This window comes from Triticum aestivum, chromosome 1D (genome assembly GCF_018294505.1).
Source record: "Triticum aestivum cultivar Chinese Spring chromosome 1D, IWGSC CS RefSeq v2.1, whole genome shotgun sequence".
Lineage (NCBI taxonomy): Eukaryota > Viridiplantae > Streptophyta > Magnoliopsida > Poales > Poaceae > Triticum > Triticum aestivum.
In genome coordinates, this window is record NC_057796.1 from 36,002,397 (window position 1) to 36,065,343 (window position 62,947).

The 62,947-nt window shown below is 44.6% G+C and overlaps 6 protein-coding genes across 6 annotated transcripts; 3 read left to right on the plus strand and 3 right to left on the minus strand.

Annotated features, from left to right (window-relative positions):
* Positions 1 to 7,034: 7,034 nt before the first annotated feature.
* Positions 7,035 to 7,548, plus strand: LOC123157460 (uncharacterized). The gene is made up of 2 exons (XM_044575746.1): positions 7,035 to 7,213; positions 7,309 to 7,548. The coding sequence occupies exons 1-2, from the start codon at positions 7,070 to 7,072 to the stop codon at positions 7,546 to 7,548; spliced, it is 384 nt and encodes a 127-aa protein (XP_044431681.1). The 5' UTR covers positions 7,035 to 7,069.
* A 20,160-nt stretch (positions 7,549 to 27,708) lies between these two features.
* LOC123164279 (uncharacterized) lies at positions 27,709 to 28,899 on the minus strand. The gene is made up of 2 exons (XM_044581700.1): positions 28,665 to 28,899; positions 27,709 to 28,558 (listed from the first exon to the last, which is right to left on the minus strand). The coding sequence occupies exons 1-2, from the start codon at positions 28,692 to 28,694 to the stop codon at positions 28,016 to 28,018; spliced, it is 573 nt and encodes a 190-aa protein (XP_044437635.1). The 5' UTR covers positions 28,695 to 28,899; the 3' UTR covers positions 27,709 to 28,015.
* Positions 28,900 to 29,570: 671 nt separating this feature from the next.
* On the minus strand, positions 29,571 to 30,650 carry LOC123157467 (protein FAR1-RELATED SEQUENCE 5-like). Its single transcript, XM_044575758.1, has 2 exons — positions 30,613 to 30,650; positions 29,571 to 30,342 (listed from the first exon to the last, which is right to left on the minus strand). Exons 1-2 carry the CDS (start codon positions 30,648 to 30,650, stop codon positions 29,571 to 29,573), a joined length of 810 nt encoding a protein of 269 aa, XP_044431693.1.
* A 19-nt stretch (positions 30,651 to 30,669) lies between these two features.
* LOC123164291 (uncharacterized) lies at positions 30,670 to 31,890 on the minus strand. Its single transcript, XM_044581711.1, has 3 exons — positions 31,774 to 31,890; positions 31,458 to 31,670; positions 30,670 to 31,043 (listed from the first exon to the last, which is right to left on the minus strand). Exons 1-3 carry the CDS (start codon positions 31,800 to 31,802, stop codon positions 30,737 to 30,739), a joined length of 549 nt encoding a protein of 182 aa, XP_044437646.1. The 5' UTR covers positions 31,803 to 31,890; the 3' UTR covers positions 30,670 to 30,736.
* Positions 31,891 to 50,775: 18,885 nt separating this feature from the next.
* Positions 50,776 to 52,686, plus strand: LOC123164297 (tryptophan decarboxylase 1-like). The gene has a single exon (XM_044581723.1). It carries the CDS (start codon positions 50,875 to 50,877, stop codon positions 52,405 to 52,407), a length of 1,533 nt encoding a protein of 510 aa, XP_044437658.1. The 5' UTR covers positions 50,776 to 50,874; the 3' UTR covers positions 52,408 to 52,686.
* A 6,549-nt stretch (positions 52,687 to 59,235) lies between these two features.
* On the plus strand, positions 59,236 to 60,313 carry LOC123180117 (pentatricopeptide repeat-containing protein At4g38150). Its single transcript, XM_044592081.1, has one exon. The coding sequence runs from the start codon at positions 59,305 to 59,307 to the stop codon at positions 60,118 to 60,120; it is 816 nt and encodes a 271-aa protein (XP_044448016.1). The 5' UTR covers positions 59,236 to 59,304; the 3' UTR covers positions 60,121 to 60,313.
* Positions 60,314 to 62,947: the final 2,634 nt, after the last annotated feature.

The following is a 62,947-nucleotide window of genomic DNA, read 5'->3' on the forward strand; positions in this document are numbered from 1 at the left end:
TTCTATGCGCATGGGGGCGTTGGACCCGAAGAAAGGCCAGGTTTTGAAGAAGGCAAGTCTTAAAGGAGCCGACGACAAGTTACTTGTTGCAATAGAAGAGGCTCGAACGGAGGTGTTCACGCCCAACAGAGAGAACGACGAGCTTACGTGCGCCCTAGGAAATCCTGAACACCCAGGAAGAACACGAGGCAAAGGTGTTGTTCCGTGGTATGAGGGGTTTGCGGACTGGAACACCGACTACAGAAGCCGTGCGAGAAGGAAGATGGAGGAGGAGAAGAAGAGGAAGCTGGAGGAGGAGCAGAGGAAGCAGGAAGCAGAACGCCTTAAAGGCCTAGAATCAGCGCACGCGGAGTTGGCACTCCAATTGGAGAGGCAGCAGCAGCAGATCGACTCACTTAGCCAAGAAAGGGGGTCTCAGCAGCGGCAGCAGCTAGCGGATGATCCAGCATTGGATAGCACCGTCCCATCCATGCAGGGAAGCAGCGTGGGTTCCGCCCCGGGTGAGGCACTGCTGGATAGATACCCCATGGATGACATCATGGAGAACACTAATTGTGAGCTACACTTCAAAATGAAGAATATATCCATGAAGGTGGCGGACGCCGTTGCTTATACAAATCCCCCTGAAGCAACCTTCCATTGCAACCCGATTCCAGCTGGCTATGCTCGTGTCGTGGTTGATGAAGTGGTGGACCAATATTCGGGGCTAGAGCTTGACATTCCTGGAGGTGACGAGGAGCACACACTAGGAGAGGCCATACATCGTATCATCCTATGGAGAAAGGATTGCATCATCTTTCCAAGGCCACCGACACCGCGTCAGCCGACTCCTCCTCGAAGTCCGCCATCGTGTCAGCAAACTTCTGCTCCTCCAAGTCATCAGCCACCGCCTCAGCAGAGTCCTGCTCCTTCAAGTCCGCCAACACGTCAGGCCACTCCTCCTCCTCCAAGTCCGGCACCGCGTCAGGCCACTCCTCCTGCTCCAAGTCCGGCACCGCGTCAGGCCACTCCTCCTCCTCCTCCTCCAAGTCAGCCACGTCAGCCATCTCCGCCGCCTCAGCAACAGCGGAAGAGAGCTGCCGCAGCTATGGTGCATAGAGGTACAAGTCAAGGTACAAGAGGTACAGGAGGCAAGCGATTTCAATATGGTCCAAGCCTCGCACCTCTTCCTATGAGGCCTTACGACATGAACGAGGAGGAAAACGAAGCCGAAGTGAGGGCCCAATTGGACACCCATTTTGGACCGAAACCGCCACCTCCGCCAAAGGAGAAAGTGCCTAAGGATATCGTTGACCACTTTATTCGTATGGCTAAAGCACCAGCTCCCAAGCCTGTTGACTCAGACTATGAGCGCCAAATCAGGAAGGCACATCAAGCACAACAAAAGAAGGAGTCGAGCTCGAGCCAAGAAGCTGCCAAAAAAGCGGGAAAACCGTTCCCCGGCTGGGAGAACAGGTGGTGCAATCGATCCCCCCCGCTCATTGTACCAACACATGCGAGTACTAGCGTCGATCAGCTGGTAATAACCGACGAGCATAGAAGGCAGGTTGAAGAGCTCGGTATCACTGTTTATCAACTCCTAGAGATCGAGCCCATGGATACGCTTAGAGAGGAGGACATAAAATGGAAATATGTCTGCGGCCAACCTTTGGTCAAGCCTGAGGAGGTCAAGAAGCTCTCAACGAGAATGTATGAATTGCATCAATGGTACATGAAAATTGCCAAGACTACCAATCGAGAGTCCCTCATGGTGAAAGTCAAGGAAGAGCATTACTTCCATGAGACAACTCTGTCTGTTGAGTATACATAACTGTTTCAGTTATTCAATCAAGACACACTCGACAAATCTATCCTCGGTTGCTATTGTATGTAAGTGATTTCTTTCTATAATTTAAGTCTCAAGCTAGCTGTAGTGCTAGTTGATCATTACCTGTAATTATCCTCACTATATTCTTTTCTGTGGTATTATGCAGGATGAAGATGTATGAAATGAAAAAAGCTGGACGCTATGGCATTGGGTTCATTGACCCAAATACCATTAATGAAGAGACATGAACATATGCATGGTATCGAGAAGACGTAGAGAAAAACATGCTAGAGTTCTTGAAGCGCCTCAATAGCAATCGAGATATACTACTTCCTTATGACTTCCGATGAGTCACACTGTCTTGTACTACAAATTTTGTTAGTGCTTACTAGCTAGATGTTAATAAGTATGTAGGGTTTACGGTAGTTGATGAGTGTTATGCACATCCCCGCTTAATTTATACATGCAAACATATGCGCATGCAGTTACCACTGGATCTTGTTAGTCATTCAAGTTGAAGAAGGAACAGTTGAAGTACTACACTCACTACTTAAAGAACCTAGTGACTACTCAATCGTGAAGGGGATAGTCAACAGGTAATTTCAATCATTATTGAACTATATGTCGGCCTCTTTAGTTCGTCATTTCCTTATATCAATTAATTAATAACTCATTTATTCATTTTCTTTGCCAACGGCCAGGGCTTGGCAAAAGTTCATCAAAACGGTTCCAGACGAATGGAAACAAAAGTTGTATTGGTTTCGACCCAATGTAAGTAATTAAGTAGTACTAGCTAGTTAACATCTCTTTAATTCTAGTTTCAATACCATTAATTATCATGCTTGATTAATTATTATCTGATTGAATTCTATTATCGTAAAGGCCATGAAGCAGGTGCCGGGGACTGATTTATGTGCATACTACGTTTGCGAGAACATTCACATGATGGTGTCCGAAAGGATCAAATCTGCTAGACAGCTATGGGTACGTTTGTTAGAACACTATTCACAATTTTTACATCATTATCGATATATAATCACACAACTAAGACATGCATATTGATCTCCTTCTTAAAAGTCCATTGAGGTGCAGGATAAGCTCCTACCAACGGATCGCGTACGGGCAATTCAAGAGGAAATAGTGGGATTTTTGCTCGACCAGGTCATAGATCTCAAAGGAGAATACCATTACCCGCTACCGCAGTAATACCTTCATGTAGGAGAAATATATACATATATATATATATATATATATATATATATATATATATATATATATATATATAGGATAAATGTTTCCTACAAGCAGTGGTAGTTACCACCACTTGCGTTTTCTATGTTGTATGTATTATATGTCGAAACCGAGAGTATATACGTGTAGTATTTAGTGTGTATATATATATATATATATATATATATATATATATATATATATATATATATATATGATTAGGTTGTATATACACTAATTTTTAGGTAGTATGTACTATGTTTTGAGTATGCTCTTTTTTACGTACAAATATGTATGTATTTCACAAATATAACAAAAACTATGGATTTATATGCAATTTTTTCATTCAACTTGCTTTGAAATATCTTAGATATAGTTTATGAACATATTTAAAATAATAAAATAGTATATATACTACCACTTGGTACTATATGAGATATATGTGGGGTAACTACCACTGGTGGTAGGATGGATTTTTCCTAATTTTATATATATATATATATATATATATATATATATATATATATATATATATATATATATATATATATATATATATATATGCATAACGTGTACAATATGTAGTATCATAAAATACCAGCAAATGAAAAAGAATTAAATGAAAAACACAAAATTAAAGGAAAAAGTAATCATGAACCCAAAACCCCCAAACCTTTTAGTACCAATTGGTGTTACCTACAGGTACTAAAGGTCTCCCCGCCCCCGGCGCTGGCTCGTGCCACGTGGTGGCCCTTTAGTGGTGGTTCATGCTGAGCCGGTACTAAGGGGGGGACCTTTAGTCCCCACCCTTTAGTGCCGGTTACAGAACCGGCATTAAAGGGCCTTACGAACCGGTGCTATATCCCAGTTCTGCACTATATATCAAGCATATCATTAGACACATCATGGGGTATATTTACATGTTGTATACGTTCGGTATTGTAAATATAAATAAATATTATCTATATACTTTGTCACGGTTCGGTTAGTTTGACTTTTGAACAAAAAATCTATATGCCCTACATTGTGGAACGGATGCAGAGCGGCGGAGAGCGTTGGTGAAGGCGGGGATGATCTGGGGCAGAGAGATCAAGTCATTTCCACCTTCAACCGCGGGCGGGGGGGGGGGGGGGGGGGGGGGGGCGCGACATGCAGGTACCACCACTCCAGCGTGATCAACATGCGGGTACTGTCAAGACTAGAGAAGATGTTCCTCCTCAGTTGCCGCATCTCCACCGGTAATTTTGTTCAAATTATTAATATCGTCCAGTTGATCCCTGTCCTCAGAATATCATCATATATTCTTGGGTGGTCCTCTCATATTGATTGATGAATAATTAATCAATCAATCTATGGATCCATCTGCATTAGTGAACGCATGAGAACAAGCCGACGTGCAAGTGGATATGGTATGAGCTACTCCCTCCATTTAAAAAATAAGTTTTTTATATTTTAATAAAGACTACATATGGACTGAAATGAGTATACAAACACAGTAAAATGCGTCTACATAGATCCAAATTAGAAAAAGTTAAAACATCTTATAATAGTGAACGGAAAGAGTAGTTTTCTTGATAGTATAATGGTATATGTTACTCCCTCTGTCCCATAATATAAGACATTTTTGCAAGTTAACACTTATTTTTAGATGAAAGGGGGTTAAACTCCCCGGCCCCATTTTTTATAAATGAAACCAGAAAAGATCCAGTGCACAGATCTCAGGACCCGTGAGCATGCTAAGCATGTTCAGAGGTCAGATTACAAAAGGAAATAAAAACTTCTTACAGCATACATCATATAGTGAGGCCTATCAGACTCTTGAAAATAATACTAAGATGCAAGCATGATGCTCGACATGTCCCCCCCATGGCCACCAGTCTTGTCGATCCCCAGCTCTGCCGCCACTCCTCCGAGCTTCTTCCATGGCTGGGTTGGAGAGCCCAGCAGGTCCAGAGGGGTGACTGGGCTAAGCAGGCAGTGCTTGATGCCACCAGGAGGACTCCTTGGAGGTGATGAGTATGGGTTCTTTTCGCCAGGCATCTTGTAATCGTCCAGCTTCAGCTTGAGAAGGGATTGATCAACTTCTCCAGCAGACGATGTTCCCAGTGGAATCACCCCACCAGAATTTGGAACGGTGATTCCAAGATCAAGGAAATCTGGTGTGATATCTTGTCCCAAAGAGGCTCCATTTCCTCTTTGAGCAAGATCGACCATCTCCTCAATGATCCCAACACTTTCCTCCAGATCTGTTTCAAGTCCATCCACAGCGTTATTAAACACATGAGCATTTCTATTTTTCCACAAAGACCAAAGAATGCATGCACCTACTGAATATAACACTGTGTGTTTTTTGTTGGCAGGCCAAAACCTGGCCACAGAGAGGTAGTCTGAACCCAGGTCTAGAGAAAAATGTCTGAGACCTGTTTCCAAATACCCTTGGCTACTACACATCCGAAAAAAAATGGTCAATTTGGATGGCGGCATGGCAATTTACAAGACTGAAACTGAAGACAAGACAATTATAATATTATAATGTTGACTTCGGTCGCTATCACCCACACCGCATGCTGATAGCCAAAAAGTACTACCTCTGTACGCTGGTATAAGACATTTAACAGTTTCATTTAAACTGAAAAACGTCTTACATTAGTGTACAGAGGGAGCAGTTCACAAAAATTCTTATTATTAGCTGTGACATAAAGTCGTTGTCATGTACATTAGTTTCGATAGTGGCTGCTATACCCCGTAACCTTGTGAGGACTTTTCTTGAATGAAAGAAATATTTGAGTACAAAAAGTTCCAGTGTGGTCACTATTGGAAGAGATGTTCTGGAACAGGAATTTCATGAGAACAATGTAAAACATCAACAAGGCTGTACATGGAATTACTTCTTAAGATATTTTCTTCCATATTGCATTTATGTTAACTTTTTTACGGACTTGCTGGTGGTCATTAATATAACAAGTTTTTTATGTCATGTAATTTTGTTTTGAATTTTAGGAGTAGGAGCTGCATGGAACACTGCAAACGTCTCCAAGGAATCCACTGTCTTAATATTTGGACCTGGTGCCGTTGGTCTCGCGGTAAGTCGTTTGATGAGATATAGTTATTTTTCTCCGAAGTAAAACACAATAATAAAAGTAACCATAAGCTAGTGATGAACTTTATTTTATAAAAAAAATTCTCAATTGTTTCGATAATGTTTGTGTACTTTAGGTTGCTGAAGGCGCAAGAATAATTTGGCAAAAAAGATGTTTGGACAGAGGAATTTCTTTTTTACAGGGACACAGGAATTTCAATATAAAAAGAAAATACTAATAGAACTATTGTGAGTTCAGCCACTGAGAAGGCGCAGGCGCAAGAATAAGGGCGGCTTGAATCATCGAGGTGGACATCAACACTGAAATGTTTGCTAAAGGTGTGAGTTCAGCCACGTGTTCTTGCTCAATGTCATTTTCCATCTTGCAACTGTGAACGTCTCTTTCTAATAAACACCTTGTCTGCAATGCAATTTGGAGGTTACCTTTCATTTTTCGGTCCATTTTGAGAAAACAACAAAGGTTGTACTTTATGCGTGTCCAGTGAGTCACGGACAAAGGCAAAATAGCAAAGTGAATCTGGAAATGAAAATACTTCTGCTAAGGTTGAGCCATGAACGCGAAAATTCGCATGTGAGCCCGAGCACGTGTGATCTCGGAATCTGTGCCATTTGTTTCTATGCCTATCGACGAAGCGCTGAGTATAGCGAAGGGTGCAATGCTCACGGGGCTGTTGCGATGGCCCAATGTTCAGAAACCGCCGTCAGTTAGCGAGGTGGCGGAACAGACGGGATTGGACTTGTTGTGTCATTTAACTCCCCCACCCGGACCAAATGAGCCGTTTAGCTCATTAATAGCAGTACCGTTGGGAGCTACCAATCTTCTCCAGCACACTTCCTCCCCACTCTTCTACATCGCACAGCGCACTTCCTCCCAATCCATCATCTTCCGACCTAACCAATCTAGGCAGCTATCACCAATCCAGGCGTAGAGAATGTCTGGATTTTCATCCTCAACCGGGTTCGAGCAACTCCCACCGCTAATCAGCTGCCCTGAGTGCGGCGGCCGCGTCTTCACCTGGATTGCTCGGGCGGGTCAGAATGCGGGCGTTCGTTTCTACAAGTGCGTCAACAAGGACGTGAGTACTACCCCATCCATACATCTGAATCCCCATTAACATCCACACCATCTAATGCAATCTTTTTGCATTTGGAATCAATTTGTTTGTTGCAGGCTGGCATCTGCAACTACATGAGAACCAAGGCGGAGTACCTAGCCGAGCTTAGCTACCATATGGCGACCACACAGCAGCCATTGCAGGGGAGCAGCCAGTCGGGAGCTTGTCTGAACCGCAGAGCTCGAGTTGTCGAGCAGCAGCGCAGTGGTCCAGTCGGTCCCCAAGCTTCCAGAGCCCAACCACTGCTTAATCAAGCAGGCTCATCCGCGCCGCTCTTCGTGTTCTTGTGTTTTTAGAAGCAGGCATTCTGTTAGTGCTTCTGCTTATCCTGTTGGCGTTGGTCAAAGTTGTATCACTCCTTAGCAGGTAGTCAGTGGTCTTGTTGACACAGTACAAGGAATTTCTAGAACGTGCGTTTGTTTCTTTTCTAATCGCAGTGGTCGTTTGTGAGGTGTGGCAGTGTTTTGATTTGTAAGCCTGTTTGCTAAGAAATATGTCACTATTAATGAAGTTATGGTCAGTTCTACATGTTGACACGCTCATATGGTACACTTTTCCAGCAGCACTTCCCCAATGCTTTTTCCCCATGCTGCCATTTGGCATTTTCTGATTAGTTCAGGCGTTTAATTACGTTCATTAACACATATAGCCGATGTCACCGACACGACTGGCGGAACGCAATAAATTAATACCTACCAGTCTCCATACATAATTGCCGTCCTTATCTCAGGCCACAGCCTCGCACCCACCCAACACTCCTCATACCAACCATTTGTTTCGCCCGACTCTCCTTCAGCTCCCACCGTCGATCTGGCCGACGGCGAGCCAAGTCCGGTGCCGGAGCTAAACAGGTACGCGCGCAGTTTGTTCCAACCGCCTCCCATCCCCTCAATCTCGCATTCCGACCGCAACAATCCACCCATTAGCCAGTCAATATACTAGGAACACGACAGATCCCAAGATCTGGATCCCACAAATTGTTCTATTCCCGGATTGCTCTATCCCGATCCGCTACCATGTATGCAAGCCTGGCGACTCTTGTGCATTTTTAATACATAGGATCACAGTCCGTTTTACTCAACCTAGTGAAGCCGTAAGCCATAAACTAGTGAAGTCATTTACGGTCGATTTCGTCTAGGATTTTCGAAATAAGTTCATTTTCCTGTAGGCACTATATCCGCAAACAATTTATACATACGATTTTTTCAATTTTCGCTTACGATGATATATGTAGGCACCATGTCTGACGCCGGTAGTTGTGATGGGGCCGCAGCCGCGTGGGATGCACCACAAGACGACATCCTTGAGTAGCCAGTGCATGCTATGGAAGAGCAGGCACCTCCTGTTCCAACATCTCGAATTTCAGTCAGAAAAGCAATAGAAGTAATCCAGACATTTGACGATTACAAAAGGTGGCTCCTCACTGAAATTGGGTTTGGTGGAATCTTAAAGCTACCCATGTTGCAGAAGCTTAATCTTAAGTTCAGCGCATGGACTATGAGCAAGGTCTATGTTGAGCGTCGAGCAATTGTTCTATCAGAAACAAAAGTACTCAAGTTTTTTGCGGAGGACATCCACAAGGTGTTCGGCATACCATGTGGCCACCGGAATGTTAAAGGCCGCGATGGGTTCATCAAGCCAGAGGCTGTGACCTTCATAAAGAGGACGCTAGGGATGGACAGGACGGGTGTGCATAGTCTACGCGCGGCTGAGGAATTCGTTATGCGCGACATTTCTGAGCCAGCAAGATAGAGAAGGATTGCTTCCAAATTGCATTTGTCATTTTTGTTATGGGACACGTTCCGGCACCTAGGACAAAACACGATTATGGCACCATAGACTATTGGGGTGCACTTGCAAACACGGAGAATATCACGCAATATAATTGGTGTGAGTTTGTACCGGAGTTTTTGCTCGAGGCAGTCCGGCGGCTTAAGAATGATATGACGGCCAACAACCATAGTACAAACCTGGTTGGTTGCCACTTGTTTCTCCAGGTTTGTAAACATGTGTTTTTCAGTACACACCCTCCTGTGCACCGAAATCTGTCATTTGCTTTTATGGTACATGCTCATTCCCATGCCTGCTCTGTAAACCTGTGTCTCTTTTTCAGATATTCTTCCTTGACAATGTTGACCTTGGAATTTTCAACAAGAAGCACAATGTTCTTCCACGCATTAGTGATTTCGACCAGAATAGCCTGAAGAACATGATAACGATGGCCACTGACATTGGGAAGGGCCCCACTTCATATGTAAAATGCATGGTAAACATTGCAGCACAGATGACAACATAGCTCATTCATTATGAATTTTTCTGTTTTTGTATTAAGGGAGTTCCATGTGTATCCTTGGCAGATTCGCCAGGGCAGCGACCTATGCTATGCCCGCTGCAACATACCTGATTGCAACCTGACAACATCCAACCAGCCAGTAGGATCTGGCAATATGGATCAACATGCTGGCAATCGCACGGATGACAGGCACGATTCAGTCCAGGTCTCATCTTCATCAGCTGTCAATCTAATCGATGTACAGACACCAATACGTATGCTTGGACCAATTGATTTTGTACAGCACATGCGGAACCGATACCCCATGCTGGTATGGGTCAGTGGGTTAATTTCGCGATTTTGGTGATTTTTTTCTGAAACTTGTTCCTGAATCGTTCATGCGTTTATTTTGCTGCTGCAGGGCAGGGATGAGCTGACCATTATACTGAAGGAGCAGAATGCCAGATGCCAGCGCGAAATTAACACTGCTCGGTCCAATCTGCAAGCAGATATGATCAAGTTTGTGGACAAACTGATGGCGTCAATCAGCAAGAGGTGCATATGTTGTGCTGCACGAGGTTTCTCGGACTGTCCAGCAAGAGCAATCGATACATGTCAAGTTGACACGCTCACAACTCCGTGTGGTCCCAAAATCCCAGGTGTCAGGCTCGATATGTCTGCATGCAAAGGTTCTTGGTCACTCTTCCTTGCAATTTCATTACTATCTTCCGTCCTCACAGTTTACAATGAATTTTTCACTTTGCCACTCATTCATTTGCTACGACATTCGCAACTCCATTTTGCAGGTGCCAATTCTACTTCCAAGCCTACTTCTGATGAACGGTCGGACCGGCAACAGAACAAGAGGGTGCACATCGACGAAGAAGCAGTCGCGTCAATGACGTCTCAGATAATACATTTTGCAAGGCAGACTCTGCAGGCAATAAGTGAACTGTTTATTGACCTTCCCAACGACGGCAGTACCACTGTGTTTGGACAGAAGTCTGACGGTCTGCCAGGGAGGAAATATGTATTCAAGGCTGGCTTCCAGACAGACCCATGGATCAGGGGTGTTGTCCCGTGCCCACCGCAGGCTTATGTGTCTGAACAATTGGAAGTTTTTTTTGCTACCGCACTGGCAACAGAGCTATCAAGGTGATATCTTGAAACCATGCTCTTGCCGTTTGTCATCTTTTCCTGTACATCTGTCTCACTTAGGCCGCTCACATCGCCATGCGTGTATTTACAGGAATTTCCTTGTGCATGAGAATCCTAGATTCTTATGGATAACTGGATTAGAGCTCAAACAACAGCTTGTCGAAGATGAACTAATCGACCATGAGATGATGTCAGTCATCATTAGAAGGTATTCTCAGTCTGACCAGGAAGCAGACAAACATTCACCATACTTAACGTGGAGGCACCCGCTTGAACCAGAATTCTCGGTCAGTCATACATTGTGTTTTACACTTGTTGAAAATCTTGCAACACAAATCTCCATTTTCATATACTGACGATTTTTGCTGTATATACAGACTCTGGTATTATCCGATCATGATTACATCCATACGCTGTCTATCCAGAAAGCATTATCTGCGGCGGGACTCGAGTATGACATCACATCGGCTCAACTGGTATGACTGACTTAGCCATCCATAGTTCGTTCATACATGTCTACCCATCTGTCCACAAACGTGTCATGTCTCCTATGCAGTTCTTCACGCCAGTCTCACGACCTGAAGGGTGGATCATCATTTTCTGGGACATGGTAACACGCACCATTTTTGTTGTTGATCCCATGTACAGCAAGAAGAGCCAACCCCTGACCACACAACACAGAGACGAGATTTTAGCTTGGAAACTACATGGAGCACTGTTCAGTTGCGTAAATGAGTACTATGCTGGGTGGCTCGTGAGCAAAGATCGGTGGACTATCCAGTTCCCCGCCCTTGCTGATAGCATTTTTTCCCGGTATAGTTTTCAACATCCGTATTTTCTGGATGCCCCTATGCGTAATTTCATAGACTTTCTTCTTATTTAGCTATGTTTGCTATGTTCAGAAAAGAAACTGGTGCATGTGTTGTCTTTATCACCCGTCATTTTGATGGCAAGAAGCTGAAGATTCCCCTCACAAAGGTTGGTTATCATGTCACCTTTGCCAATTTTATGCGTGGCCAAAGTCAGCGCTTGTAACTTCACAAGTTTGTATGCTAACTGACTACCGAACCATTGTCATTGCACAGCACACAATGTCAAAAGCAAAGCGGGAAATGCTTCATGAGTGCATGAAGTTGCAGGGAAATTTCTCACCACATGCACGTGATGCTCTCTGGCGCCTTCTTGCACCATCAGACTCCATCTTTGAAGCAGAATAGAGCAGCAAAGGACCACCATCGGCATGGAGCTATGCTTTTGTACTATCTTGCCTATGCACACTAGCCACCTGAAAGTATGTGACCTTCATCTTAATCACCAGTAGCAAATATGTGAACCGAGGGCATCATTTTCATCCAATCGTTCTATGTTACCATGTTGCGGACTAGTACTTAAAGCATCATGTACTAATTAAGTGGATTTGTGGGTTCTGTGGACTATATTTTGTTCCCATAGTCACCACATGCATCGATCCCCATGGTTATTTTTTAGCTGCATCTGAGGTGCAAATGACATGCCCAACTTCACACACAATCGGCACCTTAGGCCATATGCTTTTTTACCAAATGAAATGGCTCAAACCATGAATCGCCAAACCTAACGACCCAATGCCCCATGAATCCACCTGTAGAGACTACACCTGATGACATTTCTAGTGCAACCTGACATGTCACGGTCAGGTCTTTTATATCACAGCTAGGCCGATCCAATTAAACATGAACACTTCCGTATCAAACGATTTTTTTTGCAATTGGAATGCATCACACAAACAAAACTAGACAATATGTGCAAACAATTTTGGAGAGTCGCGAATCATGGCGTGCATGTTTTTGTATCACAGTCAGAACAAGGATTAAAAGATTGCCATTCCAAAATTTGTTTGTAGTTGGGCCAGCGTATGGAAGAGATATACTGACCTCACCTCATGCCAAAATCAATCTACCTATATGGACAACATCAATAAACGGCAATCACACATGTCGAAGGTTCACACATACTTAGGTTTTACGTTTAGGTCTCACAGTCTGAACGGCCATAGATGACCGACATTTAAAAAAATGACCACATCCATCGATGATGCATGAATAGGTGGTTCCGAACCCAGGCACTGATCACAATCACTTACACACCATCCGGAAGTGGGGTGCAAGCTAAATTGCATCTCTAGTTGCAACCAACATGCCAGTTATATCTGAACTGATGACCCTACTTATATGGATCAAAATAATAGCTCACAAACTTAGACATGGCAGCCAATAAGTCCTCACAATCACCTACACACCGCCCGCGGTGGGGTGCAAGCTAAATTGCATCCTTTCCCGGCTCCAAAATGTCTTTAGTTTTCTGCTGCTGGCAAAACTAGGGAACCATTACCACACCTCATAGATGTGGGATGGCAACTAACGTTCCCAATTATCACCCTATGCAACCAGGTGTATGTTCCGAAGCCGCAAGGTTTGGTCCAAAATTAGCTGTGTCATCGCCTAACACTCTAGAATGGAAGCACTTCCTCCACCATGAAATCTGGCAGCTCCCCCATGTTCCCCCTCATTGATATAACTTCATATGCAATTGACTGCCTCATGTAGTTTAGGCGTGCCTGCAAAATATTTGAGTTTGATTATTAGCAGGCTCATCAATGTGATTGAAACGGCTAATAGAACTGTCCAACATGTTTGTACAGTTCAGTGCTCACCGGGGTTAGCACATTCTGAAGATATAGCCCAGTGTAATTCCTGCTGTAGTTGACAATGTGCAGCCAGCTGTCCTCCCTGCTAGTTTTCCATTATCACATCAATCAAGTCAGATTATTAATCCACAGCATACAATTTTTTAGAACTTGAAAGGGGCACTCTTTGAACATACATTGTGGAGCTGTCATGCATGCCGACGTTGTACTCGATTCTCCATCCCTGAGCCGGGACATACCAACCAGCGATGTTCTCATGTATGCACCGCCGTAGTCCTGCGAGGATGAAGTTTGCATTGTCTTCATGCTTGTCCTGCATCTGTCCGATTGGCCCAGATGTTAAACATGGGTCCATGACCAATAATTTCCTCTCCTCAGCATCAACTACATATAGTGACCAGCTTTCCATCATTGGAACCGGCAGCATCAGCTGAAAAATCACAACATTGGATGAGTTCATATTAATGCACCCCAATTGATAATATATATGCACATAACACTCTGATTTTATATCATATCATGCGCTGAAATTTTTGTACCTTCTTTGTCCACTGCAGGCGATACCCGAGTGCCTCATAACTCATCATTGTATTCATGAATTCAAAGTGCAAATTGTATGACCGGTACATAAGGGCGAGCTACAGAAAGACACAGTAAGTTATGGCAACCTGTCTGATGCTGCAATTAAGCTGCTTAGTTTCATGTCATCTAAGTGCAGACTCACCACAAACCGCAAGTCAAATATGTGTCGCCACCTGATCTCCCAGTCCCCGTACATTCCCCCTTCCTTGTACACAAGCATTCTCGACACAGCTGTCCAACCGATTGTCGTCATGCGCCCAGCAGGACCAAATTCCTTCACAAAGTCATCACCGGATAACACTATCAGGTAAGGCACCAGGTGTTTGTACCATTTCCTGCAAGTTTGCAAAACACAAGCCACCAGCACTGTTAGTCACCATAACAAATGCATATCTTTTATGTCCACATGATTACAAACTTGACCCACCTGTTTCGATTCCTAGAGCTGCTGGTACACATTCTGTCCCAGAATTCCACAACATCTCTTGCAAGGGGCTCTTCATGCTTCAGACAGCTTTTCCTGGGAATACGTCCCCCTTCTCACTCATTTCCACTTTCACTATGGTTCTCACCATGCCAACACGCAACCTCAAGTTTCTGTTCATTCGTCCTACTCCCCTATGTACGTCAGCATTCCCTTCCCGATCCATTGTCTCTACAAAATTAGTCAAAGTTACTCTTTTCCCATTTTAGCGACACATGTAGTTTTGCATTCTATCTTTTCCCGCTAACCAACCTTGATTGCCGGTGGGCTGTTCGTGTGTAGCATGTTCAGCAATTCTTGAAACATTCCCTATCGGCATCGCTCTTGCTTGTCCTGGTCATACAAGTTCACCCACTAACATTTGTTATGGTACTGCATCATTTTTTCCCAATCATTTAAGTAAGTTGTAGCATCTTTTGCATACCTTCATGATTGTCTCCATTACCAGCCATTGTGTGTACCCCATGCCCACCACCTCCAGAATTAGCCCGTACTCCCGAACCTTCTCCGATTTCCCTGACTGGTTGGTACAAATACAAAACAGTGAATGGGTCAGGCCAACAATAAAAAAGCTTCTCAGCACAATCATTTTTTTCACTCACTTGTGATCCCTGGGAAGGTGTATCCTGTGATGCTACCGAGAACACCTCTTCCTGTAACCACTACTCCAGCTTCCTCCGGTGCTGCAAATCAATTCAATATAAATTGTTATTATTATGCTAGTCAGTTTACATTTAACAAAGTCAGCATTAAGCGCACAAACCTCCATCAATTATAGGATGTTGTAGTAGCCTATGGCCAGCACCTATGGAAGTGTCCATAGAATCAACGTCATCCTGCACTGTTCCATTTCCATCATCACCGCCATCATCCAAACTTGGTGTTGATGCCGAGTCCCTGCTCGATATTCCCAGCCGTCTCCTCTGCTGGTGGCATTGGCTTCCTCTGTTTGCGCACCTCTTCTGTCCCCTCCTGATCCCCTGTGATCCTCTTCCTGGGTGTGCATACAGAAATTATAATGAGAGAGTTTGCCCATTGCCACTAGTCAATTATGTACATCAACGGCAGCAGCACCTATATCATTGGTTGCACCCCGCACAGATGCAGTCACCAATGCTGATGCCATACTACGGTATCCTTCCGGTGGTGATGAACCAACACATGCCATCCCTTCAGTTTGGTAAAAATATATTAGTCGACTAACTACTGCACGTATTGAACTAAGTCAGACACAACACTTACCATCTATAATTGTATGAAACTTCAGGCAAGTGCATGTGTTGTTTTCATTGCCATCCATATTTCTCACAATTGCTTGCAGCTCTGATCCAACTTCATCCCCTGTGAACAATAAACAGTAAGCATCATTTATACGACATCAGCCTTAAATCATTGCCAACGTTATCTCATTATCTATTCTAAGTACATTCGAGATCCTCACCTATTGTCCTTACTGCTGGTGGGAGCTCTGCACCCGCTTCCTGCTCTGGCCCTTCGCAAAGAAGGTCCTCCGTCATTTCTTCTATCTTAATGTAACCCATTGCTCGATTTACATCTGAAAAGACAACTTCATACATTTACTTGATGCATGCCATATTTTTCTTATAATTATTTTCTGACCATCTCAAGGAAATGCATACCTGTTCTAGATGGCCCTGTGTCAACATCTGTTTCTGGAGTGCTCACGATCAAGTCAATCAATGGCACTAAAACAAATACATTTTTCAAATGTCAATTTCTAAAATATTTTTCACATATTTTTACATTATCCGTCGGTCGCACGTACCTGGTGCCATGACAATGACCTCATTATTCGCTTCAGCAACACTTGTGACCAAGTCGATGAATGGAACTTCCAATTCCGCATCAACAACATGCATTACAATTGCACTTATATATATCATAGTCAATATGCAACTCTGTCAAGGCGATGTAACTAACCATTCGCATCGTACAAATTCTGTACTGATGTTGCAAAGAGGGCATCAGCGCTCAGTTCCACCCTTTGCATAGGCTCATCTTCTATAATACTATCATGATGTCTTTCCAGCATCTCATCGTATACTTCCATACTATCAGCATCCGGAGTTGATGGCCCTGTGAGTACAGATCTCATTGCATCCACAACTGGTGTAGCTTCTTCAAGCACAGCATTCATCATATCGCGAACCCCCATGCTCATCAGTACACCTTCCGCTAGAAGAAAGCATTTTTTTAAGTGTGAGCGCTTCTTCGATTATAGTTTAACCTTAAAAAAATACAATATGTGACCATGAGCAGTGGCTAACCTTCAATATCTGCTAATGCTTGCAGAAACCTTCTTATGAGGCCACTGTGTATGCTGTCGTCCCCCCTCTGTTCTGGATGGACTACATACTCAGCAGAATTTGGAACTCCATCTCTAAGCACTGCACTTGCAGGAGTTATCGGGGGCTCGGACCCTGGAACTCCACTCCTGATCACTGCATCTGCAGGAGTTATCGGGGTCTTGCATTGATCATTGGTTGAATCACCCGTACCATCTACAGGTCCATCTGCAGAAAACATCCATCCTTTTTAATATGGTTACTCAACATAGTTGCATCAGGTACAACGGGTAACCATCTTTTTAAAGTAAATTGAAGTGCAATCAGATTCGCAACCTGCACCCTCAAGCAGTGGGACAGAGATCTCTTCTGGATGCGCTTCCCGCCCTCCTCCAGTGTTCATCCGTATTGGGGCAATTCCTGCTGGCGCTGTCAATATTATTCAACAGCAACAGTCATTTTTCTATCAATGGATGTTCAATGAATGGGTTTAATTAATTAGACGATCTTTTCTTACCTTGTATGCTCACCACTGGTGGCCGCTGCCGCCCCCAAGTTGCTCCTCGTCTCTCTGAAATTTGTTCAACAACTATGACCTGTCATCTACTATTCTCGGAAAGCACAAGGTGTTCACTCCGGTCATAAATGTCTTAAGCTTACCTTGCTGCTACAAGATCCTTGCGGCGTTCCTTCCTATGCGTTCATACCGTGTCTTCACATCGTCGTCGCTATCTGAGGACTCCAACTCACTCTCTTCTTCTAAGGTTTTTTTCCTTTATCATTTGCATCGATTCGCAACATGCGGATTTGCCGTCTGGCCTCATAACCTCCTTCATTGATTACAATTGGCAGCTCTCTCTCCCTTACAGCATGCAGCGGAGCATCTGCAAACCAGCATTTTTCACATTAATCTTATTACACATTTTATATATACATATTCATGGTTATCATGTTTTTGTCTGACCAACACACCTGTCAAATTGACCACTGCCTGATTAACCTCGTCATCACTTTCAGATCCCGAACTGGAGTCATCACCATCTGAGAGTACAACGCAACGACCAACTGTTAATTCTAATTCAATGAACATTATATGCTCGAGGTGATGCAGCAAACAGGAATGAAATCCAAGATGATGTTGTTTACCATATTCTTGGCTCCGGGACCTCGATTGTGATAATTTTGTATTGTCTTCCAGGTGATTTCTTGAATCATTACTCTGATCCCGCATATCTCCCATTGTGTTAACAATTGCCAAGGCATGCTCTTGTGCAGTCCTGTCATATGGAATTTCATCCACCTCGTCGTACGTGTCATATACTGGAACTGCAGTTTCAGAAAACCAAACTTTATAATGTTAGACACATCTCTACATGTCCAGTATAATTTTGCTCATGTTTTGCAGTTCATTTTTGCTAACCTCTTGGCTCGCTGCAGTCGCTGTGACACTCTTCGACGACAAAACCCTGATTCAGAAGAGCAACCTGCCAACTGCTTGATATATGATCGTCAGTCGCATTGTCAGCCGCCTCAGTTGTAGTGCCCACGCATCGGCCCTGTGCACTCAAGTCACCATCTCCATGTGGTTCTCTGTCGTCTGCAACTTCTCCGTCCATAATGTGGAAGCCGGGGTCTGCATCGCCATATTGCGGTTCAACTGCTGCAAGTTCATTGTGTGCTGCAAACAACTGAAAGGTCCCGCAAATTGCGGTTTATTATGTAGCTCGAACGATACCATGGCAGGTCAAAAACATGTTCATTGGGACATCTTACCGAATCAGCTGTTGCAGCCATGAGGGGGTGCCACATCCATATTCGCTGTACCATATACGATTCAGGCCTCGTCTGCATTACATTATTTCATTTTACAACAAACGTTAGTACCTTTTACATACAATTATTTAAGATCGTACACGTCATGAGACTATATCTGCTGTCATTACCGGGTAATATCCTGGGTTTTTCCTCTCCAATTGTATCAATTTCCTCACAATCGGAGTTGAGTAAGCACAAATTCTTGGCAGCAGATTTGACCTCAGGCTTGCTGGTCCATAATCCACCCAGTCCAGCTGACAATACTGCGAACACAAGTGGGATTTATTAAGCAGTCACTCAAAATATCCAAACTAACTAAATTACTGTAACCAACTTTCTAGGTACGTTACTTGCCTGCAAGAAAAGCAAATGTCCACCTAGGATAGCCAGCTCGTCTCCATTTGCTACGTTTCTTTGATATCGGTCGGCAGTAATCATTATGAGATCGACCGAGTATCGCGCAATGTTGTACTCGCCTATAGCCCATGGATCTTGCACAATGGGTAACATCTCTTCTGGTATTGTAGCAACTGACTGTCTTGGGCCCAACAACGTGGATACAGCTAGCAGAGTGGATGCAACCGCGAATGCTATGGTCTCATTCTCATCCATGCAACAAGGGTTTAGTGTGCTTATGACATACTCAAGGTCTGATACCTTCAAGCCTCCTCTTCCTCGCAGTCCAAGCAAACCCCTAACTTTCTTAACAAGCCTACATCTATCCACAGGTGTTCCAAATTGAACGATCCTACCATGACCACGTACGCCCAAGATCCTAACAGCATCATCATCAGTGATTGTTCTCACTTGTCCATCGGGCATTCGCAACGTCCTAGTTCTAGTGTCAACCCTACCTAGTAGGTCAGCGACGTAAACCCTATCTATCGGCCCGGCATATCTGTTGGTCAGCAAGCCGGCCATGCCCGTCGGCTCCATTGCATCATAAAACAAGGTACCTAAACCTAGGAAAGGCCCCGTGGCGAACATGGATCTGTAAGACGGCTCCCTTGGCCTTGTGCAGAACATCTCATCACTTCCGCGTTGCCTGCTCCTCTTCTTCGCGCGCCCCCGGGTGCGGCTCCCGGATCTTGGCCGTTTCAGCGCCCCCGGAGGCCTAGTCATTGCCCTCGACCGATCTGCACAAAGCACACGCGCATGCAACTGGGTTAGTTCATACATTCACAACCTGTAAACAGCCCGTACGGAACGAACCATTGGTAATCTACTTCATCGATGGCGGGAAAATCTTAGCCGGAGTAAGAAAGCGAGCTAGATTAGCTGCCAGAAAGGAAGGCCGGAGCAGAACAGAATGTACGGTGGAGTTAGAACCGATGCCAAAAGATAACTACTGGCCGGAGCACGGCCGTCGGAAGAGTATGAGGAAGAAAGTGTCAGGCCGGAGCATGCTTACCAGATAGGCAAGGCTTGCTTCCTCTGTCCGCCGGAGGTCAGACCAGATCTGGATTTTCCCCTTTCTTCACTGCTAAGCTCCAAAGCTAGAACAGAGACGTACAGTGCTCCAGGGGGGGAATGAGCAGGGGAGAGCTCGTGGGGTGCGGTTAAAGCCAGCCTCCGCCGTCACCACTGTTCCATCTACTGCCCCCCTCCGAATTTACTGCTTTTCTATGCAAAAAAAATATTACGTAGACGCCTGGAAACCTCTCACAGCCACACATTTTGGACTTCATGGGCGGGAATTACCCCCACGCGATGCTGCTTGCGCCGCACAACAGTAGCGTTCCTTGTATATTTTCTGTTCGAACAAGTTTTTACCACCGACCGGTCGCTCAAATCCCCCCCCCGGTGAAATTTCTTCATGCACGTGCGCTTGCATGCAGCACTCATGCATTGTGGTCCGTACTTTTTGCAAGTACTATATTGATACACCCATGTATATTTTGGGACCAGAACCCACACTGCCGGTACCCCTTTATATAGAAAGTTCATAATTGGGGGGTCCATCTCGAAATATGCTACTTGACAAAGACACAGGATGTTTTGCAATCGCTCCCTCTCACTCCTGTTGACCTTTTCCCTCGAGCTTATAGCATGTAAGGACAAAGGCATGCACATGCATGGACTGGTCTCCAATGCATTATTGTAGTTGCACAGTACGAGTCGTGCGCGCTTAACCAATGCATGGACAGTTCTAATCACCATCTGCATGTATATTATGGGACCACTGTTCCCGGTCGGATGCACTAAAGAATGCATGCAGTGCTTACGAGTCGCCACCGGGCTTGCGTGCGCTTAAAGATAGACCGTACGTACGAACTGATCCCATGACTACTAAAATACTTAAAACACAGCTATCTCAGTTCGCTCAGTGAATCATTCCAGTTTTTTGAATGGGAATGCATGTCACACAAATAAGCCTCGCTTACAACGGTTGATTTATACTGGTTGACAACAGCAGGCGTGCTTTACATTACAAAATTCACTACTACACTCATGATCCACTTACAAACATAGAGATCTATGTAGCAGACTCAAACTAATTACTGGTACACATGACAGTAACAAGGCAAAGGCATCTTTGCCTAAACTGAGTGTACTAGCAACAAGGGGTAATCAGATATTCTTTCTAGCACGTTTGGCGATGTGGCGATTGCTTTCCTCCACATCGCCATCCGCTGTTATCATCAGCTTAAGGGATTCATCTTGCTCCAGCTCCAGTTGATTAGAAGCTGGATCATGCTCTCCGAAACCTTCCTCTGCATCTGGATACCCATCAATCCCTTGATCCATCATATGCTCGGCAGGCTTTTGCTCCTCCCGCTGGTCGCCAGGCCCACTAACCTGCTGAAATGCTTGTACAGTAAGCATGCATGCACACTACATTCTTCACTAACAATCCCTGGCTTACCATGCACCCCTGTAGAGACACCGTGGAGATGCCTGAGTTCTCACGAATCGCAGGCTCATCCCCCTGGTTAACCGATGCTTCAGACACCTCCTCTGCCTGCATTGGACCACCATTCGTTCAGTTATTAACATCAACAACACTGTCATCTCAAGACAGAATAAAGCAAGCGGGATGTACCTGGATCGGATCGTTGCAAACCCTTGTGCAGTCTTCAGAATTGGTCAATGACAATGCAGGGTGGGAGACTTCTGAGGCTCCCATGAGGCACCTCTACAATGAAAATGGTTGAGCCGCTCGACGAGCCAGCACCACCTCCCCATTTGTACTGATTCGTCATTCTCATCCCGCCCATGTCGTTTGAATTTGAAACAAAAGCCCGCTCACCTCGCTTCAATGCCGGCCACACCAGTTTTCCAGCCCCATCTAACCCTGCACCTCATTAATTTTCCAGTAAATGGTTTGTTGGCTTACACATGCGCCACGCCCCATGGTGACATGCCACAGGTTACCATGTAGTAGCGCAATTTTTCTATTCAGCCATAAGCAACATTTATCCAAGAGTTGCAGTTTCCCCAAATTCATATTCGTGCAACACCAAATTTAATTCCGCATCAAATAGCATCTTAAAATTTAGAGTTAATACCACAATTGGTACATAAACTTGTAGGAGTGGGAAAAGATCCATACAAAAACTAAAAAACCCCACAAAACTAGTCATCCAACTTGACTGTTGTAACAAATTCATACAAAACCACCCTGAACTGCACACGTGGCACGCCAAGTAGGCTCTGTCGGGCCCTGAAGCATTTTTTTACAAACAAACCCTCACGCTTTAGCAATTTCGCAGACAAGTCCATGCCCCCGACAGAAACCCCCCGGTCGTCGGCCCCGATGCAAACCCCTTCCAAAAGCTTTCCTTCTTTCGCTCGTCTTGTCCGCCTCATCTGCTCATGCTCTTGCGAGGCGACGCCGCCGTCGGCCTCATCAGTGGCGACACAAGGCGCCATGGAGCCACGGCATAGGTAACCCAGCGAGTTCCCTCCTAAATACATTAAGCACTCCTCTGCCTCCTCTGCCTCCTCCTCATCTGCTTCCCCTGTTGCCTCCTGAATGTTTTCACCTCCACTTTATTGAATGTACTGAAATTTGTGCATTTGCTGAATGTCTAAAGTAACTGAATATGCTGATGAAGCAGAATTACTCCATTTTTACTGAAATAACTGAATTTCGGAGAACTCCATTTATTGTGTGTGCTGGAGACGCCCAAAATTAAAAAAATAGAAATAAAAACAAAAAAATGTTTGGCCTGGGTCTCCGACCCAGGACATGTGGGTCGAGAAGTAGGGTACAATGCCAGTGCGGTAAGAGTATGAGCTTGTTAGTGCTACATGGATTAATCAACTTGTACTGCTCACAGAGACGCCCACTCACAGTCGCCCACTCCACTCTGAGTTAATTGCAAGGCAGTACCACAATTCGGCACGTTGTGACGAATCAGTACCAGTAGTCATTTTTTTTGCCATGCAGTGCCAACTCTAAGCCTAAGGGTTGCATAACTGTCTGATAGTCGTATAAGCTCGTATTGACCACGTATCTGACCGACCCGACCCACTTGTCAGGTGTCACGGTGGCATACCCACGCGCACCCGCTCGGTAACTCTCGCACCCGTCTCGGTCGCTCCATGTAGCCGGGTCCGGTAGATCCGAACCGGAGCCAGCCGCACTCTGTCACTCTCCTCGCCTCATCGCCCTCGTCTCTCCAGCCACCGCCGCCGCCGCTCGCCACGCAGACCGCCGCGTCCGCCACCGCCGCCACGCCATGGTCTTCGAGGATGAGAGCAGCGAAGACTTGTCCGGCCTGCAGATCTCCTCCGACGACGAAGGGATGCATTATCAGGTCACTGGTAGAGCTAGGGTTAGGGTTAGGTGATTTGGGGATTCGCGGATTTGATGATATGGTTTTCGGATTTGAGGATTTGCTCTCTGTAGATTCCTGCTAGCATTGAAGACCAAGACTACAATGACTTGGAGAATGCATCAGAGGGGCTTTGCGTGGAGCATCGGCTGCCAACTGTGCGCCGTGTAGCTCTTGAATCATTTGAGACGGGCAAGAGGTTTCTAGTTCGTGCCCAGCCCGTAAGATTCATGCTCTATTTATGTTCACTGTAATTTAGGTGTAATATAGATCTTAGTACTGATGATGAAGCACATAGTTTACCACTTAGTAGTTTTGATGCATCTAGTACTCATGCTCACTGCAATAGCTTAGTTGGCTTTGTTCACTGTAATATATTTATGGTTTAGTTATTTATTAGTACTTCTGATGATTATGGTCTTGATGCTTATGTTCACTGTATTATGTGTATGGGAAGCAGCTTAGTTGGCTGTGTTCACTAGTAATGATGATGAAGCAAATTGTTGACCACATGTATAGGTTGAGGCAGTACAGGTTGCAGTTGAAGTAGCATTGTTTAGTTGGACACTTAGTTGGCAGTGTAGTTGCTAAATTTTACTTGAGGTAGTATAGGTTGCAGTTCTGCAGTTGTCAGTTCATTTTTTAAAAGTGCCCTTTCATAATGGTAATTCTTCAGAGACTATCAATATAAGTGTTTGCTATATTGCAGGAAGCTGTGAATTGTGGTTTCCTTGCTTGGGTTGACGCAGAGTGGCCTCCCACAATGCAAAATGCATTGTTGAACCTTTGGAAAATGTTTGAAGACAGCAGGACTGCTAGGAGGAAGGATAACCTGGAAAGTTCACTTACTATCCACCACCTTAAAGAAGAGAAAAGGACAACTACGCTGGACAAACTAGTTGAAGATGTCCATCAACTTCTCAATGACCAGGAGGACAGGGTGTTGGATTTATCCAGTAGCAGTTTCTGTAAAAAAAATATCCAGTAGCTGTCCTAACTCATTGACAAGTGGGACCAATTCACTTACAGGTGGGACCTATTTGACAGCGTGGGGCCAACTTGTCAGCTAGTTGTGTGTTTGATACTTGACTGGTTTGATGATTTTTTTTTAACATCAGAATTGATGAAAACAAGATCAAAATGCTCACTGGCAAAAATAGCTTCGAAACAACAGCTCCATCAAAATCCAGTTCAAAAAAGCATCTTCAAAATGATCACTGAACCACATAACTAAAAACTTGTTCAAGATAACAAAAGCAAACTTGTTGAACCACATAACTACAAAGTGAGACACATAATAGCACAAGCACAAGCAACTCATTGTCCCCAGTAGTAGGGGTCATCCCAATGCTCCTCCGCCTCTCGCCATTGCTTGAAACCTTCTCTGGTGGTTTCGATTTTCTTCCATGCCTCGTAGGTGACGTACGCATCTTTCGCTGCGTACTCGATGAGGTGCTTTGCCAGTGGGCTGATCCCCCATAGTTTGTGGTCCTGTTCATTGTTGATCTTCTGCTTCATTTTCTTGTAGGATGGGTGGATGAGGCTGGCTGCAAACTCAGCCAAAGACTGCCACCTCTTTCCATTGTTTGGAACTCTCCATTGGCGCTGCATGTCGACGAACTTGTCGGGGTTGATCTCCAAACCAGACAACTTCAGCTTCTCCTTGTCACCTCCAATGCAAAAGCCAACAAAGGTGTACAGCTCCTTCTCCTGCAGGAGCGGGCGGAGTTCCTTGGGCCTGCATCAAATTCATCTACTGCAGAAACTACACTAGTACAGCCAGTTCAGAAACTTCAGAAGTTCAGAACTAGTATTGCATCTACTTCAGAACTATTGCATCTAGTTCAGAAACTTCATAAGTACAGAAACTTCAGAAACTTGAGAACTACAGAAACTTCAGAAACTACTAATTAGACAGAAACTTCAGAACTTCAGAAACTGCACAAATGTATGCTTTTACCATTTGGTTGCCGCGGTGATGTGGTATACTAGGCAGAGATCCTCCACGCATAACTACAGAACTGCAGCCATTTGCGGAGGTTCGTCTTCGCTGGTATACTCGACATCAACGCCGATCGACCGAGGAAGCATGCCACCGAGCCTCTTCCTGATCTCGCGGATCCTCTTGCTGGCTTCGTCTGGATTGCTCGTGCATATGACATCCAGCGGCTCCTTCAGGTGGGTATCAACCTTGAGCGCCACGGTGTAGTCCAGCTTCTGCCCGGGGACCGGAACGTCGTTGTCGTCCACCATCGGCTCCTTGCCAGACGCCTCACCACGGTTATGCTTGGCAGACGGAGGGGAGTTGCTCCACGATGCCTCCGCCATTCGCTTGACAGACGGAGGGGAGTTGCTCCACGATTCCTCCGCCATTGCCCTCCTGACCAGCGATGGAGGCAGATGGAGCGGCAATGGAATGAGGAGGGAGGCAGAGGGAGGCAGAGGGAGGAAGATGGAGCGGCAATGGAATATGAGGGGAGTTACCTGGACTGGAAGAAAACCCAAACTCCGCAAACTCCCTCTGCATCGTGGGGAGTTGCTAGTGGGGGGAGACATGGGGCGCACGGTTGCCTCGAAAAATCAAACGCCCCCGGCCCTTTGGTTTCTCGCAAGTGTCCAAACCCCGGCGTTCTCCTGTTTCTGAAACAAAAAAATAGCCATATTTTGCTCTAAAATTAATAATCACTCCAGACATATTAAGATATCAATCTTGAAGCACTAACACTCGATCGAGCAAGTTCATCCACGGGCTCAAGGATGGATACGAAGGTATGATTACCTGCCAAACCCTGTAGCTAGAAGCTGTTAGCTAAATTATTCGATTAGTACTAAATTTGGGTCTGGGTTCAGCACGCGGATACTGGTTGTTTTTTTGGTCTAGAAAGTTTAATTTATCATGGTTGCCCGTCAGTGTAATCCATGAGTAATGTAGTACAGAGAAATTGAATACATAGTAATCAGCATGGGGTGGGAGTTGTATCACAGTGTCTATGCTATGAAATGAGACCATGAAATCAGTCAAAGTCCTTAATGACTGCGTTGCAATTAACTCCTCCACTCTGTACGGTTCGCGTTCCCACTCACTGCATCAATATAACTCACCCACCCACCGCACCGCCCACCACTACCCACTCAACAGTCCCCACCCGCCGACCGCGTCGCCTCCACTCCCAACTCACCGCCGCCGGCCACCGCCGCCATGGCGAACATCGAGCCCTGGAAGCTCACACTGGAGGATCTGGCCGGCGACGACCAGTCGTTCCGCGCGCAGATCAGAGAGGTCTGCAGCTGGTTCCCGAGCGCAAAGCTCCTGCTCAGTCACGCGCGCGGCTTGGCCAAGCAGCTGACGGACGGCGAGAAGGCGTGTGCCTTCCCCAGAGGCCACGCTCAGGTGCCGCCGCCATCGTTCCTCGTCTGGGCAATGCGGGAGGCCATGCTCAGCGTGGATCCATACCAGCGAGCTAGGTGGTGGATGTACCGCTCCACCACCTCTCTCGCCCCGGTCCCCCTCGACGGCGACCCTGCGGACGCCGTCGGCGTCGTTGTCGATGCCTGCTCCAGTCGACCCTGCAGAGTACGCCTCTCACGATGACCTAACAGAGATGGTTGGCATTAGTGACGACGACACTAATGAGGTTGTGCTCCTTGCGCCGGCCGCCGTTGAGGGTGGCAGAAACATGCCCATCGACGCCGATCTCCTGCCGGACGTCGAGCTCCTGCCAAAAGAGGTGAAGGTCGAAGAAGAAGAAGAGGTGAAGGAGCCAGAGCAAAAGAAGAAGGGGGCAGTGAAGAAGGAGCTGAAGAAGGTGCGCCGCTCCATCCGCCTGCAACAGATGAAGACATGAAGAAGAAGAAGTGATCATTCTCTGCAACCATAGTAGTTAGGTATGTGGACCTGGAGATGATGTTCAACTGGTGTTATCTATTTTGAGCAGTTGCTGTTGAACTGCTGTTGTCTGCATGTTGCCTACATACTGTTGTTATCTATGTTCTCTGCCCATGTGCTCACTTTATGCCTAATATGCCAACATTCCAAATTGTGTGCTTGTGCTAAAGCTTGTACTGTCAATCATGTCAACATGAGTTTATTCTCATGTCAAATAAGAGAATCATTACAAGAACAAGCAAATGATTTCACCTCTCACATCAATCAGTTTGGAATGTTTACCAGAGCCAACGTGGCATGCCAAATGTCACCTCCAGAACTGTTTTGTATGAATTTGTTACAACAGTCAAGTTGGAGGACTAGTTATGTGCGGATTTTTAGTTTTTGTATGAATCTGTTCCCACCCCTACAAGTTTATGTACCAATTGTGGTATTAACTCTAAAATTTAACAACCGTATACATGATCAACATGACCAGTACATATTCAGAAAATTCAGAGCAAACATTTCAATAGGATGAAACTGGTTTAACAGATAACAGCTAAACATACATGGTACCTGGGTTACGTCTAGTCCTCAGATATCAAAAATAGGTCAGTAGGATGAAATTGAAATTTATCTTATTAAGATGGACACCATATAGCTCTTTCGAGCATTAAACCAGCCTTAGTTGCGCGGCCTTGTGGCAATTGTTCCTCCGGTGTCCTTCAACTCCACAATTCTTGACTCTTGCTGGTTTGCGTGGCTGCTTTGGTACATCTCCTCATTCGTGACAGGTTGTCCGCTTGTGTCCCTACTGCCTACATATCCCGCAGAACCTAGTTCTCTTACTTAAACCTTTGTATGGCGCCTTCTCCCTACTCATTGTCGGCCTCCCAACTTGCTTCCGTCTGGCAGGTGCCAGCAGGTTATCGATCCTATTTGCAGACTCATTAGACGAGTTGCTGTCATCGTTTCCGTCGTCGACTTGTGTAGCTTCGAACGGATTGCATACGTCGCCTCCTGATTGTAACATTTTCTGAACAGTACCATTGTCGGCTAACCTGTACTCCAAACCTAGGCCATCTCTGACATCCGTGTACAGCTTCATCTCGGCTGCACAGTGATTGAATAGTGATGTCAAGCGGTCGTAAGCTGCCACACTTGAGTCTCCCATGCGTACAAGCTCCATGGCTTGCTTGTACAGATTGAAATGCCTGAAACTAAATGGGTTTTCCTGAGCGTTGTCTCTCTGGTACTGCATCAGGTGGGCTGGAAGCACATCTCTCGCATCTCGTGTCCACCTTTTCAGAATGTGCTTCTTTGGGATTTCTGTCACACGAATGAAGTCCATTACCTGCAAACGGGAGCATTTTTTTGGTCAGAACTACATCATGTAGCTGAGCAGGTCAATTTTACAAAAACAAAGGAATCCTATATGTAGTCATGCTGTTTTGAATCACCTTCAGTATATGGCTGCACAACAGCCCCATGTGGGCAAACTGTCCGCACTCGCAATCAAATTCATCTCCACCTTCAATCACCGTCACCTTGTATGAGGTTTTGCACCACTTCTCCCGCCGTGCAGCATCTGTATGTATTGCGATATACTCTTTCCTTTTTCTTTTTCTTCTACCTGATATGCACCACACTCATACAGTATATGGCCAAACTGCTCGAACATAGCTCTTGTGTAAATCTTCCCAGCGTGTCTCTCAGTTGCCATATTTGCTCGCATGAGTGGCCTCCCCTGCAACAAAAGACATCTATAAGTAATATATCATTTGATCAGGTCAATATCACCGCCCCAAACGTTGCAATTTATTATTTAGTTTTGCACTTACAATTGCTGTCCGCTTTTCCTCATAATTTTCTTCTGACTCGCGGTCAAAAATTAAACTCATATACTTCCTCACAAAAACATGCATAGGGCAACCAGGCGGCGCGTAGTTCTTTAGCATGTGATTTGCGCTTTCACTCTGTTGTGTACTGGTCATTTTTGCACAGAACACCCCCTTGAAGTAGGGCTTTGCCCATTTGTGACGTATTTCAAACAAATTAGTCATGTAGTCATGACTTTTCAAGTTGTATTTCTCTATTAAGTACTTCCAGCCATCCTCAAACTCATCTATGGTTAGCATGTGGTTGACAACCTTGTGAAACTCTGGTTGAAAATCACTCTTCTTTGTGTACAATGGGCCAAGCGACTCTTTTGCCTTCTTTAGCACATGCCACTTGCACCACCGGTGAGCCGTGTTTGGCATGACATTACTTATGGCAACCTCCATCTCCCTGTTTTGATCTGCAGTTCATTCATACTAAACTCATTAGTCTTATTTGGACTAACTGTTATACGGATTAGTTCTAAATTACACTAATAAATTTGCATCCAATCTTACCGGTAAGTATTGTTTGTGGCGCCCTCCCCCCCCCCCCCCCATTATCCTAACAAACTCTGAGAAGACCCACTCAAATGTTTCCTCTGTCTCATGCCGAACTAGCACACCAGCTAGTATGATACTCTGGAAATGGTTGTTCACTCCAACAAATAACCCAAATGGCATGTCATACAGGTTGGTCCTATAGGTTGTGTCAAATGTAATGACATCCCCAAAGAAGTTGTACTGGAGCCTACTGTTCCCTGTAGCCCACATCAAGTTGCTGATCCTGCCCTCTTTGTCTGCCTGAACTCGATACGTGAATTGTGGATCCTTTGAGCACAGATCATGAAACACTTCCATTGTTTTCCTAACATCATCTTCTGCTTGCTCCCGGCTTATCTTGCCACACAAATTCCGCAGAGCTCTTTTGGTAAATGGCACATTCTCCATCTTTCCAAAAAAGCTGCCAATAATGCTGTAGACTTTTGACAAATTGACATTGTTCTGCCTCAACTGCTTCACTAAATCCTTGCTGTAAACGTCAATATGCTTGTGTGACGGCCAGTGTATTGTCTGGCCATATGTTTGTGACAATGCATGGTTGTGTCCATCTCGATGCTCTGCTATGTACCATCCATTGTCCTTTGTTCTCAGTAGTCTGATGAGGGATGGGCATTCACACTGGCACGAACGAGAATAGTCTGATGAGGGATGGGCATTCACACTGGCACGAACGAGAACTCTCAACGATTGGCTTCCCCTGACGAAACAATTAAACTAGTCAGCCTCTGTCAAGTGCGCTTCAAGTAATATGTAACTTATTTGATGCCACATATAATTCCACTCACTAAGATACCAGGCATAAGCAGCAAATATACAGTATTTTAAGTCTGCAAAAATTCATATTCAAGTAACACGAATTTAAACCGTGGACCGCAGATGAGCTTACACTCTATAGCGCACCCAAACGAGATACATGATGAACATGTACGGTACATATTGAGACAATTTAGAGAAGACATTTCAATACGATGTAACTGGTTCAACAGATAATAGATACGCATACATGGTCACCTTGAAATAGGAAAAAATTCAGTAGTACGAAATGAAAACAATATCTTATTTAATTTCCACACCATATATGTGTCCTAGCATTAAATATTGTTAATATATGTTTGGTCTATCTTTCCTCTTACCGCGCATCCACACACGATCTCTTGCATACACTTGCTCCTGTTCACGTTCAGCCTACTCTTTCCGTAGCGAATTCCAAACCCTTTCTCCCATGAGTATAAATTGTAAAAGTCGTATGCTTCTCCGAGGGTGTCGAAACTTGTTCCAATCTTTGGCACCATAACTATGTCTCTTGGATGATCCGCAAACTCTCTAATGGTTTTCTCCAGCGCCGTGATCCTGTCCGCACAAGGAGGCCTTCCTGGAGCAGCAGCACCTACACGCACCCTGCCCATTCATATCACGAACAATAATAAGGCACGGGTCACCAAGAGAATACAGCACCTCTGAGCCAAAATGGTCCACAGTTACAGTCATTTCAATCAGTTAGAGAATATCAACACCGCTGAGCCAGATGGTGGGCATTTACAGCCAATTCACTTGAATTTTCATAATCCATCATCTTCAGAGTGCTCACCGGCGCAGATTAAAATCCTATGTTCTTTTAAACAGACAATCTGATTCAATCATATATTGTAAATCAACCATTCTATCATGTATTTACCATACCCAAAACGGAAATTCTTATATATAATTTTTCCAACGTATTTTCATCGGTAACTACTTGCAGAACTCATTCAAACAATTGCATATTGGTACTACTAAATTCTCATGAAATTTATAGGCTAGGGGGTTCACTACCTTTGCGTCCATCCTGGTGTCTTTGGGTCCAACTGCTCTATTGAGTGCTCGGACCCCTGAGCCTTATCCCCGCAGGATGCTGCCGGCCGATAGATCTGGGCGTCCGCACTTGAACCGGCCGGAGCAGGAGCAGGAATCTCCGCCGGCGCGGCCACAGGGAACCGCACGGGCTCCATTGTCCCGTTATTTTCATTGACCTCCTCAAGCAGAGTTCTAATCATTCCACACAAATTCATCACGCGCAGAGTATAGATCAGTCAGCCAAAAAATCAGCGCAGAAACATGGTAAAAAATAGCTCACGTCGTAGATCCGTACTTGTTTATTGGCTGCAGCAAGAATTCCATGGTTGGCGGAACCCCTGCGAGATCGCCGGGCCGCCCACTCGCCGTCGCCGGAGTCAATTACTCCCCACTCTCTCAGCCTCACCCCCCACAGGGAAAAGATACAAATCCAACTTCACTTTCTTATCCACCGACTCGCACAACCACTGCATTTACTGCGTGCACTGCCGGCGCTTCCGTCAGCCACTGTACCTGTTTCACGGATCAGGACCCCGCCGACAACGTCGAGCCACGGCTCATCCATGGACAGTCAACGGCGTTCATCCCAGGCCCATCTGTCAGGTGTGTATAGTTCAGTATATATTCACTTCCCGTGCTCCCGATGGAACTGCCAACAGGCTCAGTAATTAAATGTATCGAATCTCATAGCAATTCTCGACGAACCTGATACCGAGCTCCTGTGCGCTCGCCATCACATACTCCGCGTCCCCATGAACGTTGCTTTCTCCTCCGTGGGCACTACTAATCTCTAATGTGTTGTGTGTCCGTTGCAGGCAAAGGAGATGGGCATCACTGATTTCATCGACTCGAAGGCGTGCAGCAAGCCCGTCCACGGGTCGACTACAGCTTCTAGTGCAGCAGCAACGTTTATGTGCTTCCAGAGGCTTTCGTTTCCACACACACGATGTATGCATTTCACACTTCCTTCGCAATCAACTTTTATCATTAAATTTTCTGATGAAGAGCAACTGTCAAAATAAACTTTTCTGAAGAGCAATTTTATTATTAATATTTTCAGGAGAATTTTGATTTAGGTGTCGGATTCGGGGACACAAATAGGCTCTTTTTTTCTGAGGAGAAACACAAAATGAGTACCTGGTGTCATGGACTGGCCAGTTTTCAAGCAATTGGGCTCATCAATCTCGAAAAATCTTGTGAATCCGGGGATTGACCGTCGAATTGGGGATCCATCCGACGCCTTGGATGATGCCGCTGCATCCCATGGAGCTGGTCAATGGCCGTCGGATCACAGGGCTGTACCTTTCGCGACTTAAAGGACAAGTCCCAGCTAAGCATCTCGCCGACCAGTGCATGCAGGGGGTAATTTTTTAACTTAATATAAGACGTTTTTACAGTTTACATTAAGTTACAGAAGTTGTAGTAAAATGTAAAACTTATGATGAATAAAGATAATTTACTTTAATAAATGGCAATGACTGTTTTTGGCAGGAGGTAATTTTGATGGGTTCAAAACCCACGAGATGTCATTCTCGAAGATCAATGAGGCTTTTCAGCTGCTGGAGGAAGGCAAGTCCCTAAGGTGTGTGCTACGTCTGTGATGACGTGCACGAGGAATTGCAAGTGTTGATCTGGTGAGGTTTGCCGTTGTTGTTAATTACTACTCCCTATGTCTAGGTGTATAAGTCACCTTACGAGAACCAAATAATTCCAAAATACTTAGGCACGGTGCATTAACTCCTACCTCGTTTCTTATTTCTTGACATAAATAAAAGAATCAACCAATAAGAATTAACCCCATCAATTTCTCATTTCTTATGCTTTCAATGACTTAAGACTAACAAACGTAACATGCAGTGGTCAGTTTATTACATGCAATGCTATTAATTAGTAAATAGACATTAAGTTCTCTCGTTTTTTCCTCCGACTTGGTCGCAGTGCACAACCTAAGATGACTTATGCACCTGAACGGAGGGAGTACCATTTATTGTACATCTTATACACTGGAGTGAAGTCGACTCATAAATATGCGTTGTGTTCAACTGGGTCTCGCTCAACTACGAACTATTAAGTCTCGATTGATCCACCTCCCGGTTTTGTGCTCCTCGTTTATTGGCTTTTGTTTCGGGTGTGTCACTTTGTGTATCATGAAAATTCATCTGTCTAATATTTTGTGTTATAGATAATCTTTGTAAATGTGAGTACATGTTCTGCTATGTATTATGGCTCAGGGGTTGTGATCGGGATAGGAGTAGGAAAGGTCATACTCCACATATTTAGGCATGAAATGTCAAAATAGCATGCAGCGGACCGACCCGATAGGGCTCCAGTACAGTTCATCTCATTCCCGTGAAAACCGGCACCCATCACCCTATGCGGATATTAGCTCCTGAAGAGAAAAAAAACCATTGAAAAACCTTACTATTGCTTGCTTCTGATAAAAAAACTAGCCGCGTATCTTTTCTAGACTGATCAAACACAATATATAGAAAAGAAAATATATTAGTATATTCGAAAAATGTTTATCCTTGTTTAAAAAGTGTTCATGTGTCTAAAGAAAAAGCTTATACATTGCAGTATTCATGTGCTCTCCAAAAATGTTCACGCATGAGGAAACAATGTTTGTTTTACAACGAAATGTTCATGCATGAGTAAAATTAAAGTTATGCACTTTCAAAAACTGTTCACACATTTCTCTAACAAACAAAACACATAATGAGAAAAAAATGAACAAATAAAATGATAGAAATAAAAACACAAAAAAAGTTTGACAAATAATTCTAGAAACCAGAAGAAAACCTGGATGGAGAAGGCGAAGCCATGAAATAAAAAAGAGTAAATGATAAAACTAATGGAAAAGAACGCTGGAAACCGGCTGAAAAATGAAATCAGAAAATGAAAATGAAATGCACGGAAAAAAGAAACCATACGAAAACCACTCAAAAAACAAAGAAAAACATGACGGAAAAATGAATAAAAAAACTGGTTTGGCCGATGAGCATCTTGAGGTGTGTGTTGTAGATAGGAACGAGGGTTCCCCTTCTAATGAGAGCTTCAATATCTCGCTTGACGCGAGATAGACGGTAGCCTCACCTCAAGCAGGCCTATCCTGGGCCGGCCCGATAGTTTTAGGTTTGTTATTTTCTTCTTTTCCTATTTTATTTTTCATTACATTTTTATATTATTAATATGTTATATACTTCGAAAATTATTTAATTAAAGGTTCGTCATGCACTTTAAAAATACTAACACAGTGTAAAACAATTCATGCAATTTTAAAATAAATTCATAGTATATGAAATTTTTTGTCACATTTTAAAATATTCACGTGTTCAAAAATGTTTGTGAAATTTATAAAAATAAATATAAATGTATCGTCTTAAAGTAGGCGAGTGATAGCATTCGTGTTTTCTAGTACTAGATTGTAGAATAGCAAAATCACGTTCACTAAAATGCCCAATGTGATCCACCACTTCTTCTTTCCGTATAGCTCATATTTACGCGTTTTGAAATATATATTTACAGTCGCTAAAATGCGTAGTGGGCAGGCTTACTAGCGGTCACGCATGGCTCTTCACTCCCAAGAAAAGTAGCTTCACCCCTTGCGATTTTAGGCATAGGAATCAATTGATGTCACTCCTAAAGGGGAAAGTATTTAAAACACCTTGTTCCTTGCTTCGGGAAAACTACTTACTTGGCTCGGCGAGCGCGCAGGCGGCGAGAGGGCGCGCGGGGGCGGCGAGCGGTGCGCAGGCGGGGCGCGGCGGGCGCGCGCAGGGGCGTGCGGGGCGAGGTGCGGTGGCTGCACCTAAAATGTCACTCCCAAGAAAATGTTCATGAGTTACTATACCACTATATAGTGTACGAATAATTTGGAATAACAACCGTTGGATGAAGCCGATCCGATGGTAGAAACATGCCAAATCCGAGTGTTGCTGACCATTGGATCTTCTCATCAGTTCACTAGGTTCTACCATGTGTACTATCTAGAAGATTATGTGGTTGGACTTAAGCCATCTGGACATTTTGCGTAAAACTTAAAGTACACTTCTACTTTATTCTAGACTCTTCCATACTCGTACTCTCCTAATTTCATTTTTCTGTCCAAACTATCACTCATTTTTACTTTGTATTCAAGGCTATTTACTTTCATAAATCATATTTATCTTTGTTGATAGAACAATAGCTTTATAATAGCCAGAATAGGTACCTAGACAAAACACACTCGATATATTTTTACGTGCTTTTGCATCTTATATGTCATGTATATGCCTCACAGTTCCATTTGCATGTTATAATAACAATATGTCTATCTTTGGTTGTAGTTTGATTATATGAGCTCTGACATGCTACGCACGTATAACTTACTAGTTGAAAAATGTTCGTGAATTGAAACAACAATGCACTTTAAAATTTATCCTAAATTTTGAAAATGTCTGTGCATTTTTAAAAGATTCATGAATTTTATTAAAAAATGTTCATGAATTAAACCACTAAAATAAAATAAAATACTTAGAAAATGAATATAAAATAAGAAGAAACTGGAAATAAATGAAAAGTCAGAAGCAAAGCAAAGCAAACCGGTAGAGAAAAAACCAAAACAAAAATAATCAAAAAAACATGTGCGCCATATATACCTACTAATACTAATAAAGCAAGGTGTGTTTCGTCAATTTTTTCATCCGTTCAGCGCTGATTTTTTTTTCTATCCGAGGTGGTACTAACTTCTTATGCCTTCGTCTATTAGAAAAAAAAAGTTTTTTCAGGATTTCGTATGTGGGACACACGTCGTAGCCCAACGAAGCCAGCCCACTTATTTTTCTATCCACGTAGCTCGGAAAATTCTATTTTCCGCACGGGGCAACAAATAGCCGGAGATTCGCACAGGACAACCAATAATGGGCTGGCCCAATTTTATTTATTTCTGTGTTTTACTTCTTTATTTATTCTCCTTCCCCTATCTCTTTTTTGCCTTCCAAGTTTAGTTTTCTTACAGAATTTATTTCATAAAATGTATAAAATTTAAATAAAATCAAATTTTGAAAAATGTTCAGAACTCTTTTTTTTCTATATTGAAGAAATATTCGGAACTTGAAAAAAGTATCCCATTTTTTGAAAAAATATTGTTTTTTAAAATTGCTCGAGGTTCCTAAAAAATGGTATTTTAAAAATGCTCCAAATTCGAAACATATTCTTGGTTTAGTGAAATTTTCATAATTCAAAATAATGTTCGCGTATAAAAGATAAACATTTTTGAAAAATGATATGAATTTTCAACACATGTTTCCGTTTCAAAAAATCTTCACAAATTAAAATAATGTCCATGCTTTTATAAAAAAAGTTGTTGTTTACAAAAAATATTTGTGAATTTAAAATATATTCATGTTTCAAATTTTGTTCCCGTTTTTCTGAAAGTGTGCATACTTTTCAAAAACCCTGTTCAGGATTTAAAAAATAGTCCATATTTCCTACAATATTTAGAAACGTCATACCTTAAAATCTCCTCGATTGAAGGAAAAGTAGATTGAATAATTCATGGGCCTTCTCCTGGCGTACAGTGATGTAACAAAACTCTTAAATGCCCTCGATCGATGAATGAAAAAATAGCGGATTGATTACTTCACAGCCGGCGAAACCGAGAAGCTAAATGTTCATTTTTCACATGCACACAGGGTTTTGCTTGCACATATAATTCTCACTAACTTTAAATGCATATTATTTTTTTCTCCCGTTGCAACGCACGGGCATATGTGCTAGTGTTTCCTTAATTGGGGTGGCACATGACCGCCCTATGTGTATTGAATATCTCTGCTACAAACAAACAATAGGTAATGTCGTGATGGACAAAAAAGTTTGCTGCACGAGTAAAAAAACTTTTACATTTTTATTTTGAAAAATTGTTCACGTGAGAAAATGGGGATGCTGTTCGTAAAGAAGAAAATTTAACTTCATTTCTTTGATTTAAATAGATTTTAGAAGAAAACTATATTAAGGTAATCTAAAACATAATAAAATGCAAAAAAAATCTTGTACCTCAATTAAAATGGTCATTGTATGAAAAAAAAATGTTCAGCTCATTTGTAATCATATACAGAGAGAACAATATTCATTACCTTTACTTTAGGTTTGTGGGTGATAAGGATGATCATTGGTGTTTCCATAGAGTTCTTCAATTTTCTTCCAAACCTCATGAGCGCTATCAATGATGTGATCATTTCTAATGCATTGTCACTTGTAACTCTTTGGATAGCATTGGTAGCTTGACCATGCATTGAGGTGTAAGTCTTGTTCTTATCTTGGAGTTGGACCGTGAGGACCTAGGGGAGGAGCACCATCTTGAAGGAAGCACTTAATGTTTCGAACCTACACCAAGGAACTTGTCAACCATCTTTTTCTTTACTTGGTGGTAAATTGATTGATTGTTATAGGTGGTTTTGTCATGGCAAGAGCCGAGAAGTGGAGTTGAGAGAGAGAGAGGGGGGGTAATTTCTTATGTTATGTGCTAGGTGGTAAATATGGTAAAGTCATAGGGTAATTTATTATGTTACCTATTGAGTGATAAATATGGTAAACTGGTAACAGAGACAAATTGGCATCTTACCGGTGGCGGACGCCCACCACTGATACTTGGGCAGTCCGGCCGTCCATTTTTCTCTTCCTTCCTTCCATCTACCTACCTAACCCTCCCTCCCCCTCCCCCCCTTTCGGCCCCTCAACTCTCTCAAACTCCCTCTCAGGCCAACTTCACCGCACGACCCCATTTTGTCCGGGTGTGTCCGTTTGGGGTAAAACGGACATACCAGACGACCCAGCGGCAGACCCCATTTTATCTTTTTGTCGTTTCGTGTCCGTTTCACCCCATCTCTGGATCAAAGTTGGTCTCGTTTTGAGGCCAAAGCGGACACAGACGGACACTTTCTGGCCACTCCTCGTCCCTCGGTCCGCTTGCATGTGCAGTGTGGCCTGCCTGTCATACAAATAAAAAGGGCCCACCAACCCACCCACCCACTGCTGCATGCGACGGGCGGGCTCGGCGAGCGCGCAGGCGGCGACGGCGGCGGGCGGTGCGCGGGCGGGCGGGCTCGGCGAGCGCGCAGGCGGCGAGAGGGCGCGCGGGGGCGGCGAGCGGTGCGCGGGCGGGGCGCGGCGGGCGCGCGCAGGGGCGTGCGGGGCGAGGCGGGCGCGCGCAGGGGCGAGGCGCGGTGGCTGCGCGCGAGCACGGCGCGAGGGCGGCTGCTGCCCCTGCGCGAGGGCGAGCGCGGCGCGAGGCCGAGGCAGGGGCGGGCAGGGCGAGGCGGGCGCGGGCGCGGGCGGGGCGGGCGGGGCGAGGCGAGGCGTGGCGGGACGCGGCGTGGCGAGTTGGGGCGCCGCGCGGGCGGGGCGTGGCGCGGCCGGGGCGCGCGCGGGGGCGGGCGCGACGTGGCGAGGGGGGCGCGACGCGGGCGCGCGTGGCGGCAGGGGGCACGGCGGCGGGCGGGCGCGGCGGCAGGGGGCGCGCGCGGCGGTGGGCGCGGCGTGGTGAGGTGGGGCGCGACGCGGGCGGGGCGCGGCGGCGGGCACGCGCGGCGGCCGGCGGGGGCGCGCTTGGCGCCATGCGCGACGGCAGGCGGGGGCGAGCAGCGACAGGGGCGGCAGCGGGCTGGCGCGGCGAGCAGCGCGAGCTGGCTGCTGCAGGGTGCAGGCACGGCGAGCGCGCGGTGGCGAGCGGGCGAGGAGCTGAAGGGCAGGCGGACAATTTGGGTTCGATCGCTGCGCTGGGCGCCTCCAACAATGAGCGGACACATGTGTCCGTTTTGCTATCTATTGTCATCCCAAACGAACGAAATTCGGACAAAGTGAACGTCCGTTCGGGTCGTGCGGTGGAGTTGGCCTCAGTGCCTCGAAGTTGTGGTGGCGATCCGCCTGTCCGTGCGAGCGATGATGCTTCGATGGCAGATTCAGCGGGCACAGCAATGATCCAACAGGTGCAGGTCAACGGATCTAGCGGGCTAGTGGTGGCGAATCCAGCGGGCACGCGTGGTGGTGGATACAGCACGCGCGGCGGCGGTGTCAGCCTACATGTTGAGTGCATGCGTGCGTGCTAGCTTCCCGACCAGGGACAGGGCCGTACCGTGGAGTGCCGCTACTGTGCACTGGGAGGTGCATCCATTTTCTTTATTTCTAAAATCATACCAGTGACGGGCGAAAAAAAGGACGATCGCAATTACGTTTCCTTGTCAATGACAGATGGATATTAATGTCCGCCATTGGTAGTGCACGCCTCAGTGACAGGCATTATGTAAAGCACGCCGCTGATAGACTTTTACCGGGGGCGGGCGTGACTCTCATCACTGATGACTTATTAGTTGCAGCGGGAGTTTAGTGATGGACGACCTTGACAGCCACGCTATTTGCGCCCGTGAGTGCTAGCCAGTTCTTACAATCATTAAGTGAAATACCCAAGTCATAGTTCGCCCCTTAACTCGAGCAAACTTAGCTAAACTATCACTAGCTTTGTTTTGAGCACGCGATACATGAGTAATACAAGTTTGTCTAAGGCGAAATAAAAGTCTAATTTCATACACCAAGGAGGCATAAACTGAACGATCAACTTCCCCAGAAGATAACAAGGATACTGCCATACTTGAATCAGATTCAATTGCAACAGGCAAATCAGACCTTTGTATGGCAAGTGATAATCCTTCCATGATCCCACATAGCTCAGCTTCTAGTGGATCTCTGCAAGAAAATAGTGATCTACATGCTGAGAAAATAACTGAGTTCTATAAGCAGTTGTTTGGTCCTCCAGAAAATAACTGTGTGTCTCTGGATGAGTCCAGGGTTGAGGATGTTCCTCAGCTCACAGTTGTGGAGAATGATGTTCTGACGGCTCCTTTTACCGAGAAAGAGGTATTTGAGGCCGTTTCACAGATGGAAACTAACAAAGCGCCGGGCCCAGATGGATTTCCAGCGGAGTTTTATAAGAAATGCTGGTTTATCATTAAAGGTGATTTGTTGCCTTTGTTCAATGATCTGTTTGCTGGGCAGCTTCATCTTTTTCAGCTAAATTTTGGAACGATCACACTTCTTCCAAAGAAAACAGAGGCTGTGAGAATTGAGCAATTCAGGCCAATCTGTCTTCTTAATGTTAGTTTCAAAATTTTCACCAAGGTCGGGACCAATAGGCTCTCACAGATCACGCATGCTGTTGTGCAGCCTACCCAAACTGCCTTCATGCCGGACAGGAACATCCTTGAGGGTGTTGTGGTCCTACATGAAACGCTCCATGAAATCCACACGAAAAAGCTGGATGGGGTTGTTTTCAAAGTGGATTTCGAAAAAGCGTATGACAAAGTCAAATGGCCTTTCCTTCAACAGGCTTTACGCATGAAGGGTTTTGATGAGGCCTGGCGGCGCCAGGTAGAATCCTTTACGCAAAAAGGTAGTGTTGGAATTAAAGTAAATGATGATATAGGTCATTATTTTCAGACACACAAAGGCCTGAGGCAAGGAGACCCAATGTCCCCTATATTGTTCAACATTGTAGTCGATATGTTGGCCATTCTCATAGGCAGGGCAAAGAACGCCGGTCAGGTGGGTGGCTTGGTGCCTAACCTAGTTGATGGGGGTTTATCCATTTTGCAGTACGCTGATGATACAATCATCTTCATGGAGCATGACCTGGCAAAAGCGAGAAACATGAAGCTGGTGTTGTGTTTATTTGAACAATTATCCGGTTTAAAGATTAACTTTCATAAAAGCGAGTTGTTCTGCTTTGGTAGAGCCAAGGAGGAACAAGAGGCTTATAGACAATTGTTTGGTTGTGAATTAGGGGCTTTACCTTTTACTTACCTAGGTATACCCATTCATCATCGTAAGCTCACGAACAGAGAGTGGAAATGTATCGAAGATCGGTTTGAAAAGAAACTTAGTTGTTGGAAGGGCAAACTTCTGTCTTATGGAGGCCGGTTAATTCTTATTAATTCGGTGCTCACAAGTTTGCCGATGTTCCTACTATCTTTCTTTGAAGTTCCAGTTGGGGTTAGGAAAAGGCTGGACTTCTATCGGTCAAGATTTTTTTGGCAGAGCGATGATCTTAAGAGAAAGTATAGACTCGCCAAGTGGGATATTATTTGTCGTCCCAAGGATCGGGGGGGGGAGTTGGGTATCGAGAATCTTGAGGTCAAGAACAGATGCCTGCTTAGTAAGTGGCTATATAAGTTATCAGTTGGGACTGATGCGACTTGGGCACAGATACTTCGTAACAAGTATCTGCAATCCAAAGCCTTGTCACAGGTGACAATGAGACCAACTGATTCGCCATTTTGGAAGGGGCTTATGAGAGTTAAGTCAGCCTTCTTTAATAGAACAAAGTTTATAGTCGGAGCTGGTAACGATACTCGCTTCTGGGAGGACACTTGGCTTGGTGAGACACCTTTGGCATTACAGTACCCAACTCTATATCGTATTGTGCATCGCCGTGACGCGCTTGTGGCAACGATTATGCAGGCCACCCCTCTTAATATTCAGTTTAGGAGGGTGCTTGTTGGTAATAGATGGGAAGCTTGGCTTCATCTGGTGCGTAGACTGATGGAGGTTCAGCTACAACATCAGCCCGATCAGTTGTGTTGGAAACTTACTAGGTCTGGACAATTTACCGTTAAATCGATGTACATCGATGTTATTAACTCGAGTGTCATTCCTAACTCCAAACACGTTTGGAAAGTCAAAGTTCCTTTGAAAATCAAAGTGTTTATGTGGTTTGTCCATAAACAGGTTATTCTAACAAAGGACAACTTGGTTAAGCGCAATTGGACAGGATCTACTAGGTGTACTTTCTGTGATCGGGATGAAACCATTAAGCATCTATTCTTTGAGTGCCCGTTGGCAAGGATTTTGTGGCGCTCAGTGCAAATTGCTTTTAACATTACTCCTCCGAGTTCGGTCGGGTCGTTATTTGGAACGTGGCTGGATGGGATAGAGTCCGTTACAGCTAGACACATTCGTGTAGGAGTTTGTGCGTTGTTATGGGCAATTTGGAACTGCAGAAATGATTTGTCTTTTAACAGAATAACTACTATTCATTTTTTGCAGGTTGTATTCCGTGCTACGACGTTGATCCGTATGTGGTCCCTACTCACTCCGACGGAGGCCAGGGAGCGTTTGGTTACTGGATCTGTCCGGTGGGAGATGGTAGCGCGGGATATATTCAATCGGTTTGGATGGCGGTCATGTAATAGGATAGGCAATTAGTTTTCCTACCTTTATTTCTGCCAGCCGGTTGTGGCTTTATAACTTTTTTGTTTTCATGTCGAGGTCTATGTGAGCTCGACGTTATTTTCTTTTACGACTCTTAGACTTTGTTAAACCTATTTTATTTATATATGTGGCCGTATGCATCTTCCAGATGCAGAGGTCGGGGAGTCCCCCCTTTTCCAAAAAAAAAACATGCTGAGAAAATGATCTTGCCCTCATTGTCTCAAAGAATCATACCAGCACCAGCACCATCACTTGCTACAAACGAGCCATCAGCATTCAATTTGACCCAGCCATTAGCAGGAGGTACCCATCTAGCTTCAGATATCGCTTGTTGTGGTGTGATCGCCGCCCCAACATGCTGATCAAAAGATATATATCCCTTTCCTTTCGTTAGATCCATCTCCGAATTTAACTTGATGCCAATTAATTCATCCAGATATCTCCTCAAAAAGCTCACTGAGGACTCCATGACCGGCCTTGGCTTGTGATGCACAATTTCATTACGCACATACCAACTCCTTCAGAAGATGAGCAACACTTTAGTACGATCAATATCACATAACTGGTCGAGCACATGAAGGAGCCATTCCTTACCAGTGTTCACGAAGGAATCCATTGCTGGCAGTTTCCATACTTTAGACATTTCTCTGTACAAATCCCGACCTCGTTGGCACCTTAAGAACGGGTGGAAATTATCTTCTACCTCCGTTCCACACACCGGGCAGCCACTTATCGTTTCCAAACCAATTTTGTTCTTGTTCTTTCGTGTTGGGAGGGCATCCGTCGCCAATTGCGGATCGTCGGCGGCACATTACTCTTCCAAATAAGTTTCCAGCAGCTTCTCCCCCCAGAGCTCGAAGTACTGCTAGAAGCCAAATTTGCACCATGAGCTTCATGAAAAGCAAACTGATAAGCTTACTTGACTGAAAAAATTCCATTTTTACTCGGCCCCCAAGCAATCACGTCCTCGTCCAACCTAGGAGACGCCCGTATTTTCATTATCTCAATCACATCTGCATTCAAAAAATGCTGCTGCAGTAAATCTACCTTCCAAGACCCATTGGGATTAAGAAGGTCAGAAAAAAAAGAATGCGGCATCGGCCCTGTAGGGAAATAGGTTTGTACGAAAACGGCCATGGTATCCAATTGTCCCTCCAAATCCGGATGCTCCTTCCATTTCCCACCCTCCATATCAGCCCTTTTTTCAACAGATCAAGACCATGGCTGATAGCTTGCCAAGATGAGGATGCATTACCTGTGAAAACCGTATCCTCCAACTTGCCATAAGGATAATACTTCGCTTTAAGCACCTGGGCACACATGCTCTCCGGTTTTGTTAGTAATCGCCATGCTTGACGAGCTAGCAAAGCTTGATTAAACATCCGGAAATCCCGAAAGCCAACACCACCTCTGTCTTTGGGTTGGAGTAGATGATCCCACCCCTTCCAATGCACTTTACGCTTACCATCCGCTGATCCCCAATAAAAATTCCTCACCATTCTTGTAAGGTCGTCACAAACCGAATATGGGAGTTTGAAAACACCCATAATATAAGTAGGTAAGGACTGTGCTTTGATTTGATTAACACCTCGCGGCCCGGTTGAGCTAGCAGACCGTCATTTGAGTAATACAAGTGTTCCAAAAAAAAAGAGTGCTAGCCAGTTCTGCAGCTGTGTCAGCTTTGGCTGCGATTTCTAAGTGATGCGACGATTGTTTTGTTACTTTTACCGCGTCCGCATGACCAGTCAAAAGTCAAGACAAATTTTTCACCAAAGATACGCCCAGTTTCCTCCGTTGTTATAGTTGAGCATATGAGTGACGAGGAAAGACACGCCTACGTGGTACCCTGTCACCACCTACGGATGTCAAACCCGAACGAACGAATAGGTAACTCTAGCATCGCAGGTTCGAATTATAGTATGGGTATGCAATCATTCTACGTAATTACATATGTACAGCAACTCAGTATATTAACGAAGCTGGTATATGTGCACTACCAAGTCAAGTCGTTGCTGCTTAATTACCCATATTAGCTCATCTCCTTAATTTGTCACTGAAAAAGATCGACAAAAAGCTGTTTCTTGATAACATACATGCGCGTGTGCGTAAGCAGATAAGGGCATGTACAACGCGGCCGCTTAGCTCGGGCGCCAGGGTTGATTTCCTGGCTATTTTGCCTGGTTCCCGCCCGTGACCAGGATTTGGCCTGGCGCCGATGCCAGGTCTGGCGCCGAACGCTCCAGCTCTTTTGCGTTTATTTTTTTAATCACTAAGCGTCTATAGACCTCTACTAGCGTTGGACAGACGGGGACGCTTAAGATCCCATTTTCTCCTTTGCTCAAGCGCCTGAATAAGCGTCGCCCATTGAAGATGCCCTAAGCACGGTAAACAGAGTAGGTTTTCTTTCATTGACACAGTAACTACCTAGCTACCAAGTCATACTCAAGTGAGAAAGTCAGAATATTTGTACAGCTCCGGTGCAACGCGTGCACCTAACAGATTGATTTTTTTTTTTGAGGGATAACAGATTGATATTTTAGCTCAAACTCGGACAATTTCGGAGCAAATGAATTAGGTTTTCCAGCTGTATGAAGCCACGTTGCGTCCGTAACTTGAGTGCGTAGCTATTCCCTGGAAGTGTAGCATTATTGTTTCTTAAAGGGCCTAAGGGCATCTACAATGCAGGCGCTAACGCCAGGCGCCAGGGTCAGGATCCTGGTCGTTTCCTCCTAATCCCGTTCAAATCCCGAAATTTCGTTAGCATCGATGCCATAAGAGTCGTCCGGCGCTAAACGAGCTGCCTATTTTATTTTTTGCGCATGGCGCCCGTACGCTCGCTCCCAGCGTTGCATGCCTGGACTCCAAGCGAGGCGCTAGGAGAAAAATCCTTTTTTATTCCTAATCAAGCACCTGATTAGGCGTCTAGCATTGAACATGCCCTAAGAGCATCTTCAACTAGTCCCTTTTCCCATGAAAAAATATCTGATTTAGGAGAGTAAATAGCATAAAACTACAAATTTACAGGTTAGGGTTCCAAAAAACAACTGAATATTTTTTTCGCTAATAACTACCAGTCAGGGATGACTGTTTCAAAAAATTTAATTGTCCAGTGCTTTATTATTGATCGTGATTATGACAATTGGGGCCCGCACGTAAGAAAATTGATTGTTTGACTATTTGTTTGACCGTTAAATGACATCTGAGGCCATATGTCAATGTCTCTGCAAACTTAAAAAAGCAATCAGCTCCTCCAAACAAATTGAAAAACGCCATCGGGTCCCTCCCGTGCTCAAGATCCAGAGGAGCGCACCCGCCGCTGTGCTCGCCACGAAGCTCCCTCCCGCCGCGGCGTCCGGTGCGCATAGCCGCGGAGCTCCCTTCCAGCGCCGCCGCACAGCTCCCTCCCGTCGTCCGTCGCCCGCCCAGTGCGCTCCGCCGCGGAGCTCCCTTCCCGCGTGCGTGCCGGCTGCCGCCTCCACCTGCCGGCGAGCTGCGCCTGCAGCCGCCGTGAGCTCCCCACCATGCGTCCTCTCCCTCTCCCTCTTTCCAGGACGCGGCGGCCCGAGCCCCTGGCCATGGCGCTCGGCTGGCGGCAGCCCATGCCCCTGGGTGCGGCGGCGGCCGGAATCCCTGCCCCTAGCCATGGCGCGTAGTTGGCGGCGGCTCGTGCTCCTGGGTGCCGGCTGCTCCTCGCGCGATGCTCCTTCCCGGAGTCAGCCCTGGCTTGGCGTGTGGTGGGGTGGCGGAGGTGGTGGAGCTCGGGCCTTGGCCAGGAGGAGAAGGGAGAGAAGAAAAAGATAAGAGGAAGAAGAAGGATCTTACATGTGGGTCCCATATGTAAGATAACGGTCAAAGAAAACAGTCAAACAAACAGAATGTTTAAGAGTGGGCCTGACCCGTCAGAATACGGTTTAAACTGCTAGTGACGAGCGTTTTGGGTTTTTTAAAACAGCCGACTCCTGACTTGATAGTTATCAGCGAAAAAAATATTTGGTAGTTTTTTGTAACCCTAGCCTGTAAGTTAATAGTTTTATGCTATTTACTCGATGTAGGAGGAGTTGGGCAAAATAATGTTTCAACATGTCTCGTAAGCATGGAATTTTTAAGGGCCCCGTATAAACAGTAGAACTTTCTCTGCATACAGGGAAAATAGCCCTTTTCGTAAACTTTTCCGTAAAAGTGCCACATCAGCACGCCCCCGCCATCAACCATCACCGCCGCGCCACCTGACCACCCGCACGCCGCTGACCACCGCCATCTTGTTTACGCTGCCGCCGCGTCACCATAAAAAACTGCATTTAGGGAAAGTTTTTAAGGGATTTGTTGGAGATGCTCACCAGCAAACCACTCCTAAATTATATGAACACCCCATAAATTCTATTTTTCAGGAAGATTTTTATGGGACTTTTTGGAGATGCTCTAAGGTCATATATTAATTATCACATGTCCTTACAAACACAATCTTATCGTTTTCATTAGTTAATGGAAGGGTTTCCCCTCTGTTCCACCTTTTTTTTACTGATGAAACCAAAAGTGTTGTTTGCATTACTTCCACAAACCAAAAGAAAATGTGCATCAATGGATCACATTAATCCAAATGCAGCCCATATTTGAACTCCTAAGCCTTAGAAAACTACTCAACTCATAACTTGTCGTCCACTCATCAAGCCTCCTTTTCTCACTTTTCTTTACAAAGGCCAAAGACCATATATTAAATAGTAGATGCTTTTAAAAACACTCCTACGTAAACTGAACATCCAAGTATTTGAGGCGTTGAGCACTCCTAATCTTCTTCTACCCATCTCTCTTAGAGTATTGATTTTGTCCTTTAGAGAGTGCACGTTCTCTTTAGAAAACTCATAACCAGGTTTAAAAAAATGCAAAATCAATCCAAACCAAATTGGTGTAGGTATTAGAGTGATTCATATGCTAAAATGCCTTGATGAAAAGTGGAGAGCTAAATAAATCTTTTGTTATTTTTGCATAGCTCACAAATGAATTGGGATTTTCAAGAAACTTGAATTGGAAACGAATTTGAATCATTAGCATGTGTTTTTTGTTGGATTTTTAGAATGAATGTGTTTTTTTCTTTTTGAAAAAGGAGGATGTGCTCCCGAGCAAACTTGATGGGTCCCACTCTCTCGTAACGCTACATCCCTTAATTCCCATCTGCGACTCTCCGTGTGTCAGCCTACCCTTTGCTTGGCCCATCATGTTATGCTGGAGCTTTAGTAGCCAATCAAATTGTGCCCTCGCCCCTCATCTCGCGGGCGGTTGCCATTTGTCAAAGCGGTGGCCTTTGCGGCGCCTATGACAAGTAAGAGTAGAGAAGAAGAACAATAAGAAGAATCACAAAAGTTCAACTTTATGATCAACTTTTACATTAATTGACAAATCAGTTTGCATTTGATAATAAATTGGGGAACTATTTTTTGGGTCCCTTGATTACTTGTAAAGTTCAGATTTTGTACCTTAACTTTAGACCGATAACTTTGACCCCATTAACTTTCGGTACTTGACAAATTTGGCCCTTGGCCTTAACCAAAGTGATATGCATGATCATCTGGTGATATTTTATCACATGTGGCAAACCATAGAGCACAATATAGAAACATATATGCAGGAAAATGGCAATAAAGAATGGAACAATGAAAGACGCTCAGAAATACAAAAATGGAGGAAATTTGAAAATAAAATATTAAAATGTGACCAAGTATCAACAACATTCTAGAAAAGCTACTAAAACTATGGGATTTAGTAATATAATATTTTTAAAAGATTTAAGAAAAATAATCTTTAGGGCAGATCATGAAAAAGTATAACATTAATTCATATAACTCATCATATCTTTTCTTTCAATAATGTTCCTAAACTGTTTGGTAGTTCTCACGAACATCTAGTTGTTTGCACAATATTTGTGGATTGTTATATTCTATAAAAGTCCAACTTTCTTATTTTGTCAATAAATTGTAGGGTATTCCAATAGTTCTCTCGAATATTTCGATTTATCCTGTATGTTTTTTGTTTCAAAGCACTCACCACTTTCGAAGGAAATATACCGAATGCTACTATTCTAAATTTTCTGACCTTTTCTGCCAACATTATGTGTTGCATAGGTTGTCATTTGTGCTAAAATTGGCGTCACTACCTCAATTAGATGGCTAACAAGGGTTAAGGACAACGGCGGAGGTACACGAGAAGTTGGGGGGTGGGGCAGAAAATATGAATGCTTAGGGTGAGCAAATAACTCATCTGGTTAGGGAGCCAAATGGCTCTTTGCATATTAGATTCGACTGAAGTCAAATCTAATAAAGTTTGACCAAGTCTACAGAAAACAATATGAACATTTACAATAGCAGATATATAAGATGCGATAATATATTCAATGATGAATCTAATGGTATTGATTTGGTATTGTATACGTTAATATTTTTATCTATAAACTTGGTCAAAGTTTACAAAATTTGACTTCAGACAAAGCTAATATGCGAAGTAAATAAAGTGAAGAGAGTATATATTGAGATTTATCGACTAAAAATAAACTAGTTTGACAATAGTTAGATTCCATTTTTTTGGTATATTTGTGGTGAATTATTTAACTTGAAACGGTCACTTCTACTCTTTTCCAAATAAAAGCCATCCATCCTACGAAAAGCTTTTAGAACTACCGACCTACTTTCCGAAATCTAAGCATTAGTCAAAATTAGCACAGACCTTCGCTACCTAACAAGATACTTGACGAAATCAATCGCGTCAGCGATGACTGGTCTTGCCAGGAATTAATCAACCACATATGCACGCATGCCACGAGAAGAAGGGTTCGGTGTTACTGATAGAAATCCCACTGTACGATGTATAGCAACCAAGTGTCCCACTGTACAGCAACCAAGTGTTCCATGTTGAATTGATCACGTGTGCTTGCGCCTTGAATGGTTCGAAACGCTTGCTCAGTCAGATTGGGTTCAGAATGACGAATTGATCCAACGTGGTTTAACCTTTTTCTTTTCTTTTACTACACATGACATGATAACATATGTACAGTAGTATGTTTTTCTCCGAGTTAATACCATATGTACTTGTACTTTAAAGAATGGTTTGAACTCTACTTTTGGATGCCGGCTGTTCAAGTTCTGTAGCTTTGCTAGCAGCTCCCGTAGGAATAAATGAAATAACCAAAGTAGTCGACCTATAGCTGATTTTCACGGTACTGGTAATCCTGCCGGTGCAAAGCACAACTCCAACATAAATTGCATAAATGATAACGCAAATTTAAAAGAAGCAGAACACAATCATATGGGTGGCCAAACATACAAAGACCTTCAGACTGGCTGATTCTGAAGGTTAGTTGAAGAATTTTAAGATTACTTGTTAAAATAAACCAAGAGACTGATGATTACAAACAATATCGTTGGCACAGAGGTGAGATACACTATGATCTCATCCAAAGTCCTCGTTGTATTTTGAATCAGTCATTGACCATAAATTTAACTAGCAAAAAGTTATACATAAATAAAAATTTATACCATTTGAGACATATTTATAAAAAGTTCTAAAAAGTGTTATTTTTAATACATAAAATTTATGCTTTACTAGTTAAATTTACAATCAAAGTTTGACACAAAATAGCAGGGAATAATAAACCGTGACAAAGGGATATACTCTACATGGAGTTCACGCCGCGCAAACATGATATATGCATGCAGTTAATAACGGAAAAACGAAAGGATTTTTTTTCTTCTGTGGTGACGAAAATGGTCCATGTACGTAGCAGACTAGCAGCCGACTGGTTGGCAATTTACGAACGTTACCACGACGGGGGCTGCTGGTAGAGCGTTCATCTGGACCCGAATTGAATAGTCGAGTTGACCAGCAGACTGGTGTCGCGGGCGCTCGACCTCGCATCCCTACCAACCCATGCATGCACTTTCCTAGCAGCGTACGATAAACGCACGCGACCGGGACTCATCCAACGCCCAGCCCGCCACGCCGTTTCCCGCATCCAACTGGTATATATACCTTCGCCTATGTACTTCATCCTCCAACCCAAACCAACCTAGCTAATTACTACAACCTCTCCGCTGCTTCTTCCTGCTCTCCGGCAGCAAAGCTAGCTACCTCCACTTCATTGATCAAGCCACACAGTCTTGCTCCTAAAAGAATGGGCAGCTTGGACACCAACCCAATGGCCTTCTCCGCCTTGCCCAACGACAAGGCAGCGTTCGAGCCGCTAAACCCCGAAGATGTCCGCGCATACCTCCACAAGGCCGTCGACTTCATCTCCGACTACTACACCAACGTCGAGTCCATGCCCGTTCTCCCTAACGTGAAGCCGGGATACCTGCAGGACGAGCTCAGCGCGTCCCCGCCGACCTACTCGGCGCCCTTCGATGTCACCATGAAGGAGCTCAGGACATCCGTCGTCCCTGGCATGACGCACTGGGCTAGCCCCAACTTCTTCGCCTTTTTCCCCTCCACCAACAGCGCCGCGGCAATCGCCGGCGACCTCATCGCCTCCGCCATGAACACCGTCGGGTTCACATGGCAGGCCTCTCCCGCGGCCACCGAGATGGAGGTTCTCGCGCTCGACTGGCTTGCGCAGCTCCTTCGCCTGCCAACCACCTTCATGAATCGCACAAGCACTGGCCGCGGCACTGGTGGTGGTGTCATCCTCGGCACCACGAGCGAAGCAATGCTCGTCACGCTGGTCGCCGCCCGTGACGCCGCGTTGCGTAGAAGCGGCTCTGTCGGCGTGGCCGACCTGCCGCGCTTGACTGTGTATGCTGCCGACCAGACCCACTCCACGTTCTTCAAGGCATGCCGCCTTGCAGGCTTCGACCCCGCCAACATCCGCTCCATCCCTACTGGGTCGGAAACCGACTACGGACTCGACCCGACCAAGCTTCTCGAGATCATGCAAGCTGATACCGATGCCGGTCTCGTGCCAACATATGTCTGCGCCACAGTGGGCACAACGTCTTCCAACGCCGTCGACCCGGTGGGTGCCGTCGCTGACGTTGCCGCCCTTTTCAATGTGTGGGTCCATGTCGACGCTGCCTACGCTGGCAGTGCGTGCATCTGCCCGGAGTTCCGCCACCATCTCGATGGCGTCGAGCGCGTGGACTCCATTAGCATGAGCCCACACAAATGGCTTCTCACATGCCTCGATTGCACCTGTCTCTATGTCCGCGATGCTCACCGCCTAAGTGACTCGTTGGAGACCAACCCGGAGTACCTAAAGAATGATGCTACAGACTCGGGCGAGGTCACCGATCTTAAGGACATGCAGGTCGGCGTCGGTCGGCGGTTCCGTGGGCTCAAGCTCTGGATGGTCATGCGCACATATGGTACCGCAAAGCTCCAAGAGCACATCCGTAGCGACGTCGCCATGGCGAAGATGTTTGAAGATTTTGTTCGTGCCGATGACAGGTTCGAGGTGGTCGTACCAAGGAACTTTGCTCTCGTGTGTTTCAGGATCAAGGCAACTGGCGCCATGACAGAGGAGGATGCCGATGAGGCCAACCGTGTGCTCATGGAGAATCTGAATAAGACCGGTAAGGCTTATCTTGCACACACGGTGGTTGGTGATAGGTTCGTGCTTCGGTTCGCCGTGGGGTCGTCCCTGCAGGAGGAGAGGCATGTGAGGAGTGCCTGGGACCTCATCAAGAAGACTACTAGCAGTATCATGGATTAAGTGAATGGACCTACAGATGCACAAAGTTCCAGAAGCCACACAAATCCCTATATTTGGGGTATAATTATTATTTTGTATTTATCTTTTTTTTCTATGATTCGGATTATTATTACTTTGCACATTTGGTTCTTATTCCGTTTTGTGATCTATATCGGCCGAGGATATATGTATAGGAGGCCGGTACCAAAGAAATTGATTAGATTGTAAGAATTGCTTATATTGCAAGAACATGAGATATTATTCTTTATATTGTACTCTAGTATAAATATATGGGAGTGACTTATAGTAGGTGACTGCTTTTTTGTTTTGGATCACTCACTTTCTTGTTAGACCGTGAGATTATTGCAACATGTTTTTTTATAAACTCATGAAGCCTCTATTAATTTGTCACAATGTTTTATAAGGATGAAAGTAAGATCACCGGGCTAGCCTAACCAAACATGACGTTGAGTCCCTAAAGTAAGATCATGCTTCATTAGCTTGTGAGCCCCGACATTTGAGGTCCTAAACACCTAAACAAAATTACAACTAATAAAAACCACTTCCCTAATGATAGCACCGTAACTTGCAACACTCTGCTGGTTTATGTATTTACGACCGCCTTACAGTCCAAAGCCGCCTGAATCCTCTGGGTGTACAGATCATCGGCGATGGACAACGCTTTCCTTACCACCAAAGCTTCAAGGGTTCTTGGGTCAGAGATCTTTGATCCCACTATGGCCGAAGCTCCTAGAAACATCCAAAGGTCATCGTTGCACACTACCAGAACTGCTTTCACCACACCATTCCTTGTCAAAGCCACATAAATGTTAACCTTGGTAATATTTTCGGGAGGGACCAACCAATGTTTTGGTCTGTTTCCCGCAAACCGGAGGCAAACTTGAAGGAAATATGCCCTAGAGGCAATAATAAAGTTATTATTTATTTCCTTATTCTCATGATAAATGTTTATTATTCATGCTAGAATTGTATTAACCGGAAACATAATACATGTGTGAATACATAGACAAACATAGTGTCACTAGTATGCCTCTACTTGACTAGCTCGTTGATCAAAGATGGTTATGTTTCCTAGCCATAGACATGAGTTGTTATTTGATTAACGGGATCACATCATTAGGAGAATGATGTGATTGACTTGACCCATTCCGTTAGCTTAGCACACGATCGTTTAGTATTCTGCTATTGCTTTCTTCATGACTTATACATGTTCCTATGACTATGAGATTATGCAACTCCCGTTTACCGGAGGAACACTTTGTGTGCTACCAAATGTCACAACGTAACTGGGTGATTATAAAGGTGCTCTACAGGTGTCTCCAAAGGTACTTGTTGCGTTGGCGTATTTCGAGATTAGGATTTGTCACTCCGATTGTCGGAGAGGTATCTCTGGGCCCACTCGGTAATGCACATCACTATAAGCCTTGCAATCATTGAAACTAATGAGTTAGTTGCGGGATGATGTATTACAGAACGAGTAAAGAGACTTGCCGGTAACGAGATTGAACTAGGTATTGAGATACCGATGATCGAATCTCGGGCAAGTAACATACCGATGACAAAGGGAACAACGTATGTTGTTATGCGGTTTGACCGATAAAGATCTTCGTAGAATATGTGGGAGCCAATATGAGCATCCAGGTACCGCTATTGGTTATTGACCGGAGATGTGTCTCGGTCATGTCTACATAGTTCTCGAACCCGTAGGGTCCGCACGCTTAAAGTTCGATGGCGGTTATATTATGAGTTTATGTGTTTTGATGTACCGAAGGTAGTTCGGAGTCCCGGATGAGATCGGGGACATGACGAGGAGTCTCTAAATGGTCGAGACGTAAAGATCGATATATTGGATGACTATATTCGGACATCATAAAGGTTCCGAGTGATTCGGGTATTTTTTTGGAGTACCGGAGAGTTACGGGAATTCGCCGGGGAGTATATGGGCCTTATTGGGCTTTAGGGGAAAGAGAGAGGAGAGGCTGCATGCCCCCCCCCAAGGCCTAGTCCGAATTGGACTAGGGGGAGGGGCTGCGCCCCCTCCTTCCTTCTCTTCTCTCTCCCCTTTCCTTGACTCCTACTCCTACTACTTGGAGGGGGGGGATCCTACTCCCGGTGGGAGTAGGACCCCTCCTAGGGCGCGCCATAGAGAGGGCCGGCCCTCCCCCTCCTCCACTCCTTTATATACGGGGAGGGGGGCACCCCTTGGAGACACAACAATTGATCTCTTGATCTCTTAGCCGTGTGCAGTGCCCCCCTCCACCATAATCCACCTCGATAATATTGTAGCGGTGCTTAGGCGAAGCCCTGCGTTGGTAGAACATCATCATCGTCACCACACCGTCATGCTGACGAAACTCTCCCTCAACACTCGACTGGATCGGAGTTCGAGGGACGTCATCGAGTTGAACGTGTGCAGAACTCGGAGGTGCCGTGCGTTCGGTACTTGATCGGTCGGATCGTGAAGACGTACGGCTACATCAACCGCGTTGTGCTAACGCTTCCGTTTTCGGTCTACGAGGGTACGTGGACACACTCTCCCCTCTCGTTGCTATGCATCACCATGATCTTGCGTGTGCGTAGGGATTTTTTTGAAATTACTACGTTCCCTAACAGTGGCATCAGAGCCTGATTTTATGCGTAGATGTTATATGCACGAGTAGAACACAAGTGAGTTATGGGCGATATAAGTCATACTGCTTACCAGCATGTCATACTTTGGTTCGGCGGTATTGTTGGATGAAGCGGCCCGGACCGACATTACGCGTACGCTTATGCGAGACTGGTTTTACCGCCGTGCTATGCACACAGGTGACTAGCGGGTGTCAGTTTCTCCAACATTAGTTGAACCGAGTATGGCTACGCCCGGTCCTTGCGAAGGTTAAAACAACACCAACTTCACAAACTATCGTTGTGGTTTTGATGTGTAGGTAAGAACGGTTCTTGCTCAGCCCGAAGCAGCCACGTAAAATTTGCAACAACAAAGTAGAGGACGTCTAACTTGTTTTTGCAGGGCATGTTATGATGTGATATGGTCAAGGCATGGTACTATATTTTATTGTATGAGATGATCATGTTTTGTAACCGAGTTATCGGCAACTGGCAGGAGCCATATGGTTGTCGCTTTATTGTATGCAATGCAATCGCCCTGTAATTGCTTTACTTTATCACTAAGCGGTAGCGATAGTCGTAGAAGCAATAGTTGAAGAGAAGACAACGATGCTACGATGGAGATCAAGGTGTCGCACCGGTGACGATGGTGATCATGACGGTGCTTCAGAGATGGAGATCACAAGCACAAGATGATGATGGCCATATCATATCACTTATATTGATTGCATGTGATGTTTATCTTTTATGCATCTTATTCTGCTTAGATCGACGGTAGCATTATAAGATGATCTCTCACTAAATTATCAAGGTATAAGTGTTCTCCCTGAGTATGCACCGTTGCGAAAGTTCTTCGTGCTGAGACACCACGTGATGATCGGGTGTGATAGGCTCTACGTTCAAATACAACGGGTGCAAAACAGTTGCACACGCGGAATACTCAGGTTAAACTTGACGAGCCTAGCATATAACAGATATGGCCTCGGAACACTGAGACCGAAAGGTTGAGCGTGAATATGAGGGTACGTGGACACACTCTCCCCTCTCGTTGCTATGCATGACCATGATCTTGCGTGTGCGTAGGAATTTTTTTTAAATTACTACGTTCCCCAACAAAACTGGGGGCTTCACGGGAGTCTGGACCATCGCCACATAGGAATCTGATACCCCGGGCCTACTCAAATCCCCCTCTCGGTCCACTTTTCTACCACTCCGGCCCTCCCCTCTTGCTTTCATCCGCACCCTTCGTCTGTCGTCGCCGTTGTACTCTCTGGCCGCCGCCTAGGCATCCACGGATGCCTGCAATCCCCACCCACATGCCTACACGTCTTGGACTACGCCATCGTCCACCCAGGATCCCTCTATAGCTAGGTATTTTCTGCCCCCACCTCACATCGTCCATGGCGGACTCCACGCCTGATAGTCGTTCGATCAAATGCCATTGAGCTTTTTTGTTGAACCTATTGTTGTGTTTCTAGAGTAAGCATGATGGCAGGGTACTCGGTGATCGAGGATGAGTTGTTGTGCGATGCGTGGTTGGCCGTATCTGCGGACTTTGTGGGCATGATTCAAGGGGGCTCGACCTTTTTGGCAAAACGTGCATGCTTTGTTTCATGAGCAAAAGAACTCTATGCCCTACGACATGCATGTCATTCATGAACGCAATGCGAAGTCGCTAACGCATCAGTGGTGCACCATCTCTAACTCTTCGTGAACTTTTGCGATGTGATTATAGAGTGGAGATAATTAATGTGGCCATCGGGCTCGTCAACCATGGAGATCATAAGGTTTGCCTCTTGTCGCTCTACATGTTGGTCAACTCGTTGATTCACTCAATGTTACAACTTGATGATCATCACATTGCATAGCCTAGATGCGTCGGCGTGCCCTACCGAAGGACCAAGGGCGGGCCATTTACGCTCATACATTGTTTGATGAAGCTCAAGGGAAACTATGTGTAGGATGGCATGTGCTAGTTTTGAATCTAATATCCTTGAATTTGGAATCAATGAATTCGGAAAAGTTGTTAAACATCCTGCTATCTCAAATATGATATTTGCATTTGAACTATTGTTGTACTAGGGATATTTGCATGTTACTTATGGATAAAAAGGGCGAACATTTAGGAGACAAGGTAAGATGCCCGGCTCCCGCGTCAATGTCCGCGGACTAGTCCAACTAGCTTATTTCGGTTTTGGGAAGGTTCAACCTTCCCAAACCGGTTTTTCTTTTTCTTTCTTTTCTTTTTTGTTTCAGTTATTTCTCCTTTTCTTTTTGTGTTTTCCTTTATTTTTTATTTCTGTTTTCCTTTCTTTTTTAATTTTCATTATTTCGTTCCCAAATTCATGAAAAATTTCTGAAATCCGAAAACATTTTTTAAACAGCTGAATATTTTTTATCATTCGACATTTTTTCAAATTGGTTGAACATTTTATGAACTTCAAAATTGTTCATAAAATTAAAAAAAAGGTTCATCATATTTAAAAAAAATCATCATATTCAGAAAAATTTATAGAATTGAGAAAATGTTCTTTAATTCATTGTTCATCAGATTTAAAAAAATCATTGAATTTAACGTTTTTTCATAAAATACCAAAAGTGTTCACCAAATATTCAATTTTTCATGAAAATAAAAAACCATTTATTTTGAGTTTCTGAACATTGTTTTTCAGTAGTGAACATTTTTTATTTTTTTTCCAAAATCCCAAACTTTTTTTAAAGAAGCAAAGAAAAACAGAAAAAGAAAAAACATAAGAGCCCCTCCCCGCACCTGGGCCAGCCCTAGTTTGAGCGTTGGGGGCGGGGGGAAGGGGGTTCTCGCCGCACCTTTTCCCAGCATCCCAGTGCGTGGAATAGGAGCTCCCAGCTGCGGCGTTTGCCGAGACAGCCTTCGGAAACCCACAAAAATATTCCTCCAAACCTAGCAAGCACACCTCTCTCCCGGAACCAGCAACTCTCCGCCGTCGCATCAGTGCCTGCAGACTGAGCCATTTTCTATAATTATTTTTGAGTGTTGAGGAATTAGGGAATAAAAAAGTGTGAACATTTAGGGGACAATGTTGGATGCCGGCTCCCGCATCAATGTCCTTGGACTGGGCCACTAGCTTATTTTCGGTTTTGGGAAGGCTCTAGAACCTTCCCGAACTGGGTTTTTTGGGGTTTTCTCCTTTTCTTTTTTCCTTTTGTTTTTTAAGTCCCATTTTTTCTTTCTTTTTTCATTTTCTTTTTTCTCCAAATTCACAAACGTTTTTGGAAATACTGGAATTTTGTAAAATCCGTGATTTCTTTCAAATTGTTCGAAAATTTTATGAAATTCAAAATTTGTTCATAGAATTCAAAAAATGTTAATCAAAATTTTTAAAAATGTTCATGATTTTTTTAAATGTTCATTATATTCAAAATTGTTCATATAATTCGAAAATGTTCTTGCATCCAATATGTGTTCATCAAATTCGAAAAATGGTCATTGAATTTAAATTTAGTTCATGAAATGCCAAAATGTTCATCTAAATTCACAATTGTTCATGAAAATTCAAAATTTGTTCATAGAAAACAAAAAATTTGTTTCAGTTCTAGGCGATCAGCCAGTGTGGCAATAGCCATTAGTTCTTGCGAGTATGAATTGATGAATGTGTATGTTTGCTGAGGGCTCTTTTCTCCTTGCATACCATATGGACCAGAGTGTGACAACTAGCCTAGTGAATTGCTCGTGGCTCGAGTCGTCGTGTAGTTCGTCGAACACCCAGTTCTTCGCACCTGGCTCTCGGTTGTCAGTCATCTTCTCCATCAAATTCACATCGGATAGAGCCCACACGAACCTTGCCATAGTGCAGCACAGGAGTGCATGTCTCCAGGAATCCTCTGCACCGCAGAGAGGGAAAGCGTCAACAAAGGACATGCTTTGCGTTTTAGAGTGTCCGTGGTTGGCAGAGAATGTCTTGTCAACCTCCATAGAAACACCTTGATCTTTGATGCCATGCCTATCTTTAGTTTAGGGCCGAGTTTGTTTGAAAAATCTGTGTGAATCAAAATCAGATCCAATCTGTGTGAATCAAAATCACGAAGGGGGTCGACACACGCAGAAAGATCAATTGGCTGAGCCCAAGCGTTTCTGTTTGTTTGAACCAAAATCATCACCATGCGTCCGGGCTGTACTAGCAGATCCGATGGCCATCGTGTGCTTGCTTGCCATCCGACGGTCTACAAGTCCAAGGATCGGTAGTAGTCTGTCTCGCACCCCGTGAGTGGAGCCCAGGGACTCGACCACAGCGTGCCCCGCCGCTCCCTCCTATGGCCACCGCCGCCGCCATCCGCCGCCTCCTCCGTCCCACCTCCTCCACCGCCTTGTCCCGTGCCCGCCGCATCCTCTCCTCCACCGCTTCTTCACCGCCAAACCGCAGCCCCAACACGAACAGCCCCGTCTCCTTCGACTGGTCCGACGACGACGAGAGTTCCCCCGCACCTCCACCCGCATCCCCGGCAAAGAACCCCACTCTGCCGCCGCCATACGACCCCTTCAGCAAGAAGCCCGCCGTGGCCGACCCACCCGACCCCACCAACCTTCAGGAGGTCTTCCATCAGATGCGAGCCGGAGGGCTCACCGACTATGCCATCAAGATGTTCGACGGATTGTCCAAGGACGGGCTCACGCACGAAGCGTTGGCTCTCTTCTCGGTCATCAAGGATAAGGGCGCCATGCCCGATGTCGTCGCCCACACCGCCGTCCTTGAGGCCTACGCCAACGCCGGCCCCGCCCACTGGCGCGACGCCGTGCGCACCTACAAGCGCATGCTCTCAAGCGGGGTCGCGCCGAACGCGTACACCATGGCCGTGCTCATCAAGGGGCTTGCGGCGAGCGACCGGTGTGCGGAGGCAGGCAAGTACCTGCTGGAGATGCTCGACCGTGGGATGCGACCCAATGTGGAGACGTGCCTGGCTGCCTTTGAGGCGCACGTCAGGATGGACAAGGTGGAAGAGGGGAAGGCTCTGCTGGAGACAATGAAGAAGAAGGGGTTCGTGTTGGATGAGGAGGCAGTGCGCAGCGGCACGGTCAAGCGGGGGCATGTCTTCAGGGGTGTCATGAGCCTGCTCTTTGGGAAGTCATAATTAATGGTACGCACCACTGTTCTGTTGATATAAATAGGGCGTGTTGTTGCATGAACACTTGTTGGTTTGTAATTTGCCAGGATTCTACTTGAAATCGAAATGTCTACTGGATGTCTGTTGCACAGGAGACAGGACAGGGTTGATATCCTGTCTTCCATGGCTTGCTTCTCCCTTATGATTAGTGTTTGAAGTTTGTTGTGTTTTTTTTTTAATTTGAATGATGATGCATGCATTTTAATCAGTTGTGAAACTGATTCCCATTAATCATAGACTCGTAGTGATGATAGTAATTGAGACTTCAGAATAGGTATTGGGCAAGATTATCTCTATTGCTCTGAACTAGCATTAACATGGATATAATTTTTATCATGACCAGCACACACACACTCTCATGATCTTTATGGTTACGCTATTTGAAGCTGTTGTGGCAGCATCAGCAGGAACAAAACCGTTGGTGGAGAAGTATCTGATTCAAAATTTCAAATACAAAGATTTCATCCTTCCTCTCTCCATATAAACATAGCATATCTTGGTGTTCTAAATTGGATTTATCTTTGTTCTGTACCATGTTATCTTCATTCATGCCTTATTTCAGCTCTGTGGTAATATATTGAGGGTGACATCAAAACCGGAATCCTTGATAATCAAATCAGGGATATACCCACTGGATATACCAGAGATCGGTATTCAGCGTGATGGTATGCTGATAAACGTTTGACTAACAAATTAATGCTAGTTCAATTTTGTTATCATGGTAATATTTGACAAGGTGTAATAGTTTCATAGCCTCATAGTCATAGGTAACTCAGTGAACCTTGTATTTTACTTGCTAGCATTTCTTTTTTACTCTGTATACCCAAGTGAACACAGCCATGCGGCTTTACCCCTAAACAAAGAGTAGTCTCACGATTCTCCCCCCTAATATAATCTTTGCTCTTCAAGCTTGACTTGATCTGGACCATCCCAATCTTAGCACTATACATTATGGAAGTTTTTCCAAATTAGGCATCCTAGACTTCTTTGGTCATGGAGTAGTACCCTTCTTCAAATATAACATAGCACCAACACAATAAAATATTTCTACCGACCAGATTAAGTTATGAAGAGTGCACTAAAGATTGGGAGTTTCCTGGTGCAGTCAAGGCAATCAAGTTGGGCCGTACTGAGCAATACAGTTTACTCTTTTATTTATGTTATTGCTGAAGATCATTGCTGCCTTTGTAACCTATCCAGCATAATATGCTGTTAGGGCTGGCAGAGTTAAGGAGGTGACCCATTTTCCAAGGTTTTGGTCTAAATGAAAGGATTTTGGTTGCTTTCTCAAGTTGCAGAATAAACAAGTGGCTGTAATGTGGAAATTATTAAATTCTTGGTACACATACCAAGAATATAAACGCATACCAGCACTAGCTTAAAGCTCAGTATCTGGGGTCTGGAAGTGGTGTATTGTTTGGTTCTCGTATGTCTTGTCATACCTACAGCTATTGCTAATCTGAAGTTGCTTTGGTGCACAGCGTTGCTTTAGGTAATTATCTAGGGATTGTTTATAAATCTCAGCTCATTTCCCTACTAAGTATTTGACTGGTTAGTTTAAGTGGACTCTTTGAACAAAAGGTCTTCCTATTTTATTCCATCCTTAGTGGTCAAATCTAGCTAGCTGTGCATTTAAAGTTAGTTTGATGCCATGCCTATCTTTAGTTTAGGGCCGAGTTTGTTTGAAAAATAGTAACTTCTATCACTATGAGTTACAGAATATTGTTGTGATTCAGTCATGTGATTTGCATGTTGGGTTTGCATTTTAATTTTTTCTCCGACAACATATGTTTAGAGACTTCAAACATACGTATGGATAAACCTTGCAAAAGCGAAAGTATGCTTCTAATCCCGACCTCAAATGCCCATGCCATGAACAGTAAAATAGAAAAAAGTTCAAGAAAATCTGAATTTTTTCTGTGGCAAACTTTAAGAAATGTTTGAAGAGCATGCAAAGTTTCAGTGAGAAATCACATTGGAGCAAGTCATGGCAAAAAAAAAGAGCTCCAAAATGCGTTCGAAAGTAAAATTTTCAGAGCATTGATTTTTTTTTACCACGCCTTGCACCGATGTGATTTCGTGATGAATTTTTGCATGCTCTCCAAACATTCTCTAACGTTTAACAAAAAAAAAATCAGATGTTTTTTTAATTTTTTTTTTCGAATTTGCTGTTCATCCAAGAGCATTTGAGCTCGATATTAGAAACTCCACGTCCAAAATGGAAACAACAACAATGAGAAAACACTGCCAAGCAGCTACTAGCCGAAGAACATATGTTTATGATGTAGCGACCCCCAAAATTCCCTAAAATAAAAGCTACCCTAAAAATATGTAGCTGCATTTAGCTCATCAATGCATGTGTGGTAGAAGAATCCGCATGCATGTGCAATGGCACATGAGGAGGCTGCGGGGGCCTCGCTCCAGACATTTGCTTTAGGACCGGTTACCGGAGAAAAAATGTTCATGAATTTCAAAAAAATGCTTGTGGATTTTAAAAATGTTTGGTATTATTATAAATATTCTCAAATCTAAGAAAATGCTAGTTAATTCAACTCATATTTGTAAATTTGAAAAATCTTTGTGAATTTCAAAAATGTTCACAAAATTTTAAAAATGTCTGTGAATTAAAAACCATTAATTTGAAAAATAGGCATGAATCCAAGAATTTACGTGAATCTGAAAAATGCTCACAAATTGGAGAATGCTTCCCAGATTTCAAAAAGTAATCACAAGTTAAAAATAGAAAAAAGAAACCAACGTAACAATGGAGCTGAAAAAGAAAACTTAGTTTGGG

Excerpts from the sequence above, each read along its gene's own strand:
- LOC123164291 (XM_044581711.1), bottom strand. The coding sequence starts at position 31,802 with ATGGAATTCTTGCTGCAGCCAATAAACAA. Across the intron at positions 31,671-31,773 it reads TTGCTGCAGCCAATAAACAA|AACTCTGCTTGAGGAGGTCA; the intron begins GTACGGATCTAC and ends TGGAATGATTAG. Across the intron at positions 31,044-31,457 it reads ACACCAGGATGGACGCAAAG|GGTGCGTGTAGGTGCTGCTG; the intron begins GTAGTGAACCCC and ends ATGAATGGGCAG.
- LOC123157467 (XM_044575758.1), bottom strand. The coding sequence starts at position 30,650 with ATGTATGCGTATCTATTATCTGTTGAACCAGTTACATC. Across the intron at positions 30,343-30,612 it reads TCTGTTGAACCAGTTACATC|GGGAAGCCAATCGTTGAGAG; the intron begins GTATTGAAATGT and ends TTGTTTCGTCAG.
- LOC123164297 (XM_044581723.1), top strand. The coding sequence starts at position 50,875 with ATGGGCAGCTTGGACACCAACCCAATGGCCTTCTCCGCCTTGCCCAAC.
- LOC123157460 (XM_044575746.1), top strand. The coding sequence starts at position 7,070 with ATGTCTGGATTTTCATCCTCAACCGGGTTCGAGCAACTCCCACCGCTA. Across the intron at positions 7,214-7,308 it reads ACAAGTGCGTCAACAAGGAC|GCTGGCATCTGCAACTACAT; the intron begins GTGAGTACTACC and ends TGTTTGTTGCAG.
- LOC123180117 (XM_044592081.1), top strand. The coding sequence starts at position 59,305 with ATGGCCACCGCCGCCGCCATCCGCCGCCTCCTCCGTCCCACCTCCTCC.
- LOC123164279 (XM_044581700.1), bottom strand. The coding sequence starts at position 28,694 with ATGGGGCTGTTGTGCAGCCATATACTGAAG. Across the intron at positions 28,559-28,664 it reads TGTGCAGCCATATACTGAAG|GTAATGGACTTCATTCGTGT; the intron begins GTGATTCAAAAC and ends TCCCGTTTGCAG.